Source organism: Sorex araneus, chromosome 6 (assembly GCF_027595985.1).
Source record: "Sorex araneus isolate mSorAra2 chromosome 6, mSorAra2.pri, whole genome shotgun sequence".
NCBI lineage: Eukaryota > Metazoa > Chordata > Mammalia > Eulipotyphla > Soricidae > Sorex > Sorex araneus.
The window spans coordinates 89,174,560-89,246,648 of NC_073307.1; the positions used below are offsets into that span (position 1 = coordinate 89,174,560).

Here is a 72,089-nt window from a genome sequence, read left to right on the forward strand (position 1 = left end):
CAATGGTGTCTGCTCGCTCCAGGAACACGAAGAGCCTCAAACTGTTCGTTTAGGGTCTTGACAAAGAAGTCTGACCGTCTCATAGGTGGGTGGCCAGGCTTTCTTTTGATGTCCTGTGGAATCCAGTCAGTAATGATACTAGTCCAGCGGTTGTCTCCAAATCACTTTACGTATCTGTTGACCCATCTGATTTTTGACGCCTTGGCAAACGAGACAGCATCCCCGATCCTCGATCGTCGACAGAAGTCGGAACTCCAGATTCCTTCTATCACTTGAGTGAAGCATAGCTCCAAGCATAGCTCTTTCAATTCCTCTTTGGGATACCCAAATAGCGTTCTCATCCTATATTTGTAGGGCCCAGGTCTCTGAGGTGTATGTTAATGCAGGAAGAATGATGGAGTTGAAAAGATGTGTCCGGAGCCGGAGGTTCTTTGTCCTCTTAACCACTTCTTCGACGCTCTAGAAGGAGTTCCACGCTGCTCTCTTCCTCCTGCGCAGTTCTGGCGCCAAGTTGTTCCTCATGTTGAGTTCTCGACCCAGGTACCCATAGCTGCTGCATTCGGAGATATTCGTTCCGCCGACAGCAAGTGGAATGTCTGAGACTAGTTCGTTTCTCATGAACATTGTCTTCACTAGACAGTGTTCAAAAACATGAAAAAAAGCAAACATAAAATCTGAAAAGAAAAAATAGCAGGCAATGGGTGAGGGATATAACTCAAAGGGTTATCCATGCATGTGTGAGAAGGCTCCTCTTTTGATTCTTGGCACTGCACGTCCTTGCACCTACCACCAGGTGGCACTGGTGTGCTTTCAGCATTAAACCATCTGGCCCTGGTAGACAAGATCTTACAGGAGTGACCCCTGAGTTCCAAGCATCACTCAGAAGATGTAATTTTTAAAATAAAATCCAGGAGGAAAAAAATATTTTCTCTTAAAGAACGAACCTCAGGCTGAAACTGGCTTCTGTCATTGCTGTGGGTATGTGTTACTTAAAATAAACATAAAATATCATGGCATTCTGATTTATACTTACTCCTAGACTGGCATCCCTTTCCTTCCCTCTTCCCTTATAGTAATAACTTGGTTTTATAAGTGGTTTCTGGAAGCTTAAATTTAGTATATCTGTTTCTTTGCACTTCATACTACATATGAGTGAAATCATTTGGTGCTGTCTTACTGTTTGATTTATTATTAATTAATTAATTATTTTTGCTTTTTGGTTCACACCCAGCAATGCTCAGGGGTTACTCCTGGCTCTGAACTCAGGAATAACTCCTGGTGGTGCTTGGGGGAACTTATGGGATGCCGGGGATTGAACCAGTAGGTCACGTGCAAGGCAAATGCCCTCCCTGTTGTGCTATCGCTCCAGTCCCACGGTTTGGTTTATTTCTTATTGCCCACCTAGTTTATTTGTATTGTTGCAAATGGCAGGACTCAATATTTCTTTATAGCTGTAACTATTCCATTCTTACTAAAACTACCTTCATAAAGGAAGTCAAAAATAATAATTTTACGATACTAAAAAAAAAACTGCTACCAAATTTATTCCTCATGATAAAGGAAATCTGTAGATAAATAAAAAGAAGGGACATCACTACCAGCTAACCTACAGTAAATTAATGGAAAATTAAAAATGACTAAAATGCTCTCAGATAGAAAAGCAAGTAGGAAACAAAGCAACTATAAAATAGGTGAACAAATGAATTGCAACTAAGCAAAAACCAACTAAGGTTTAGAATGATTAGTACAGTGGCAAAAATAATAGTTTTCATTTGGCTTTAAAAAGTAATGTATGTTGAATCAAAAATTTTAAAAATGGAATTGGATCAAAGTAAAGAGTTTTTTGCATGACGAAAGAAACAGGCTAAAGCTAAAAGACTGCTAAATGAATGGAAGAAAATATTTGCATTCAATATGTCAGATAAAGTGTTGATATCCAGGATATATTAAGAACTCACAAAGAACAACTGAAAAATAATCCTAAAACACCCATCAAAAAAAATGGGGAAAAGATGGGGCTGGAGTTATAGCACAGCGGGTAGGGCGTTTGCCTTGCACGCGGCCGACCCGGGTTCGATTCCCAGCATCCCATATGGTCTCCTGAGCACCACCAAGAGTGATTCCTGAGTGTAAAGCCAGGAGTAACCCCTGTGCATCGCCGGGTGTGACCCAAAAAGCAAAAAAAAAAATGGGGAAAAGACTATAGCTGGAAGCCTGCTTCATGAGCGGAGGGGAGAAGGCAGATGGAATAGAGAAGGGATCACTAAGAAAATGATGGCTGGAGGAATCAGTCGGGATGGGAGATGTGTGCTGAAGGTAGATAATGGACCAAACATGATGACCTCTCAGTGTCTGTGTTGCAAGCCATAAGGCCCAAAAGTAGAGAGAGAGTATGGGGAATATTGTCTGCCTTAGAGGCAGGGGGAGGGTGGGAAAGGGGGGATATACCCGGGATATTGGTGGTGGGGAATGTGCACTGGTGGAGAGATGGGTGTTTGATCATTGTGTGATTGTAACCCAAACATGAAAGCTTGTCACTATTTCACAGTGATTCAATAAAATTTAAAAAAATTTAAAAAGTGGAGAAAGGAAATGAACAGGGACCTCTCTGAGGAAGAGTAATGAATGGCTTAACAGGTGCATAAAAATGCTCAGCATCACTTACTACAATAAACGTCCAAATCGAAACCTAAAAGCTTTGTAACTTTCCACATGGTGATTCAATAAAAGAATAAATTAAAAAAAAAAAGAAACGTACAAATCGAGATGAAGATGAGATATATCTTCACCTGTGAGAATGGCATATATCAAAAAATGCTGGGAATAGAAACTGCCAGTCATACTGTTTTTCCAGATGAGGACTCTGAAACCTTCTCAGAATGGGGGCTGGCAGAGCCCCTGTCCCTGCTGAAAGGCCAGCATCCCCATGGACACCTGATATCCTCTGGCATACAAACAGCTTCATAGCTTCACGACTCATCTCCAAGTGAAGCCAAACCACTGAATCATCCCAGTTCCATGGCTATGGGAGTTGCATGGCCACATGTGCAGCCATGTGACACCCCTAAATTCCCCAGTACTCACGACCCAGTAGGAGTACAACAAATTAGATGGGGAAAGTTTTTCTGGAAGCCCTCTGAGCTCAGTGAGTGAAAACACAGAAGGCTCAACTACCAGACAGCTCGGTAAACTCTTAGAAAATGACTTTACTCACATCATTGTGAGATATGACAATCTTCACAAATTTTATTTCTTACGGAACTATTTTTCAATAATTCCATTTGCCATTTTGTGGTACCAAGCAATATAAAGTAAATAATTTTGTGCCTTCGGAGGGGGCAGGTTTGGGCATTAGATATTAAACTGGGAACATTGGAGGAGGGAAGGTCACACTGGTGGTGGGATTGTTGTTGGAACACTGACTGAATGCCTGAAACATCTGCAATATAAACAACGTTGTAAACCATGGTATTTATTTATTTATTTATTTTTATTTTATTGAATCACCGTGAGATACATTTACAAGCTTTCATGTTTGAGTTACAATCACACAATGATCAAACACCCATCCCGCCCACCAGTGTACATTCCCTACCCCCAATCTCTCCAGTATACCCCCATTTTCCCAACCTCCCCCTGCCTCTATGACAGACAAGATCCTCCAGACTCTCTCTCTACTTTTGGGCATTATGGTTTACAATAGAGATACTGAGAGGTCATCATGTTTTGCCCTTTATCTACTTTCAGCACACATCTCCCATCCCGACCGATTTCTCCAACCCTCATTTTCTTAGTGATCCCTTCTCTATTCCAGCTGCCTTCTCCCCCAGCTCATGAGACAGGCTTCCAGCTATGGTGCAATCTTCCTGGCCCTTGTATATACTGTCCTTGGGTGTCAGTCTCATGTTATGTTATTTTATACTCCACAAATATATGTATCTATATATTTGTCTCTGTATCTATATATCTACATATTTGTCTTCTATATCAGTCCCTCTCTTTCTGACTCATTTCAAAACCGTTATCATCATCATCATCATCATCCCATTGATTGTCGATTTTCTCGAGTGGTCTCAGTAACATTTCCATTTGTTCTAGCCCTGAGATTTCAAAACCATGGTATTTAAATAAAGGTGTTTTTTCTTTTTTAATGCTGGGGACAATTTGTATTGGTGGGAATGTAGTGAAAAAGGAACTGTTATCCACTGCTGGTTGGGATGTTGTCTGGCTAACCCTTATGGAAAACAGTATGAAGAGTTCTCAGTAAGCTTAGAATCAAGCTGCCCTGCAATCTATCAATGTCATTTTTTGGTATCTACCCCCAAGGACAGAAAAACTTCCATTCCAAAGGACATATGCACACCATTATTTGTTGCAGCACCCAATACAATAGCTAAGATAAGGAATCAACCTAGGTGTCCAACGATAGATAAGTGGATCATGTAGATGTGCATACACACACAACAAATATGCTATGCAGATGTCAGGAACAATATAATTAAATAAGCCGGAAGGAAAAGGACAAACATTCACCTACAGGGAATGCAATGACTTAAAGGGGGGATGCCTAGCTCATCCTTGGCTCCAAAGTATAGGAAAGAGGAGAAGAAGGAAAGAAATTGAGTGGGAGGTCAGTGGGGAGAAGAGACAGATGGGAAGCAAGGGGGGACAGGGATCAAGGCTATTTGCTGGAATTTCTGCCAGCTCAGTTCTGAAGCTATCTGGAATAGCTAACCTGTGAAGGCCAGAATCCTGTGAATTCCAGGGTCCTAGAAGAAGGAAACTATCTCGAATTGCTAACCCGCATAAGCAAGGGACTAAATCAGGAGAACTTTTATTCCCCCAAATAATAGCATAGATCAATGGTGAACCATTGGCCAGGCTTGAGATGTGGATTCTGGTCACTCTACGGGATTCTAGGCAAATAACTCTTGTCTCTATTTAGAGAGAATGGAGACCTGAGCACAGTTCCCCCCAAAATGTTCATAGCCTATGTGAGCATTAACTTCTCATTGTTCTTCTCCCTCACTGCACCTTCCTGATCCCTCTTGTACTGCATTCCCTCTGCTCCTATGTAACGCTTTCCCTTCACCTCTATACAATCGCCGTGTTCCCTGAATAAAGTTGTCTACTGATGAAGAGTTGGTAGCCCGTGTCTACTGATTATGGATCTATAGGAGGAATCGGATAATACAGGTATCCAGGTCCATCTGTGGTGTAAAGGAGTGGTATGGATAGCTAAATATCCAAACCACAGAGTCCACATCTCACTGAGGTCATGAGACCCAAACTTGAACAACCAAACTTCATTTATTTATTTATTTTTTATTAATGAGTCACTGTGAGGGTACAGTTACAGAGTTTCCTGCTTGTGTTACAGTCATACAATACTCGAGTACTTATCCCTCCACCAGTGCCCATTCTCCTCCACCGATGGCCCCAGGATCCCTCCCATCCCCCCATCTTGTCCCCCCGTACCCCACCCCACCCCTGTGACAGGGCATTCCCTTTCATTCTCTCTCTCCTTTTGGGTGTTGTGGTTTGCAATGGAGGTGCTGGGTGGCCATCGTGATCAATCTATAGTCTGCTTTCAACCCGCCTCTCCCATCCCGAGCGCATCCTCCACCACACTTAAGTTGGTGTTCCCTTCTCTATCTGAGCTGCCTTTTCCCCCAGTATGTGTGGCCAGCTTCCAAGCCATGAAACCAACCTCCTGGTACTTATTGCTACTATTCTTGGGTGTTAGTCTCTCATTCTGTTGTTTTATATTCCACAGATGAGTGCAGTTTTTCTGTGTCTGTCTCTTTCTTTCTGACTCATTTCACTTCCCATGAAACAACCAAACTTTATAAGGTGCCAAGATGCTCACTGGGGGGTGGATCGGGCAGGGAACCAGGAAACATTGGTGATGGGGTTGGAGCTGGAACGCTCTCTGTCTGAATCTCAACTATAACTGTAAATCGTGGTGCTTTAATACAATATTTTAAGAAGTAAAAAAACAGCGTTGTATGTTTGTAGTAATCTTTAGAGACACAGTGGACAGGACAGAGAGTGCTACTGTGAAAGAACAAAAGATTGCAAAACTAGTCATTGAAAAGCTGAAAAGGAAGACTAATGGGTTAAAATATTAACTCAAATGATGACAAAAAATCATTCAGGAATGCACATGAAAGTTCATTAATATAGAGTGAGATACTAAATATAACTATATAACATATATTTAATTTAAAGTCATTTCCTACTGATTAAATTAAATGGATTAAATATTTCAGTTTATAGACCAAGTTTTCCCAAATTGATGGAAAATGCCGTCTAGCATACACTGCTTAAAAGGCATTCCTTGGCCTGGAGCCACAGCGCAGCAGCAGGGCGCTTGCCTTGCATGCAGCAGACCCAGGTTTGATTCCCAGCAGCCCATTAAGTCACTTGAACCCTGCAGGAGTGATCCTTGAGTGCAGAACCAGGAGTTACCCTTGAGCACTGTGGGGGTGGCCCACAAAACAAAATGGCATGCCTCAGTTCCCAGCACTGCATGATCCTATGAGCACTGCCAGGAGTGACCTCTGAGCACAGAACCAAGCATAGCCCATGAGCACTGCCAGCAGTGACCGAAATCCTCCTTGGCCCCCCTAAATAGGCATGTCTGAAGAGTGGAATATAGAAAGGTAGAACGTTATACATTATGAAAAAATGAACAACCAACCTTGTGGTTAAGCAGAGAAGATAGACCTCAGGCAAGAGGTTTATAAAACATCATATTTTGTTTTAAACTTTAAAAAATTTTTTTATTAGTGAATCACCTTGAGGTACAGTTACAAACTTATGAACTTTCATGTTTGCATTTCAGTCATACAGTGATCATTTGCATCCCTCCACCAGTGCCCATTCTCCTCCACCAATGGTCCCAGTATCCCTCCCGCCACCTCCACCCCATCCCCCACCACCCCACCCTGCCTCTGTGGCAGGGCATTCCCTTTTGTTCTCTCTCCTTTTGGGTGTTGTAGTTTGCAGTAGAGGTATTGAGTGGCCTTCATGTTCAGTCTATAGTCTACTTTCAATTCGCATCTTACAACCCGAATGGGTCCTCCCGACATCCTCTACCTGGTGTTCCCTTCTCTATCTGAGCTGCCTTTTCCCCCAGCATGTGAGGCCGGTTTCCAAGCCGTAGAGCAGACCTCCTGGTCCTTATCTCTACTACTCTTGGGTGTTAGTTTTCCACTCTGTTACTTTATATTCCACAGATGAGAAAGTACCCTCTTTTTAAAAAAATATATTTATTTTTATAAAGTTGTTAGCAATGATTTGTTACATTCAATATTCCAACATCAATCCCACCACCGTGACACCTTCCCACCACTATTATTTCCAATTTTCCCACCTCGGCCTACGCTTGTCCAGAGTAACAGGCCCTAAATCATTTATTTTATATTGCTTGTGATGAGTCATTCATTAAAAATGATCAAAAAGGTTTTCCTTAGAAAAAAGGGAAAGCACCATTGTTTTGACTGAATGTTTGCACCCTTTCCTTGTCCACGTGTTAAAACCTTAAAACCTTAGTCCCTCATGCATGTGGGTTTGGTTTTTCGACCGCAACTGGCGATGCTCAGAGGTTACTCCTAGCTTTGCACTCAGGAATTACTCCTGGCAGTGCTCAGGGGACCATATGGAATGCTGAGGGTCAAACCCCAGGTTGGCAGCATGCAAAGCCAATGCCCTACCCGCTGTACCCACCTCATGTGACTGTGTATGGGATAGAAAAGATGATAGTTGTTACATGAGATAATAGAGGTGGAAGCTTATTTTAATAGGACTGATGTCTTAATGCAAAGAGAAAGAGAGAAAAAGCCCCCAGAATTCTTTCTCTCTGTGAGTACACAGCAAGAGAGAAGAGGTCTTAGAACAAAGCCTACCTGGTATAGAACCCTGAGCTAGACTTCTCAGCCTTCAAAGCCATGAGAAATTAATTTCTATTCATGAAGACATCCTCCCGAGTATGTTTTGTTATCGTAATTCACAAAGAGATCATGACAAAGTTCATGACAAGTCAAAATCCTTACATGTTCTGTCATTTCAAAATGAAACATTGAAAAAATTCACAAAACAAAAGAAAGAGAATAGATCACTTTCACACATTTCTTTTACAAGCTGGATACACATAAAATATCAACATGTACAAAAACATCACTGCATCACTGTCATCCCGTTGCTCATTGAGTTGCTTGAGCGGGCATCAGTAATATCTCCATGGTGAGACTTGTTGTTACTGTTTTGGGCATATTGAATATGCCACAAGGAGTTTGCCAGGCTCTGCTGTGCAGGCAAGATACTCTTGGTAGCTTGCCAGGCTCTCCGAGAGGGACAGAGGAATCGAAGCAGAGTTGGTGGCGTGCAAGGCAAACACCCTTCCTGCTGTGCTATTGATCCAGCCAGCAAACATATTATATATAAATCTATTTCACTGTATATATAACTGCTATTACAGAAAATTTGGATAGAATGAACTAAGTAAATTGCTAATATGATACATTGGAGGCATGTATTTTTAAAATATTTAAATATTTTAAAATATTAATTAAAATATTTATTTTTTAAATATTATGCAGAGGGTCTCTTGCCTGCACGCCTGGCTGTCTTCCCCGGGGCCCCTCAGAGGGGATGGGCTCCAGCTTTCCTCCTCGCCCCGAGCAGAGCTCCCGGCGGCCAAAGACCACCGGAACCTAGCCACAGCCATGCTGAAGGCTGCTCTCCACATGTTCGGATGAGCCTCACACATGAAGGTGCCCACAGAGGAATCCAGGTGTGTGTAATCCCATCAATGGCCAACATCCAGAGACTTAAAAGCGAGCTCCCAGAAGATATCTTATAATGCACCTTTCCCTCTGGGAGAAACTATCATGCTACTGAGAGCTTCCTGCCCACATGGGACAGCCTCGAAAGCTTCCCATGGTGTATCCATATGCCAAATCCAGTAACAAGCTGGATCTCATTCCCCTAACCCTGTGGATAGGACGAATGTAGAGGTTACTGAGACCGCTTGAGCAACTCGATGATCAACGGGATTTCATGATTTGTGACTCGTGATGTTGATATATATATCAACATACACATACACATACACACACACATACACACACACACACATATACACACACACACACTACAGAGAGATAGTGCAGTGGGTGAGGCACTTGCCTTGCCAGCAGTCAAACCAGATGCACTGCTACGGTCCCTGAAATCCCACCAGGAATAATCCCTGCGCACAGAGCCAGGACTAATCCCCAAATCACCCCCGATGCTCCCCTCCAAAAACAGCAACACAATATATATGTGATATATAGTAAAATGTAAATTACATCTCAACTAAAACACATAAAATACATAGAACAACCATAGAATACATTTTTATGTGCACCCTAAAGATTCACTAAAGTTGACCATAGAGCTTATCATAAAACAAACCTGCCCTAAAATTTCAAAGGGTTTAATTGATTCAGATAGACGCTTATCAATGAATTAAACATTGACTAATTATTTACCTAATGAAGCTAAAAATTAAGCCGGTTAGCTAATTAAGTCAAAATTAATAGCAAAGGGAATATAGAAAACCCCAAAGCCCTTGGTAATTAAGCCAATACTCTTGTGATTTACTCATTAATCAATAGAAAATCAAAAAGAAAATGTGAACTAAATGGCAAGAAGATAATCACCAGTATAACTTTTATGATGATTTAATAGAGCAATGTTTGAGGAAAATTTTATAGCCATAATTTCATACAAGGTTCCTGCTTAGATCACAGCAAAGTGAATCCAAAGAGAGTAAAAGATTGTATAAAGACAAATTACAAAATATATCTATTACATAACATATTATTAAAGTAAAAAACTTGAAGTAAGAATTTTTTAAAGGATTTATGGTCATGTGGTTCAGACCATGTGGCTAGGAGTATCACGTCTCACTCAAGTGAGAGAAGGTATCCGGAGTTCTGACCTCCGTCGACAGTCAAGAATCAGGGACGCTGTCTCATTTGCCAAGGCATCAAAAATCAGATGGGCCGGTCATGTAATGCGATTCAGAGATGACTGCTGGACTAGAGCTGTTACCGACTGGATTCCATGGGACGTCAGAAGACTGCGTGGCCATCCAGACTTCTTCATCAAAACCCTGAATGAACGGTTTGAGGCTCTTCCTGTTCCTGGAGCAAGCAGATATCATTGGGCTGCACTAGCATGCGACAGGGACAAATGGCGATGTTACTGGCGCCTGCTCGAGCAAATCGAAGATCAGCAGGACGACAAGTGATACAAGTGAAGTGATACAAGGCTGGGGTATTTGATTTTGTGTAGCCTTGCAAAAAAAATCCAAAATATGCAATAGGACACTTTTGATGCATGTAAGGAAGAGAGACAGCGATTAACTGTAAATTATCTGAAGAGAACATCAAATTTGCGATGATGGTGACACCTCTGGTTAAGAGATCTGCGGTTGTTCTTGTAAGAGATACAAATATTCATATAGCTGAACATTATGATTTTGACCTCATTTTAGTAAAAAACGAGTTATTAAAACAGATTAATCTTTAATTAAAACAAATATTAATCTCCTAAGAGGCAGATGAACTTCAGATTACTTACTATTACTTTTTTGGGAGGGTCACAGTGGCAATGCTCAGGGGCTACTCCTGGCTCTGCAATCAAGGAATCACTCCTGGCGGTGCTCGGGGGACCATATGGGATGCCTGGGGACCAAACCCGGGTCTGCCTCATGCAAGGCAAACGCCCTGTCCATTGTACTATCACTGTGATCTTCTTAGTACTACTTTTTATTTCTTTATTTGGAAGGGGAGGGTCTCCTAAGTAGTGCTCAGGGAGTCTAAGCGCTTTCCTGGTTGTTCTTAGTAAGTGTGCAGGGATCCTCTCTGGGATACCCTGGTGGGGCTCAAGGGATGTGCCTGGTATTAAACTGGGGTCAGCCATCTACAAGGCCCTTATATTACCACGCCAACCCCAGTATATTTTGGTTTCTACCTCACTTCCTGCATTTTCCTTTCTGTGGCATGTATTTATTTTCATTTTCCGAAAAAGAGTCTAAAGCAAAATTTTTCTATATCTTTATCACATCACAGGTATTTACAATAATGGTCAATTTCCAATAGAAAATGATAATGCTTTTGTCTTTTCTCTCTGACTCTATCACTAATATGATAACACTCAGGAACGATCTTCAGCAAAATTATGTTTTTGCACAAATACTTAGGTATGACATTCAAAACACCAATTGAGGCAAGAAGTTTGTAACTTTTTGTTATGTAAATGTATAGACTGGAGCCATAGCACAGCGGGTAGGGCGTTTGTCTTGAACGTGACTGACTGGGTTCAAATCCTTTGTCCCTCTTGGAGAGCCCAGCAAGCTACTGAGAGTATCCCGCCCGCATAGCAGAGCCTGGCAAGCTCCCCGTGGCGTATTTGATATGCCAAAAACAGTAACAACAAGTCTCACCATGGAGACGTTACTGATGCCTGCTCAAGCAAATCGATGAACAATAGGACAACGGTGCTACAGTGCTAAATGTAGAGTTGTTGCTTCCCTTCCTTCCACTTTACATCCTCTTCCCTCCTCTTTCTTTCATTTTTTAATAAAATTTGCTTTGGATCAACCAAAAAAAATTATAGAGTTGTAACTCTTAAGTATAAATTATACTTAAATATATAATTATCCATTATTATATATGATATCATGTTAAGTAAAGTAAGCTAGAAGGAGGACAATAAAAGAATGATCCCACTTATCTCTGGTAATAGAATCACTAGACAAGGGAGTGCAAGGCATCAAATGGGGGGATGCCTAGATCACCACTGATCTGAGTAAGGGGGGGAGAAGGACAGAGATGGAAAGAAACCAAGGAGGTGGAGGTTCAGAAGAGGCAGGCAGGAAGAAGGGGAGCAGTGGTTCAGGGCCTTCGGTACATCGGCGGTATAGAGGAGTCAGATAGTTAAATATCCAAACCAAACTACAACCATCATGCTTAAAAATCTGCCTATCAAGAAGCCGGAGCAGTAAGTAGTACGGGGAGGGGGAGGGGGGCGGCAGCATTTGCCTTGCACACGGCTGACCCGGGTTCTATCCCTGGCACCCCCCAGCAATGCCAGGAATAATTTCTGAGTGCAGAGCATCTCTGTGTGTGACCCAAAAAAGCCAAAAAATTGAAATATCTGCCTGTCATGGAGGTAGGCTGGGGTCTTAGAGGGAACCTGGGAGCACTGGCAGAGGGAGGCTGACGCTGGTGGTGGGGTTGGTACTAGAACAGTGAATGTCTAAAAAATTCAACTATGAATAATTTTGTAAGTCATGGCGTTTTAATAATTTTTTTTAAACTTCACAAAATGATTGTCAATAATGAGAATGATGGCCTCCCGCTGAGATTTTGCGCTGCATGTTCTGATTGCTTGGCATATCCCGGGAAACGATTCTATTACACTGATTTTCTCTCATTTTTATCCCTCTAGGAGATGTCATTTCACATGCACATCTTATAAAAAACTTTTGTCTCAGATGAAACTTTCTTCTCTTCTGAGGTAAATTTAGTAATGTAATATTTTAAAAAATGAATACCATGAAAATAGATTTAGATTTGTCTTGGTTTAACTCTGAATACTGTTGGAAATTTTATATTTTTTAGAAAAAAAAAAACCAAGTTCATTTGCTTCTTAAATTCGGTTCATTCCTTAAGAGTTCCCTTTTGCTCATTTTGAAATGTTTAGAATATTATCTGATTTTCCCAAAAGCATACTTTGTGTTTATTCTCAGTATATGTACTGGACATAAATCATATAGAGTATTTTTCTTTGTCATTAATCAATTGTCCTTCTGTGTGTTGCTATAGTATTCTAGACCTGTCTCTAACAAAGAGATTTATCATAAAGAGTTGATCTACAATTATGATGGCTGAGAAGACCCATAATATTCTACATGCCATGGACCCAGGAAAGCAGTGAGAGTATCCACAGGCCTGAGAACATTCTAAGCTTATACATAAAAGAACTAAATAAAAGAGGAGGAAAGCCAAAAACCAGTAGATAGGAGAAAAACTTAAGGAAAAATTAACTAAATAGATATTTTAAAGTTAAAGGAAAAGCTCAGTAGCACTAAAGGCTGGTTGTTTAAGAGGACTAACAAAATGGACAAATCATTAGTAAAAAGTCATAGAAGAGAGAGAAACTAATTAGCAAAATTGAAAATGGGTGTTATGCAATGTGCTGCAGAATTATAAGAAATCAGACGAGAATATTGTGACCAGTTATATGTCAGCCAATTGGACAACCTATATCATAGACAGAATCTTAAAAACACAGAGTCCAAGACTGAAACGGAAAGAAAAAACTTGAATAGCTTCATCACTAGTTATACAATTGCAACAGTATTCAAACACTGACCCCAAAAATGGCTTTGGTTCCTTCATTGCAAATGGACCATTCCTCCATCCACCTCTCTATAGTCTAGCAACATTGATTTTCAGTTTGTATCAAGTTCAATGTTCTTTTCTGGAGGGCAAGGTTTGGGTGGCACCTGGAGGTACCTAGGAGTGACTCTGGATCTGTGTTATGGGGGGGTTGAACCCGGATCAGCTGCATGCAAGGCCAGTGCCTTAACTCCTGTACCCACCTTTGGGCCCCTCTAGGTTAATATTTTGTCTCTAATTTCTGACATATGCAAAAGCTCTACCTGGTATTATTTATCCTCTGCTTTTTTAGAGTATCCATTTCATCACTTGTAGGTCAACTTCTAACAACTACCTGGAGGCTGGAGAGATAGTACAGAGGGTAGGGAGTTTGCCTTTGCATGTGGCCAACCCGGGTTCGATTCCCAGTATTTTGTATGGTCCCCCCGAGTACGCTAAGAGTAATGCCTGAGTGCAGAGTCAGGAGTAACCCCTGTGAATCGCTGGGTGTGACCCCCCCAAAAAAGACAAAAAACAAACAAACAAACCCAACTACCTAGGGCCAGAGAGATAGCTCAATGGCCTTGGGGATACATGGCATGTGAAAGGCCTGGATTAGATCTCAGCATCTTGTAGTTCCCCAGGCATAGTGTGAACACAGCTCTGAACACGGAACTATAAGTAGCTCCCAATCACCATCAGTTGATGCCTTCCCCATACCAAATAACCACAACCACCTACTACACAGAAACCTTTTTCCAGCCCCGCTATCTACACTAGGTAGCCCATGTTAATTCTCTGTTATGACAATGTTTTTCTTTAATAGCACATACCACAATTTGACGTTGCTGATTTTGCTAATGTATTATGGACATATTTACTTCCTTCCGTGGACTTCAACCTGAATGAGGCAGAGACGATATCTTTTTCACAACCACAGTGTACTAAACATTTTTAGTTATTAAAATGGGGAGAATCCAGGGTGGGCATTTGCCTTGCACACGGCTGACTCAGGTTTAATCCTTGGCGCCCCATAATCTCACCAGGAGTGATCCCTGAGACCAGAGTCAGGAATAAATCCTGAGCACAGCCGGGTGTGGCCCAAAAAACAAAAACAAAAACAAAAAAAAGATTAGGAGATAGTGAATATTGGTGAATAGGTAAGTGAATAGAAATATATTATGGATTCAATTGTATTCACTCTGAATATAAGTTGTAACCTTTTACAAAACACAGTACTTTGAGGGGCTGGAGCCATAGTATAGTGAGTAGGGCATTTGCCTTGCAATCGTGCGGCCGACCCGGGTTTGATTCTCAGCATCCCATATGGCCCCTGGAGCACTGCCAGGAATAATTGCTGAGTGCAAATCCAGGAGTAACCCCTGAGCATCACCAGTGTGACCCAAAAAGCAGAAAAAAAAACCACCCACAACCCAATACTTGTGAATGTGACCTTATGTGGAAATAGGTTCATAGCTGCTGTAGTTCAGATGAAATTATTTAGGATTAGCCTGCATGCACAATATCTTTATTGTTTTGAAGTTTTTTTTTAATAAACGTTTTAATGGTTACAATGTGGTTTCTCCTTTGCCATAGAGCCCGACATTCCGTGCATGCTTCCTTTTGATCCCAGATCACTCCCAGCTGTAGAAGTACGTGCAATGCTTACCAGCAACTATTTGCACAGTAGGGGGCTGACACTTGAGGCTCTTGGAATACCCACAAATAGGGAATCCTTAATTCAGTTTCCCAAAGGTTCCTGGGCAGCTTTGGGTGGGCGTCTAGAACACAGTGGATATGAACCACATATGTTCAATGAACTCTGATGCTTGGAAATTTCTCTTTCCAATTCTCCACATTTATTCCTTTCTCCCAGTCATGGAAGTCCTGGTTTAGGACTCTGGGCACTGAAGAAGGGAAATAATTTATTTTAAGTGTCTGGCAATGCTGGAAAAGCTAAACGGGTGCTGGAGTGATAGCACAGTGGGGAGGGCGTTTGCCTTGCACGCGGCTGACTCAGGTTCGATTCCCAGCTTCCTGTAAGGTCCCCCAAGCACCGCTAGGGGTAATTCCTGAGAGCAAAGCCAGGAGTAACCCCTGGGCATCACTGGTGTGACTCAAAAAAGAAAAAAAGTAAAAAAAGAAAGGCTGAACGGTGACTAATACCAATTCCTTTCTTTTACAGAAAAGATCTCTTGCCTCCTCTGTATTAATCTGGTTGATCTTGGGAGGGTGAAGTGGCTGGTAATGCTGATAAATTCTTCTTTCCCAATGCAATGTGTGCTACTCATATATATCTATATATATCTATGTATATATATCTCTATACTTATATCCATATATGCTATATGGATATCAGACATCTTACACAAATAAATTAAGAACAGAACATTGATTCCACTCCTGTGTTCATAGAAACACTATTTACAGTGGCCAAGATTTTGAAACAGCCCAGATGACCAAGACTAAGTGGACAAAGAAAGGATATATATAAACTCATCAGAATACATTCGGAGATAAGAAAAGATAAAATCATGCAATTCTCTGCTGTGTGGATGGATCTAGAGGGGAACATACTGAGTGAGGTCAGTCAGGGGCAGGTGAAAACAGAATAATGTCTCATGTAGACTATAACCCCTCTCTGAGAGCCCGGCAAGCTACTGAGAGTATCGCGCCCGCACGGCAGAGCCTGGCAAGCTACCCGTGCATATTGGATATGCCAAAAACAGTAACAATACGTCTCTCAATGAGAGACGTTAGTGGTGCCCGCTCGAACAAATCGATGAGCAACGGGATGACAGTGACAGTGACAGTAGACTATAAAGAAACACAGAAAGGCAATAACAAATGGTCAGTGATAATAGACCCTTGAGAAGCTGCTACAGAACTGAGTTTGCGCAGTGGGTAGAAGGGAGAAAAATCCTAGACATTGGTGGAGGGACACTGACCTCTGGTGGTCAATGTGGTGTTGACCATTGTATGCCTGAATTTTTTTTTTTTTTTTTTTTGCTTTTTGGGTCACACCAGGCTCTGCACAGGGGACAGGGGTTACTCCTGGCTCTGCACTCAGGAATTACCCCTGGCGGTGCTCAGGGGACCATATGGGATGCTGGAAATCGAACCCAGGTCGGCCGCGTGCAAGGCAAACGCCCTACCCACTGTGCTATCGCTCCAGCCCCTGAAATGCTGTTATTGACAATATTGAAGACCACTGTGCCCAAATGAAAATGGAAAAGAAAGTAAAAGCTTTCATTTCCATCCTCAGCATCCCATATGGTCCGCTGAGCACCACCAGGAGTAATTCCTGAATGCAAAGCCGGGAGTAACCTCTGAGCATTGCCACTTGTGGCTGAAAAACCAAAACCACAGACATGAGGGGCTAAGGTTTTAATACATGGATGGGAAAGGGTGAAAATATTCAGTCGAAGCAATAGTGAATTCCCTTTCTTCTAAGGAAAACTTTTAAAAAAATCATTTTTAGGGTGGGGCGGAAAAAAAAATCATTTTTATCAAATTATTTATAACACTGTAGCACTGTAGCACACGTCTCCTTGTTCATCAATTTGCTCAAGCAGGCACCGGTAAAGTCTCCATTGTGAGACTTGTTGTCACTGTTTTTAGTATATCGAATATGCCATGGGTAGCTTGCCAGGCTCTGCCAATTTATTTATTTATAACAAGTAATACAAAATAAATTATTTAAGGCCTGCTATTGGGCAGGCTTGGGTGGTGGTTGGGAAAATTGGAAATAATGTTGGTAGGGGAGGCTTAATAGTGATGGGATTGGTGTTGCAATATTGAATGAAATAAATTATTGTGAACAACCTTATAAAAATAGAAGTGAAAAGATATATAGAGCACTGGTAATACTTTACAAGAAAAGAAAAACAAAAAAATCCATCAAAAACGAGGTGAGAAACTTCCTCAAAGATACACAAATGACCAAAAGGCACATGAAAAAATGCTCTGCATCACTAATCATCAGAGAAATGTAAATAAGAATCAAAATCCCAAAACAACTTGTGCTGGCATGAATGTGGGGGAAATAGGACTCTGATTCATTGCTGGTGGGAATGTAGACTTTTTGAAAAACAGTATTGGCCACTTCCCAACAAATTAGGAATTGAGATTCCATATGACCCAGGAGTTCTACTTCTTGGCACCCACGCCAAGGACCCAAAAGTATAATCCAGAAAAGACATTTGCACTTGCAGCACTATTTGCAATACTCAAAATCTGGAAGCAACCCAAGTCCCAAGAACAGATGACTAAAGAAACCGTGGTACTTAGACTCTACGGGATACTATTTGACTGTAAGATGAAATGCAATTTTCTGCTATGGGAATCAATCTTGAGAGCATCCGCTGGATGAAGTTAGTTCCAAGGAGAGGGACAGACATGTAATGATCCCTTTCATATACAGGATACAAAGAAACTTGGTAGGGAGATAACAAATGTCCCAAAGCAACAGAAGGTGGAAACTGGTTTTCAGCAGGAAACAGACCACAGAGGAAGTGAGCCAAGGAAGGGAAGAGGATACGGTGACAACAGTGGTGGGACAACAGTCACTCTAATGGAAGATGTGGAGATGAGTCACCTGTGAGAAACACTGTTATAACAGTGTTGTAAACCACAATGTAGAAGAGAAAGAAAGAAAGAAAGAAAGAAAGAAAGAAAGAAAGAAAGAAAGAAAGGAAGGAAGAAAGAGAGAGAGAAAATAGAGAGAAAATAGGGAGGGGGAAGAAGGAAGGATGAAGGGGAGGAAGGAAGAAGGGACGGAAGCAGAGAAGGAAAGAGGGAAGGAGGGAAGGAGGGAAAGAAGGAAAGAAAGGAGGAAGGAAAGAAGGAAGGAGGAAAGGAGAAAGAAGGGAAGAGGAAAGGAGGGGCAAAGGAGGGAACGAAGGAGGGAAGGAGGGAAAGAGGGAAGGAAGGAGGGAACAAAGGAGGGAAGGAGGGAAAGAGGGAAGGAGGGAAAAAGGAAGAAAGGAAGAAAGAAAGGAGGAAGGAAGGGAGGAAGGAAGGAAGGAAGTGAGGGAGGCAGAAGGGAGGGAGGGAGGGAGCAAAGAAGGAAGGAGGGAAGGAAGAAGGAAGAGGAAAAGAAGGGAAGGAAAGAAAAAAGGAAGGAGAAAAAGAGGGAAGGAAGGAGGAAGGGAGGGAGGAGGGAGGAAGGAAGGAAGGGAGGGAGGAAGGAAGGAAGAAAGGAAGGAAGGAAGGGAGAGAGGAAGGAAGGAAGATAAGGAGGAAGGAAGGGAGGGAGGGAGGAAGGAAGGAAGGAAGGAGGGAAGGAAGGAAGGAAGGAAGAGGGAGGGAGGGAGGGAGGGAGAGAAGGCGGGAGGGAGGAAGGAAGGGAGGAGGGAGGGAGGAAGGAAGGAAGGGAGGGAGGGAGGAAGGAAGGAAGGAAGGGAGGGAGGGAGGAAGGAAGAAAGGAAGGAAGGAAGGGAGAGAGGAAGGAAGGAAGGAAGATAAGGAGGAAGGAAGGGAGGGAGGGAGGAAGGAAGGAAGGGAGGGAGGGAGGAAGGAAGGGAGGGAGGAAGGAAGGAAGGTAAGGAGGAAGGAAGGGAGGGAGGAAAGGAGGGAGGGAGGAAAGGAGGGAGGGAGGGAGGGAGGAAGGAAGGAAGGTAAGGAGGAAGGAAGGGAGGGAGGGAGGAAGGAAGGAAGGGAGGGAGGAAGGAAGGAAGGGAGGGAGGAATGAAGGAAGGTAAGGAGGAAGGAAGGGAGGGAAGGAGGAAGGAAGAATGGGAGGGAAGGAGGGAGGAAGGGAGGAAGGAAGGAAGGAAGGAAGGAAGGAAGGAAGGAAGGAAGGAAGGAAGGAAGGAAGGGAGGGTGCTTTCCAAAGGGGAGTGCTTGTCAAAGTGGTTGTCATATACAGTTTGCCTTGCACCCAGGGCAACCCATCTGGTCCCTCGAGCCTGCCAGGAGTGGTCCTGAGTGCAGAGTGAGGACTAAGCCCTGAGCACAGGCAGCAGTGGACCCCCCCAATTTTTTTCAAATATAAAATTATGTATGATTTGTTCTAAATTTCATAAAAATGGATAAACTAAATCTATTTCCATAAGCTTGAGAAGGTCTTTAAAGAATAAGAAATCCTTAAACATGACTGAAGGGCATGGAGAATATAAGGGGGGTCTCCCACATGTCACAATCTCTCACCTTGACTTATAGAAATATCACTTTTATAACTTGGGTAAGTGATAAAGGAAAAAACTATATTTGTTTTGTAAAGTAGAGCTAAATTTAATATTTGATAAACTGCATAGTATACCATTACTATTGCCATTACAATGATAATTCTTACCTTACTAATCAACAATATTTTATAAGCATTTTGTTACTGATTGATCAGAATAAATAATTTGCTATAGCCATTATGAGTTATCATTTAGTAATTTATATTCTTTCGTCACTCTTCTGGTCAAAATCATTTGTCAATTAAAATACATTAAATATACCGTATTTTATCATAGTATATCTATGATTTGTATGCAATTTTTAATAAATCCATTTATCTGTAAGATAGAGATTGCAGAAGAAACTGGAAAATGTTACAACAATAAAAAGGGCCCTTTGAGAGTGTTGTTGGAAAACTGAATGACTGAAACATCTGTATTATGAACAGCTTTGCAAACCATGGTGTTTAAATCATCATCATCATCATCAACATCATCATCCCGTTGATCATTGAATTTCTCGAGCGGTCTCAGTATTGTCTCCATTCATCCTAGCCCTGAGATTTTAGAAGCCTCTCTTTACTCGTCCTTCCCAACAATGCCGCATTAGAGGCTCTTTCAGGGTCAGAGGAATGAGACCCAGCTTGTTAGTGGTTTTGGCATATGAATACACCATGGAGAGTTTGCCAGGCTGTCCCATGTGGGCAGGAAACTCTCGGTAGCTTGCCAGGTTCTCCCAGAGGGAGAAGTAGGCTATAAGATGTCTCATGGCTTCAAAGCAGCAGCGTGCTCCCAGGAGCTTGGTTCTTAAGTCTCTGGATGTTAGCCGTTGGTGGGATTACATGGTGCCAGGGGCAGTCCCTGGGTGTGACCGTCTAGCTACTGAAAAATGGGAAATCTGGGTGGAACAGGCCCAGTCCCAATCCGAGCAGGCTTGGAGGTCTCAGCGCCGGGTCCCACACACCTGGGTTCCTCTGCCAGTTCTTTCATGCGTGAGGCTTGTCCGAACATGTGGAGAGGATCCTTGAGCATGGCTGTGGCTGGGCTCCGGAGGTCTTCGGCTGCAGGAGCTCTGCTCGGAGTGGGGAGGGAAGCTGGAGCCCACCCCCTCCAAGGGGCCCCAGGGAAGACAGTGAGCAAAAACAAATCAATCAATCAATCAATCAATCAATCAATCAGAGAGACGGGAACCCCCAAGGCCCAAAAAGCAGATAGTACCTTGAAAGGGAAGGGACCAGCAGAGGTGAACGTCCAAAAGACCTCCAAGGGAGGTTGGCCAGGGAAGAGTCTTGACAACCAACCTTTATTTTTCCCCAGTGCCCCCCCTTTTTTATTTTTGATTTTTTAAAAAGAAGTTTTACTGGATTACTGTGAGATACAGTTACAAATTTGCATGATTACATTTCAGTCACACAATGCTTGAGCATCCATCCCTCCATCAGTGCCTATTCTCCACCACCAATGTCCCCAGTGTCCCGTCCACTACCCCCACCCCACCCCACTCCCTGCCTCTGTGGCAGGTACCATCCTTCTTACTCTCGTTTTAATTTTGGGCATTATGGTTTGCAATACAGATATGAAGAGGCCATCGTGTTTGGTCATTGGTCTACTTTCAGCACACATCTCCCATTCCGGGCGATCCCTCCAATCATCATTGCCTTAGTGGTCCCTTCTCCATCCCAACTGCCTTTCCCCCCAGCACGTGGGGCCAGCTTCCAAACCATGGCATGATCCTCCTGGCCCTTATCTCTACTGTCCTTAGGTGTTAGTCTCATAGTATGCTACTTTACATTCCACAAATGAGTGCAGTCCTTCTATGTCTGTCCCTCTCTTTCTGACTCCTTTCACTTAGCATGATACTCTCCATGTCTATCCACTTATTTGCAAATTTCATGATTTCACCTCTTCTAACAGCTGCATAGTATTCCATTGTGTAAATGTAACCCCAGTGCTCTTTTGTGGAATTACCTTTCACATCAGGCTTAAAGAAAAAAGTGGGGGGCGGGGGAGGAAAGAAGGAAAAAGCAAAGAGGAAAAGCAAAGGGGCTGTCCATGAGGATGAACTGCACCCCCCACATTGAGTTGCCCCACCCCTCATTCCAGGCCCCTTTCTGGGCAGGGGATGGGGGCATGGAGGGGCCCTTCCCCAGCCCTGGGAGGCACTTGGTGAGCTGTGACTGGGGGGGGGGGATTTAAACAATGACGAACCGGCTTTCAGAGTGAGGGGTCCCCCCGGAACAGAGCAGGGAGCATCCAAGTTAACTTCAGATCCCCAGCGGGGCCCCCTGACCCGTGGGAAGGGAAGACCTGGGGCTGGGGCTTCCTTCATGCACCCTGGATGCCTCTCCCATGGGTGACGGGCCAGACAGTCACCCCTCGGGAGGTGGGGGGCCACCGCACAGCAGCTCTCCTGCCTTCCCCTCTTCAAACACTGCGTGACAACTGGCTTCTCTCCGCTCTGCTGGGCGAGGCCGCCTGGCACTCCCAGATCAGCACCCACGCAAGGGCCCCGGGAGTCTGCAGGCACGACCGGTCCTGACCCTGTTGCTCCCAGCATGCTCCGCTCCAACGCCACACCCCGGGGGTTACCACTGTTCGACTCACAGTCACCCTGCCGTGGTTTTTTGGAGTGTTTTTGTTTGTTTGTTTTGTTTTTCAGGTCACACCCCGCTATGCACAGGGGTTACTCTTTTGGCTCTGCACTCAGGAATCACTCCTGGCGGTGCTCAGCGGACTCTATGGGATGCTGGGAATCGAACCCGGGTCAGCCACGTGCAAGGCAAATCCCCCCCCCCCCCCACTGTGCTATCGCTCCAACCCCCTTTGGAATATTTTAGAACCATCCGAGTCCCTGGAATGATCCAGATGAGAACCGGAAGTGCTACTTTCCAACTATCTGCTGTTTTTCAACTACCTACGCCAAACGAAACATCACCCAGGTCCCACCCCTGACACACACACCCCCACCCATCCCCCCACCCCCCCGCAAGCCGGGTCAATGCCCCCAAGGGAATTCTGAATGCGAAACGTTGAGTGAGCTGAAGCAAAGCAATTTTCAGAAAGAGGGACCGTGAACGCTGGCATTCGGGGACGTTAACAAACTGGCTGGTGCAATTCCTGCGTAACCCCTGGCTGGAAATGTCCTCTGAGCCAGCCCTTCACACACTAGAAAGAAGAAGGAGGAAGGAGTTTGTGAATCACCAGGAGGTCACTCCAAATCCTCGAAAGTAGAGGGATTGCTTAAAGGACTTCAGAGGAAATGTTTATTTTTGGAAACTTGGAGAAGTGCTCTTTTAAAGAAGAATGAAAAACTACGAAAGATGAAGATAAGTAAGTTTTTAGGATAGGAAGACTTAATATTAAGATAAATCCCTCATAAAAAGATGCAAGGAATTTCACGTCACTAAAGTCCTGAAAGTTAACTGTCCTTCAAGATGCTGTGATTAGTGGGCTGGAGAGATAGTACAGAGGATAAGGTACTTGCCTTGCACGCAGCTGACCTGAGTTCAATCCCTGGCATCCCGTATGACCCTCTGAGCACCATCAGGAGTGAATCCTGAGTGCATAGCCAGGAGCACTGCTGTGTGTGGTCCCCAAATGAAAACAAAACAAAAATGCTGTGTCTGGACTTTCCCAAGGCATAATACTTTGTTAGGTGGATTATTTTAAACTGATGTCAGGGCTGGAGCAATAGCACAGCAGGTAGGGCAATTTGCCTTGCACGTGGCCAACCCGTGTTCGATTCCCAGCATCCCATATGGTCCCCCAGCACCACCAGAGTGATTCCTGAGTGCAGATCCAGGAGTAACCCCTGTGCATCGCCAGTTGTGACCTAAAAAAGAAAAAAAAAAAGAAACTGATGTCAACTGAGGCCCTGTAGATTCATGAGAAACGGTTATCATTCCTTTCATTATTTAGAAGAATCAAAACCATGGGCACCACCCAGAATTGCAAAAAAATTTTTAAGTGAGAAATAACTTTCCTATTATGTAAACTTCTCTATATGGCAAGGCAGACTCTGATTACAGCACACCTAGTATTTGTCTGTGTCATCCTATCCTCACCATGTGAGTCCTTCCCCACTCTTGTTTGAAACCCCAAGCGCCTACCCTGTTCCTCATCTCTAGATATACACCCTAGTTTTGCTTCCTTCATTTCTTTAGGATACATATTCATGTTCATCCACCATATATACATAGCACTGCACTGTCTGTCGTGCTATAGTCCCGTTGTTCATCGATTTGCTCGAGCGGTCACCAGTAACGTCTCCATTGTGAGATTTGTTGTTACTCTTTTGGGCATATTGAATATGCCACAGGTAGCTTGCCAGGCTCTGCCATGCGGGCAGGATACTCTTGGTTGCTTGCCAGGGCTCTCTGAGAGGGACAGAGAACTCAAACCCAGGTCGGCCACGTGCAAGGCAAATGCCCTACCCGCTGTGCTATCGCTACAGTGCTACCATATATATGTAATGAAATTTTCTCTTTCCTCCCACTAATCTGATGTAGCTGGATTGCTCAACTGGCCCAAGAAGAACCCAGAAGGTTCTGTACCTGACACCCTGCATGCCGACAGTCTAAGCATGTTGATTTGGTGCCCAGCTCTGGACTCAGTACTGGGAGGACTTGGAGCTTGTTTCATATTTAGTTAACAGATGCTGAGCGCAGAGGTGGTTTCCACAGTGTCAAGGGAAGCTTGAGGGATGAATTAGACTGACAGGAAGTAGGCCAATTGTGTTCAGCCAAATTACATTATGATTTTATCTGTTTTTGTTTTGTTTGGGGGCCACACTTGGCAATGCTCAGGTGTTACTCCTGACTTAGGAGCACTCTGGTGGTGAAGAGGGGATCATATGGGATGCCAGAGATGAAACTCTGGTTGACCGCTTGCAAAGCCAGTGTCCTACCCACTGTGCTCTCTCTCCAGCCCCTAAGCTTTAGTTTTAACTCCTTGTATTTCCATGGTATCAGTCTATTGGTGTTGATCCCATTTCATCACTTCCTCTGGTTGTTGCCAGAGGAAGTAAACTCACTTGCCCTCCTGCGCAAGAGAGGAAATTCTGACTTGTGCCAAGAACTGTGGCAAAGCTATTATTTTTTTCTTTTTTCTTTTTTTTTTTTTTTTTTACTGTTGAAGTTCCTAAAATAAAGTGTTTAGGATTCACTTTCTTTGACTCTCACCAACACAACACGCCCGGGCTCAAACATGGAAAAGAGAGGATGAGAGACTGAGAAGAGAAAGTTTAAGAATGAATTTCTTCAAGTCATCTACATCACAAAATACAGGTACAATTTGCAACTATCTCTTTTTTAAAAAATAGACTTTTTTTTTGGTTTGAGAGCCACACTAGAGTGCTCCAGGGAGCTATGTGGTACCAGGGACAGGACTTGGGGTTCCAGCACACAAAGCGTTTTTGGCTTCAGCTCCTTGCGTTTCTGTCCAAGTCTGTCAGTACATTGGGTGGAAGGTGGAGAGAAGTTGTAAGGGAGGACAGGACAGAGGAAAACATTCAACAATGTAAAGATGAGAGAGAAGGGGAGGAACAGTCAGAAAATAAAGAAGAGGAAAATTAAAGAGAATATAGATAATTTAGATAAATAATTTAGAAAATTAATTTAGAAAATTAAAGAGAATTTAGAAATTAATTTAGATAAATAATTTAGAAAATTAAAGAGAATTTAAATGTCATACTGGATGGATTGTTGTGCTTGGAAGTTATCAGGTGACTATTTCTACCTTTCCTATAAGCTTCCCACTAACCAAGTCTCTTGACTTCTCTGAAACTCATTTCCCTTGTACTGATACTGTGACTTTATCTAAATCACAACAAAAACAAATTAATAATAATAATAATAATTGTGTATATTGAGAGAAGGAGGAGAACTGCTAGATGCTTGTCAAAGATTTAAAAAAATCTCTTAAATTTAAATCTTTTTTTCTTTTTTTGCTTTTCGGGTCACACCCAGCGATGCTTAGGGGTTACTCCTGGCTCTGCACTCAGGAATTACTCCTGACAGTGCTGGGGAGACCATATGGGATGCCGGGGATTGAACTCGGTCGGCTGTGTGCAAGGCAAACTCCCTACTCACTGTGCTAGTGCTTCCGCCCTTAAATTTAAATCTTAAGGCAAAGAGCTTAAGAAATAAAGGCACTGAAAAGAGAACAGTAGAGAGACAAGAAAAAAAGAGAAAGTGGGAGGGAGAAACAGAAAAATAGGAAAAAAAGGGAAAATTTAGACATGAAGGAAAAATGTACGTTTCTCCATCAGTAGCTTAGAATTAGTAATGGGTTATTTCCGTGGTTCTAAAAATACTGGCCCCAGGTCACGTGTTAGTTCTATACCAGCCCTATGGAACTGTTAACTTGGGGGGAGCCCTGATAATCTGTGGTTTTGCAAGTTCCCCAAAGAATGCCAGCACACACACTGACTTTCGAGAATTACTGAGCACGGACAGTGGTGGCGGAAGGAAGGAAGCAAGGATGAATAAGAACCTCATGCAGGTCTGCGGGTATAGAATATGTGTTAGGGCACATGTTCTGCATGAATGGAACCACAGTTAGACCCCTGGTACCACATGCCCCTTCCAACGACCCCCCCGCCCGGCACTGCTGAGGTGGCTCTGGTGTCCTGATCATCACAGGACCAAAGGAACACCACAGCTTTGACCCTAACATTTAACCCCTCAATTGGCTGAATAACCTCAGAAGTGGCCCTTAGGATCCTGAGCACTGTTTGGGAGCACCTCCATTTCTCATTTTTTCTGTGTCTATCTGTAGGACTGTCACTGTCACTGTTATCCCATTGCTCATTGATTTGTTCGAGCGGGCACCAGTAACGTCTCTCATTGTGAGACTTATTGTTACTGTTTTTGGCATATCCAATATGCCACGGGTAGCTTGCCAGGCTCTCTCTTCCGTGCGGGTGGGATATTCTCCGTAGCTTGCCGGGCTCTCCAAGAGGGTCAGAGGAATCGAACATGGGTTGGCTGAGTGAAAGGCGAACGCCCTACCGCTGTGCTATGGCTCCAGCCCATCTGTAGGACAATTAACCATGTTTGTGTTTCTCTACAGCAAGACAATCCTACTCCCAAGTGTTCTTCTGGGCTGTGGCGGGGGTCTCCATCCTACTGCTCAGTGCCTGTTTTATCACTAAATGTGTTGGTGAGTTCTGAAGAGAAATTCTGTCTGCCCTATTAATATTAGAATAAGTTATTCTTTGTTGCTAGTGGGTTCTCTTCTTCCATGAAGGGAATTTCTTTTATTTTTTTAAAACACTCATATAAAATGTTCAACTTCTATTACAAATTATGATTTATAAATTATAAATGAAATGATAAATTTCAGTCATGCGGAATGTTGCAAGGTCTGATGTGTGTGTTGACAAATCTCAGTAATGCATCAGAGATACTAAAGATATTCCAGATGTCTCATTTATTGACTTATTTATACTTTCAGTCGTATCTAAAATCACTGAAGCTATATGCCAATTTTAAATTTCAAGTTTTTTAATTGTTGGAGAAAAATGAAATTTTATGTTTCAGTCTCAAATACATAAATTTGAAAAAGGTACTTATGCATCTCTATATTCTGTCTATTCCCAATTCAGGTGTTCACTGCTATTAAATATTCTTTATAAGTACATATACATATGCATGTTTTTACCTCTATCTATGTACAGTATTTCTGTTTCAGGTTTCCCCTAATATATTTCCAGGTTATTCCTCAAGCCCCAAACCTCAGTTAATACAGAACTGTTACCACACTTTAGTGACCTCTGACACCTTTTTTCATGGTGGACATTTTCCCTCTCGGTGGTGGTCTTGAGTTCCCCCCCAACCACTGCTCCTGCTAGCCTTCTACATCCCAGAAATTAATGGAACCCATAACCTAGTCTAAAACATGAGAGATTCCTTTGCTTATGGCAAGGAAGGATAGAGGGAAGACACAGAATACAAGTACATTGGTTTTGTCTGGGCTTTTGTTCTCCCTGAAATCAAGTCTATTTATCTGTAGAACCTGGGGACACTGTGAGGAAAGAACTTCCTCTTCTTTTGAATAAGTAAGTGTTTGTGTCTCCCCATAAAGAAGGAAACCCCGCTAGTAGGAACCTAGCATAATAACTATTGGCAGTTTTAGAAAATGATGTTTAAAGTTACGTTTTCACTTATTTTTATTGTGGTAACACCAGTTTACAAGAGTGTCAATGTTGATATGCTTTAAAGGTATGATGTTGTCATCCCACACCCACCACCAAAACGCCCAGATCCCTGCACCAAAGTTCGATGCAAACTTTCAGTGCATTCCCCCCCCCCCCATCGCATTTGCCAAATCACAGTTCCAAGGTTGGTTAACAAGGGACATTGATATCCCCATGTTTTGTTTCTTCATATTACACCAGTAAGTTCAGTATTTATCTTTCTCTTGATTCATTTGCTTTGTAGAACTACCTCCTGTTCCATTTACGTTGTAGCCAAAAAAAAAAAAGTTTTCATTTGTCTAATGGCTGAGTCTTATTCCACTGTTGGTGTGTGTACATATACAATGCATACATGCACTTTATATATATATATACATAAATATATGTGTATATGTGTATATGATACAACTTCCTTACCCACTCATCTCTCATTGAGCACATGGATTGTTTTCAGATCTTAGCTTTTGGAAATATCACTGCAATGAACATAACACAGGATATACGTGTACCTTTACAAATTTATGTTCCTGGGATGTGTATCTTGACATGAAATTGCTGGATCATGTGATAATTCTATAAAATAAATTTTTTCTCGGAAGAGTCACATTAACTGTGTCCCTCTCCACACAGTAACATATCGCATCTTTCAGTCATGTGATAAGCAAAAGTTCCTGCCACAAGAGGAATTGATGGAGTTTTCCTGCTACGAAAATGGATCAGGTATAACAGTTCTCAAATGTGAAACTCAAGATTTTCATACCAACCTTTTTGAGCTTCTCTATTGATTTGGAAATAAGTAAAGTAGTTAGATTAGGTCTTGGTTTTATTTTTAATTTATTTTTAAAATTGAATCAGTGAGATACACAGTTACAAGGTTGCCCACGATTGGGTTTCAGTCATCACGATCACGATCACGATCACGAAATCCTGTTAGTCATGGATATCTTGAGCAGGCTCAGTAACCTCTCATTTCGTCCTTTCCCTGAGATCTTAGAAGTCTCTTGGCCCTCCCAACGATGTCGCAGTGGGGGCTCTTTCAGGGTCAGGGGAATGAGATCCAGCTTGTTACTGGATTTTGCATATGAATACACCATGGGAAGCTTGCAAGGCTGTCCCATGTGGGCAGGAAACTCTCAGAAGCTTGCCAGTTTCTCCCAGAGAGAGAAGTAGGCTGCAAGATATCTCCTGGCTGCTTTGCATTTTAAGTCTCTGGATATTGGCCGTTGATGAGATTACACACACCTGGGTTCCTCTGCCAGTACCTTCATGCATGAGGCCTGTCCGAATGTGTGGAGAGGGGCCTCGAGCATGGCTGTAGCTAGGTTCTGGTGGTCTTTGGCCACCAAGAGCTCTGCTCAGGGTGGGGAGGGAAGCTGGAGCCCATCCCTTCGGAGGGGCCCCGGGGAAGACAGCCAGGCGTGTGGCCAAGAGACTCTCTGCATCACTCTCTTCTGAGTTTCAGTCATAACACCCATTTCTTCACCAGTGTACATTTTCCAGTTTCTCTCCTGCCTCCCCCACACCATCCCCACCTCTATGACAGGCACATCTCTCTCTTTCTCTCTCTCTTGCTCTTTCTCTCTCTCTGCAAACCATAATGCCCATAAGGAAAGAGGGGGGCGGGGTTTAGTTTTTATTTTTCCCAACAAAATGAAAGTTCTTACCTGTGCTATAAAAGAAAGAGGAGTAGATGAAAGGATAATACCATAACTTTGGAAATGCAATTAGCATGGAGGCAAAAAAAATATGAGGCAATATTATCACATACCTTTTTTTGGGTGGGGGCGGATCACACCCAGTGATGCTCAGGGATTCCTCCTGACTCTGCACTCAGGAATCACTCCTGGCAGAGCTGGAGGAACCACATGGGATGCCAGAAATAGAACCCAGGTTGGTCATGTGCAAGGAAAACTCCCTATCTGCTGTACTATCACTCCAGCCCCTATTATCACATACTTTTGGAATGAATTTGAGGTATCTATCTGAATAATACATCTGCAAATAAAAGGTATAACCCCAGGATTGCAATTTGTTTCCACTTATCATCACCTGCTTCCAAATGAGGTGGAGATAAAAATGTATAGAGTAGGGAATTTAAGTATCTCAGAAATACACTCCCTGTGTTTCAAGTCTAACCAAAATGCTATACAATGCTAGAAAAGTAACTAACCTCACTAATTTATAATTGCCTTGTCATTAAATCAGGTGGCATTGCACTTTTTATTTTTTAATAAATTTTTAAAGCTTTAATTCTAAGAAATTATGGCAATCTGTTCAACTACTTGGGAAGTTATGTTGAGAGTGCATTATTTAGAAAATATGAGAAATGCTTGTTGAGACATCGTTCAGATAGAACACAAACTCTTTCAGGTGTCTAAGAACAAATAATAGGGTTTTCCTTTAATAATAGCTTAATTAGATTACTTAGAGTTTGCATACCAGCCCCAACATCTAGAAAATAAAGAATCATACCTCAAAAAACCAAGAAAGTTATTGATTGCTTAATAGCATATAAATTGCCGAGTCTTAGGTAATATGTTATGGGACATAAGTAGGGGTTCACAGTATTATGAGCTATGAACTATATTATGACTATAAGTGATGAGTTCATAGACCCAACTGAATGTTCTACTCAGTTTGTATTTCTAATTTTATATTTCTTATTCTCTCACAGAACCTTTTCTCCCAGATTCAGCCCAGAATTGCTGTCCATTGAAATGGGAATATTTTCAATCAAGCTGCTATTTCTTTTCTACTAATACCTTGACCTGGGCGGCAAGTTTAAAAAACTGTTCAGACATGGGCGCCCACCTGGTGGTTATCAACAGTGTGGAAGAGCAAGTAAGTGGAGCATGACTTTTTCCAGTGCCAATAGTAACATTCTTCATAAGATACAGACCTTTCGCCATACCCGTGTGCAGAAGTTTTCTCCATAAATACTTTGTATTAAATGATCATACTAAAATGCAAGCCATGCACATTATTTCTGTGTATAAATGCTTATTTTAACTTTTTATTATTAGAAGAACCTAAGAAAAGAAGGAATTTCTATGTTCATGTGTATTAGTAATGCAGGGGACAAATACGTGGGAGTTTATTTTACAGTTATCAGTGTTTATGAATTTATTTTATTTTTAATTTTTTTATTGGATCACTATGATATATACAGTTACAAAACTGTACATGATTGAGTTTCAGTCATGCAATTTTTTTTTCTTTTTTTTGAATGAAAATACACAAAATTACTTTAATGTGAAATTTTATAAAGCATTTAAAATACAAGAGACCTGACCATTGGAAAAGTACAAAACATTGGTCTAAAATGGCAGCTCTCAGCTTTTGAGTGGTTAATATGCTGCCTATCATGGTGCAATTTGACAGTAATGTTAATTGAAATGTCAAAGTTTATAGGGCATTGCTTTATAAAAAATAAATTAGAGCAGATTCAAAGCTGTCTGTATATACATTCATCTTGTCTAGTTGCATTTTGATTTGCTTTCTTTTTTTTAATTTCTTTTTTAATTGAGTTTCCTTGAGAACAGTTACAGGGCTTTTAGGATTGAGTCTCAGTCATACTATACTCAAACACCCATCCCTTCACCAGTGCACATATTCTACCACCAATAACCCCAGCATACCCCCTCCCACTCCCCCTCTGCCTGTGTGGCAGATGATTATCACTTTACTCTTTCCCTACTTTGATTACATTCAATTTTCGACAGGAAACTCATTATCATTATTTGGAGTTTTTTCCCCCAAACAGTCAGACCTGTTGGAGTGGCATCATTAGATTGTACGTCTTCTATTGTTGGTAACAAAGAGCATATGATGTTGCACGGTCGCGAAGCGGCCGCCCAGATTTGGGATTCTGGTATTAAGTCCAGAGGTATTTCTGCCAGCAGCTGCTGCATTCCGAGATTGGTTTCTGTGGCACTGGGATCATGGCTGTTCAGGAGAGGAGGAGCTGTCCATGGGCAACCCGTCCCATCACTGCAAACTCCTACCTCTCTGTCCAACTGATTCTGAACCGTGGTGGTCGCCATGCTGTTGCAGGGGGGAAAAGGCCGAGGGACAGAAACCCTTCCCCTCCCGGGGCTGCACGGGGCCGTAGCTTAGTTCAGAGTCCAGGAGTATATCTGCCAGCAGCCTCTGCATTCTGAGATTGGTTTCTGTGCCTCTGGGATAATGGATTCTCAGGAGAGGTGGAGCCATTCCTGAGCATATATTTTGTATATCAGGAAAGATCACGCGCTGGGTTTGGAGATGTCCAGTCCTGCATACCGGAGCCGTGTTAGTAGAAGCTCAGTGTCGCTGGGCTCCATCTGGAGAAGGTGTGCTGGCTGTACCTTCCCCGTCTGGCACCCCGGTGTTGTTGGCCCGGTCTGGGGTCCGGATCATTCTCCAGCCTCATGCAATTTTTAAATATCCATTGTTTATCAATTCATCAAATGAAAGAGGGCTAGCAAGTATTGCCTATTACCTTTTAGTGGTGACAAGTAATGCCTTGTTTTAGATATAGATAGTTATCTCTACAAGTTGCAGCTGATAAACTTTGGATGAGTTATTGAGATATTTCTTCTCTGTAACAGGTTATTTTTATTGGCTTTATGTTTTATATATACATAAATATACCACAATAATAAAGCAACTAAATAAAGATTATAAAAAGGTTTATAAGATATACCAAAGTGCATAATTAAGAATCAAGTTGAATTAAAGTCAGAATATCCAGGCATTTCTTATTTAGAGAATTATTTACATTATGATATAAAATATATGGCTTCATATTGATTAGAATAACCAAAAGAATCTCTACTGAACTTCAGGATCCCCCGCAAATGTCAGGAGATAATCCCCTATTACTGTACAATTTCAGGTCCATCATATATTTTTTCTAAACCAGATTCTCCATTTTTTTGGTTGTTTGTTTTTGTTTGGGGGCCACCCTTAGTGATGCTCAGAAGTTACTCCTGGCTCTGCACTCAGGAACTGCTCTTGGATAGGCTGGAAAGTGGTGGCGGGGGGTGGGATGTGGGATATTGAGGATCAAATCCAGGTCAGATGCACTCAAGGCAAGTGTCCTCTCTGCTGTGCTATCTCTATGGCCCCAATCAGATTCTACTTTATCTGAAGAACAATCGCCTTGAAAATTTGTTCAGCACGGAAATGATTGACTTCTGTTGGCTTTCCTCCATGTGTGCTGCTTTCACAGGAGTTTCTTTTCCACAAGAAACCTCCAACGAGAGAGTTTTATATTGGGTTGACAGACCAGGCTGTGGAGGGACAGTGGACATGGATAGATGGCACACCTTTCACCCAGTCTCTAAGGTAATTTCCTCCTTGAAGACTAACCCAAATGCTCTACTGTGGTTGGGTTGTTGGGAGTCATCAGAATTTGCTCCCCTGAGATAGTCAGGGCTATCCCTGTGATATTAGAAGCAAGAAGGGGAAAAGTTGGTGTAAATCAGAAAGAAAACAAACATGAAAATCTTCTGTCCTCACTTCTAAGCACTCTCTCAAGAATAAAGAGAAAATAGCAAGTGAAAATGGCCAGGGTAGCTCACAGTTTGCTCTGGGTCCATCCAGTCCCTCATCGGGACCCTGCTCTTTCGGGGTGCTAGCAACTAAGGGAAACAGAGACTTAAGTCGAGAAAGCAGATGTCTAGGAATGAATATTATTCGGAGTCAATTAACTCCCAAGTCACAAAAGCATAGAATTAACTGTCTTCCTGTGTCTATACAAAAAGGACTTTGCTGTGAAGTAACTATACAAAAGGACATAAGAGAAGGAGAAAAGCAATATTTCACTTATGAATATAAGTACAGTGTCCTTAGAAGGATTTGCCCTTACAAGTTAACAGAGTTGGAGTAGGAGGAAAAGGTGATACACTGGTTGGGGAAGCAGAGCACAAAGAAAGAGGTTACCAATAAGCAAAGAAATGGGAATGTCTTGGGAGTACTGTTTTGGGTGTAACCTGATAAACCTAAACTCCCTCTAGCAAGGGAGAAAGGACAAACCAATGTTATGTGACAAAAAATGAATAAGGGGACAGAGAGATAATTCAGAGATTAAGGTGTCTTCCTTGCATGTGGCTAACCCTTGTTCATTCTTTTATACCACGTGGTCCCACAAAGACTTCCAGAAGTGACCCCCTCAGCATAGACAGAATGCCACTGAACACAACTGGATGTGACTCAAACCCTTACCCCTGCAAAAAAAAAAAAAGAAAATTAAAAATAATAAATTGAAATATTAACTCATTAGAAATGAGTGGTGGCAGTGAGTGGAATTCAGAGTCTTATGGCCCAAACTTCAGTGAATGAGTCAAACACATTGACATGATTTGGAAAAGTAAATCACTAAAGTATAAGTCAAAGTGAGAGTCCCAGGCTGGAGTGATAGCACAGTGGGGAGGGCATTTGCCTTGCAGGTGGCCCATGCAGGTTCAATTCCTAGCATCCCATAGGGTCCCCTGAGCACCGCCAGGAGTAATTCCTGAGTGCAGAGCTAGGAGTAACCCCTGTGCGACAGGTGTGACCCAAAAAGAAAAAAAATTGGGAGTCCCCGTAGTATTGTCTCTCCACTTTTAACCATGGCACTTCATAGAGCATGGCACATTTTTTCAGTGGTTTTTTTTTTTTTTTGCATTTTGGGTCACACCCAGCAATACACAGGGGTTACTCCTGGCTCTGCACTCAGGAATTAATACTGGCGGTGCTCAGGGGACCATACGGGATGCTGGGATTCGAACCTGGGTCGGCTGCGTGCAAGGCAAACGCCCTACCCGTTGTGCTATCGCTCCAGCCCCACATTTTTGAGTTTTTGACAAATATCTCATGACTGTATTATTATGGGAATCTATCAACATTATGAATCCTCATTTATCATTGAAGAAATCAAATGCCTGTGGGACTAAGTCATTTCTAAGAGCTAAATTTAGATGCTCTGAATACTTTGGAACGTTGCTTCTCTACCGTCTTCTAAGGAGTCATAATGTAAAGAAAACCAAATGTGAAATAAAAGCTGGATGTGAAGGAAATTGAAGCCATTAGGATTATCAACCCCTTGAGCAACTTCTCATAGTCAGTCTAACGTCCTGAGGGAACAAACCAAATAGAAACTTAGAAAAATCCACTTCAGTTTTATTGCTCCCAAATCTTGAGACCTAGGCCAGTGTTTTTGCTTCTCTGAGATTCTTTTCATCATTAGTAGAAAGAAGACTTTTTATTAATTAAAAAGTTAATTAATTTTTAAAAAGTTAATTAATTAAAAAGTTACAGGGCCGGAGTGATATCACAGGGGGTAAGGCATTTGCCTTGCATACAGCCGACCCGGGTTCGAATCCTCTTCCCCTCTCGGAGAGCCCGGCAAGCTACCGAGAGTATCTCGCCTGCACGGCAGAGCCTGGCAAGCTCCCCGTGGCATATTCGATATGCCCAAAACAGTAACAAGTCTCACAATGGAGACGTTACTGGTGCTCATTCAAGCAAATCGATGAGCAATGGGATGACAGTGACAGTGATGCCTTATAAAGTTATGAAGCTAGGGACCTGAGCAATAGTACAGGGGGCAGGGCATTCGCTTTGCATGTGGTCAACCTGGCTTCTATCCTCAGCATCCTATATGGTCCCCCTGAGCACAGCCAGGAGTGATCCCTGAGCACAGAACTAGGAGGCACTTCTGAGCATCATCGGATGTGGTCCCCAAACAAGACAAACAGGAAACCCTCCCAAAAACAAAGATACGAATTTAAATAACACAAATGCCCTGGGCCTGGAGGCTTGTTCACTTTGCCTCTTGCAGCTGGTATTTGAAGTCTTCTGTGTGGTTCTCTTCCAGCTTCTGGGACGTCGGGGAACCCAACAACCTGGCGACGGTCGAGGACTGCGTCACCATAAGGGACTCCTCAAATCCAAGGGAGAATTGGAATGATATGACCTGTTTCTTCAAAATGTTTCGAATTTGTGAAATGCCAGAAACAAAATTTTTGAACGTAAGACTCTCTAAGAACAGACTGAAAAATTTAAGGGAGTAAAAGAGTTTGAACCCGCGACCATCCCAACAGGAGAAAAGAGCGCAGGGGACTTCGAGGGGACTTCACAAGTGTCTGGCTTTGATATAAGCAAATAAAACTCAGTAGCTTTGACTATTGCGATGCATGATACTCAATGAAGGGTTCTTCCTGTTCGTCTTGGTACTTCTCAGCTCTCTTCATTTATTGTATAATACCCTGTTGATATGCTTAAGACTATTCAAGAACATGTAAGGCATGCGACACACTTAGAACCAGGTCCAACCAACGCAGAAGCCATCCAGAACTTAATCACGGCACACTGATGTTAGTTGCCGTGATTAAGTTCAATGTTAGTTGAATTATCAACTAATGTTATCAACTCTTATCTAGTTGAGGTCTGATAAGAGTTATAACATACACACCTGAGGTTTTTTTTTATTTTATTTTTGGGTCACACCTGGCGATGCACAGGGTTTTACTCCTGGCTCATGCACTCAGGAATGACTCTTGGCGGTGCTCAGGGGACCATATGGGACGCTGGGAATCAAACCCGGGTCGGCAGGTCATGTGCAAGGCAAACACCGTACCCGCTGTGCTATCACTCCAGCTCCTCACACTTGAGTTTTGAAGACTTGACTGTAAAAACAAATAAAACAAATCATTAATTGTGGGATAACAAGGTTTTGTCCTTTCCGCCTTGCCACAGGGAGCTCTGGTTTATTGGGTTACTCCCATCACAGGGCTCCCATTCCTCTGTGTTTACTTGTAACTTCTTTGTGCTCTATTGACTTGTAAATACTGTTTTTCTCTTCTTAAGTCCTTTGCATAATTAATTCATAGCAATGTCCTTTTTGTATGGGCACAAGAAGACAGTTTATGCTATGCTTTTATAACATGGGAGTTAATTGACCACAGATAATACTACCTCCAAGGCATCTGCTCTCTTAACCTAAGCCTCACCTGCCCTTACTTTCTAGCACCCTAAAAGCAGGGTCCCAGTGAGGGACTGGATGGACTCAGGGCAAGCTGTGAGCTATGTGTCACCCTGGCATTGAAATAGACCTGGCCCAAGTGCCACAATGCTTAACTATAAGTTAAGAGCATGGTCGTGGACAAATGCTGTCATGATCCAAAAAGCAATAACTAGATTCAGACCCTGCTAGGGTTAGGAATGATTAATCTGACCTGAGCACTGTAGTCTGAGATCCATAGCGAGATGTCCCTAGGAGAGCCACCCTACAAGTTCAATGTATCTCTTACTGTGTTCATACAAAATAACTAATATTAAGAAGTAGAATTGAGATGTTAATTAAGTTATAGAACTAAGGAAAGGAGAAAAACACCGTAAGTGGCATTTTGCCCATGAGCAAAGGAAGGGCTTTCTTAGGTTATTTTGCTGGTGGAGTTGGAGAGAGATGAGAGAGAAACTAGGGCTGCAAGAAGGAGCTCGGAGAAATGAGCGGGAGATACAGGAGGAGATGGGAATGAAGGGTTTGGTGAGACTGGAACAGGCGAGTGGGGAGAATGGAATAAATGGCAGCTGATTATCAGCCAGCCTGATGGTTCTTGCTTCCTCTTTCATCTGCCCATGGCATGGGCCGTCCTGGGTGGGGAGAGAGAAAGAGAGAGAGACAGATAGACAGACAGACAGACAGACAGACAGAGACAGAGCCATTGGGGTTTTCCCTAGCCACCCGGAGATAAAACAATTAATAGTTTTTAAATTTTTTTATTGAATCACTGTGAGATAAATCCTTGCAAAGCTGTTATGATTAGGTTTCAGTCATACGGTGTTTCAACAGGCATCCCTCCTCACTAATAGTTTTATATCACACATCAGTATATTTGGAATAAGTTTGGATTTGGGATTGTGTCGGCTCAAATCATGCAACTAAGTTTTGTATTTAGACATGGTTATTGGAAAAAAGTTAAACTTATGCTCCTTACAATTTGGGTCCGTATTTTATTTTCTTTGAACATTTCTGGTCTACAAGTAATGATAGCTTTGTTCCAGTTCTTCAAATAATGCTAAACTGATTAGGTCTACCAATAGATCATCATGTATATATAGACTCCTAGAGTTGGTTTCCATCAGTTTGGTTTTTACTTTAAAGAAAATGCTTCTAATACTTTTCCTTTAAGTGTAATGGCTACTAAAAGCCTAGAGTAGCTCCTCTACATAAAAGTTATTTTTATTCCTTATTTATTTATTTAGCTTACAATTTTTATTGAATCACCGTGCGATTCACAGGTACAAAGTTGTTCATGCCTAGGTTTCAGTCAGTTTCCCTCCCATCCCCCACCCCAGGCCTCCCTCTAGTGGCAGGCACTTTTCTTATTTCTCTCTTTATTCCTTACTTATTGTCTTTTACCAAGTGATTTATTGACTTTTTAATGACACTAAACATCTTTTTTTTTATAAATTTAATGTTATTGAATTCCTCAATAAATTCACTCATCATGTATGTTGTTTTAAAAAAAATATTGCACCATAAAAGAAGGAGGAGGGGGAGCAGGAGAGGGATGGGGAGGAGGAAGAGAAGAAAAAAGAGGAAGAGGGAGGAGGAGGAGAAGAAGAAGAAGAAGAAGAAGAAGAAGAAGAAGAAGAAGAAGAAGAAGAAGAAGAAGAAGAAGAAGAAGAAGAAGAAGAAGAAGAAGAAGGAGGAGGAGGAGGAGGAGGAGGAGGAGGAGGAGGAGGAGGAGGAGGAGGAGGAGGAGAAGGAGAAGGAGAAGAAGAAGGAGAAGAAGAAGAAGAGGAGGAGGAGCAGGAGGAGGAGGAGAAGGAGGAGGAGGAGAAGGAAGAAGAAGAAGAAGAAAAAGAAGAGAAAAGATTATTTTGACACAGAACATCTGCAGAAAGAGGCTAGTGGCTGGTTTGAAGTTGCTCGAGAGACGAGACAGCCTTGCAGCCACTTGTTCATAGCTTTCATTGATCACAATTTCACAATACAGGGTAGCAGCCAAGGGGGTAAGCAGGGTATAGAGCACAGTGACTCCCACCAGGGGCGATGCATGGGAGCTGACATTCTGGATAACTTGCTTTGCTAGCACTAGGAATGAGAAAAGTTTCAAGGATTTGGGGTGTAATAGACCCTCATCTCTAGCACAAGATCCTGCAACCGTGTTTATGGCCAGTTTTTTTGTTATAAACCCTGTAACTCTTTTAGCCAGTATATAGAAGGTCTCCCAGATTATCATTAAAATGTCGTTTTACAGCTGGTAGGGCCCTTGCCTTGCACATGGCAGACCCGGGTTCGATCACCAGGACCCAATACTGTTGCCCCATCCCTGCCAGGAGTGAATCTGAGCACAGAGAAAGGAGTAAGCCTTGAGCTCCCTTTGGCTGTGGTCCAAAAAAGGAAAAGAAAGGAAAAAAATAGCTCCCTTAGACAAAACAAAAACCTGTGAACTCGGACCACCCAGCTGTGGTTATCAGGGCAGGAAAAAGAGGAAGACCACGAGGTGGAGACTCAGGAGGCTGTAGTGGATCCAGCCGTGGTTGTGGTGTGATAACATATTCTTTAAAGAGGTATGAAATTTGCCCCTAAAATGTGCAGTTATGTAATCTAATGTTATATCATTGGTTTTTTTTTGGGGGGTCACACCCGGCGATGCACAGGGGTTTCTCCTGGCTCTGCACTCAGGAATTACTCTTAGCAGTGTTCAGGGAACCATATGGGATGCTGGGAATTGAACCTGGGTCGGCCATGTGCAAGGCAAGTGCCCTCCCCGCTGTGCTATTGCTCCAGCCACTCTTAGATCAATTTAAAAACTAGGATAAAATTAGACTATCTCAATTGATAAGATGCTTGCTTGCTAATATCTTTAAGGATTAAAAACGGAAACAACCCAGTTATTTGAAACAAATTTCATAAATAAAATTGAACTTAAAAAAATGCTTTCGCTCATCATTGGCCCCCTCCAGATCCCATGGTAGCTTCTCCCGAAATGGAGCATAAAATGAGGCCCCCATAGCCATGCCTTGCCAGGCTGTTTTCACTTGGGGCACTCCAGAGGGGGCCGGGTGAGAGCCCTTCCCGCCCCGAGGGACCCAGCCCTGGCAGCTGACCTCCACAGCCCAACAAACATCACGCTCAGGCCGCACCCCACATGCTCGGGCCCAGTCTCACATATGAGTGAACATATTCCTGGACTGTGCAACCGCTCTCAAGGCTGCAGGACACATCATAAGATACTTCTTACCCATCCTCCATAATTGCCACACCATATTTCATGGGGTTCACACAGTAGGCAACAAATCAGAGAGGTAAATATATAAATACACACACACACACACACACACACACACACAAGACAGCGTCCCTGATTCTTGATCATCAAGGGATGTCGGAACTCCAGATTCCTTCTCTCAGTTGAGTGAAACGTGATACTCCAAGCACAGCTCTTTCATTCCTCTTTGGGATACCCGAATAGCGTTCTCATCCTGTTTTTGTAGGGCCCAGGTCTCTGAGGCGTATGTTAGTGCAGGAAGATAGGTGGAGTCGTAAAGATGTGCCCAGAGCTGGAGTTTCTTTGTCCTCTTAACAACTTCTTCAATGCTCTTGAAGGCGTTCCATGCTGCTCTCTTGCTCCCGCGCAGTTCTGGCGCCAAGTCATTCCTCATGTTGATTTCTTGACCCAGGTACACATAGCTGCTGCATTTGGAGATGTTCGTTCATTGAGAGCAAATGGAGCATCAGGGACTAGTTCGTTTTTTATGAGCATTGCCTTGGTGAGATTCAGCTGTAGTCTGACCTTTCCACACTCGAGGACAAAGTCAGTCAGCATTTGTGCCTCTTGGCTAATATTTGGTGTTATTAGAACGATGATATCAGTGAAGCAGAGGTGGTGTAGTTGCCAACCGCCTATCTTCACTCCCATTCCTTCCCATTCCAGTTGTCGCATAACGTTTTCAAGGGTGGCACTGAAGAGTTTTGGTGAAATGGTATCACCCTGTCGAAACCCTTTCTTTATGTCAATAATCACTTCCTTGTAGAATGGTGAGATCCTGGTGGTGAATCTGTAATACAGCTCACAGAGGATCTTGATGTACTGAGTTTGAACTTCCTTTTTGGCTAGGGCTTCGATGACCGCTTCAGTCTCAACAGAATCAAAGGCCTTCTTTAAGTTGATGAACGTTAGACAGAGCGGCATCTTGAACTCTAGCAAAACTTCAATGAGTTTGGTCGCTGTGTGGATATGGTCGATAGTGCTGAATCCTTTTCAGAAACCGGCTTGCTCACATGGTTGTCCTTCATCTAGTGTTCTGCCTATTGTACTCAGGATGACTCGAATGAACAACTTGTAGACTACGGACAACAGGCAGACTGGGTGATAGTTGCTGATGTCGTGGGTGTCTCCCTTCTTGTACAACAGAACGGTCCTGCTGGTTTTCCACTGGGAAGGAACCTTGCATATAAACAGGTAGCGTGTGAAGAGCTGATCCAGTGTATTGACGAGTACTGGTGGCAGATTCTTCAGGTGTTCAGGTCTGACCTTGTCTGGACCAGGTACTGTATGCGTTTTTACTGACAAAATGGCATGTTGGATTTCGGAAGGGAGGACATTGGGAACGACATATCCATTCTGTGGAATTTGGTATGTGGGTAGGTGGACGTGGCTGTCGAAGAGATCCGAGTAGAAGTCATGAATAATCCTTTCCATTGCCCTTCTGGAAGTTGTGATAGATCCATCAGTATGTCGAAGGGCAGTCGTCATCTTGGTTCTTGGTCTTGTAGTTGGTGAAGGACGGGTCAGCGTTGAGAATACTTTTTCCGGCTTCTGCTGCATGGGCCAACACTGCTGCTCTTCTCTCTTTGAGGTCTTCCTTTATCACAAAGCTGTGCAGAGAAGTGATAAAGGAAGAACCACAGTATAAAGTATTTTCCAAAATAGTATTGTTAAATAAAAATGCAAAATGGGGGCTAGGGAGATTGTACAGTGGGCAGGGCACTTGCCTTGCACACATTTGACCTGGGTTCAATCCCTGGCATCCCATATGGTGTCCTGAGCACAGCCAGGAGTAGTAACTGAGGGCAGATTCAGGAGTTACCCCTGAAAATCATCTGGTATGGCCTCCAAACAGACTAACAAAAAAAGAAAAATGCTTGAGTCTATGTAGATAAAAATTTTTATTAGTGTAAATTGTGGGTTATACAAGTATATAAGTTTATATGATATATTTAAACATATATAGAAGTTCCTATAAGAAACTTATTATTGTAGTTATTCTAAAGAGGTATTTAGGGGACTGTTTTCCTTTTTCACACACACATATATTACTTTTCAAAGAAAAAAACAGTATTTAGATTTGTCAAGTGTTTCAGAGTCCTAAGCAGTCACTATTACTTGATGATTGTTAGGTGATTCAAACTCCTTCCCTACCACTATATTAAAGCTGGATTTTTTTTGGAATTATTATTGCCTATGTTAAAGAAATTATGGATGCTATAAGTGACAAGAATGAAATAGAATCTGGGTGGCATCAAGGAGACCAATTGAAAGGTCACTGCAACAACCAGGTAGGAGAGATGGTTGGTGTTTCTGAAATGATAGTCATGGGAATACTGAGAAATGACCAGCATTGGGAGAAATCAATAAGAGATATGAAAGCACACATAAATATACAAAAACACAAAGAGACCACATTTTATTGACAACTGAATCCAGTTTTATGCAAAGTTAAAATGTTTCATAGTAACTATACAAAGTCTTAGCATTTACAGAAATTTACTGCAACAAATTTTATAGATTGGAGGCTCTTTAATTTAGTTAGTATAGCAAAGTCACAGCATTGTTTCAGCAGAAACTTGAAAACCTGCGCGCGCGCGCGCACACACACACACACACACACACACACACACATATATATACATATAAATAACCGATCAACCAAATGCTAATAGTCCAAATTTAGACAATCACTAGTCAATTTTCAAGATAACTACTGATGTTTTATTATTAAGTATTTGAAAAGAAGTTAAGCTAAAAGCTTCTACCTGGAAAATTTTTGCTCAAATCCAGAAAATATCAACAAATTGAGAATTTTAAGGAAAACCATTATATTTTGTTGACACTTATGTGACTGATTAACAATACTACATCTATCACAAAAGCCTATTTTTAGAATGTTAAAATGATGGCTTATTTATTAGTTTGAACCATAAGTAAACAATTTACAGAAATGAGTTGAAATTATAATTCTTCCTAAGCACAATATAAAATACAGAAATTAGGGTCAAGAAAGAATCCCCAGATTTAATGTTGCATTTGATAACTTTGCAAGAAATAGGACTTGAGGAATTTCTTCAATAATTTTTATATATTTTATAAAACACTTTTCAAATGATATATGAGTAAAATTTATAGGTAAAATGATTGATATGAAAAATGTAGATAGAAGAAATAAAAAGTATGCACTTTCATCTATCTGCTTAAGTCATCCTAGGAAATGTTTCCATAATGCAAAGGCAACCAATTTAGCCTCTTGTGAAAGATAAATCTGTTTCTTAAGTATTATTTCTGTCAGGAATCAGCAATGTGAACATGAGTATTGTTTAAAAAATAACTTGTTTATAGAACATCAATCTAATAATAGAAAGTATAAAAAGTCTGAAAATGAATAATCAAATAAGATAAAACACTTGTGCTATTTTAAATTCATGATGGGTCAATGCTTCAATTGAAATATCTCCCCTTGCATTATAAGAGCTAAGAAACTGACCAAAAGGAAGAATAACTAAAGTTGTCGTATATAAATAATTCTGTTAGTTATGAGACCCATGAAACTTATTGAAAAGTAAATATTCTAAAATACCATCAAGAGAAAAAAAATAATAAAACTGGATTCTCACAGAAAAAATTGGTTCTCCACTGAAACACCACACAAAGCCACATTAACTTGACTGAATTAAACAAAAAAAAAAAAATAAGGCCATCATGACCACAAATGTTTGATGACCAGAAGGCTCTCTCCATTCCAGTGATGGCTGTATACTCTTCCTTGTCCTAAATGGGTCTTCTTTCCTCTCTCACCGTGGAGCCTTTTCTAGTTGACTTTTACTCCAGGAGCCTTACATATACAACTTCTTGTAACGTTACAAGAAATATCCTTCTTGATCCACTTGTCTTGGTCATTGACAAGTGCAACACAGTTTTCTCTCTGATTGTTACTGGGTTTGCCCTCATTCCAGAATCTGAAATGAAAAAAAAATGATAGATACTTTTTTTTCTGTAGAAATAACTATCATAATGCAGAACCATTTCATGCTGCTGTTTTAAAAAAGTAACTTGCTTCTAGAGCATCAATCTAATAACAGAAAGTATGAAAAAGTCTGAAAATGAATAATCAAATAAGAGGAGGCTAAAGAAACTTGTTTTATTTTGGTTTCATAGTGGTACCACTGTAGTACTGTCATCTCATTGTTCATAAATTTGCTTAAGCGGGCACCAGTAATGTCTCTATTGTGAGACTTATTGTTACTGTTATTGGCATATCAAATAGGCTATGGAGAGCTTGCCCGGCTCTAGGCTCTGCTGTGTGGGGGAGATACTCTTGGTAGCTTGCCAGGCTCTCTGAGAGGGACGGAGGAATTGAACCTGGGTCAGCTGCATGCAAGGCAAACGCCCTACCCGTTGTGCTATCACTCCAGTTCTGCGTTAATTGAAATAATATCTCCCCTTCCACTATAAGAGTTAAGAACCTGACCAAAAGAACTAAGGTGGTCTTATTTAAATCATTCTGTTAGATAGGTGATCCATGACACTTTTTTGAAAAGTAGATATCCTAAAGTACCATCGAAGGAAAAAAAATCAATCAATAGTCTTGCATGTGTGTATTGGGGGGGGCACGGGAGGGTGGTGGTGAAGATGTGGGGGAAGATTCTAGGAAACAAGGCTGAGAAAACGCCTTTAGTGAAAAATATGAAGGTACAAGATAGCTCAGTGCACTGAGTGTCTGCTTTGCGTGCAGGAAACCTGAGTTTGATTCCCAACACAACATGGTCCCTTAGCACCATCAGGAGTGACCCCTAAGGACACCCTAAGGTACCACTGATTACACCCAAAAATCAACAAACAAAAGCGGAAGCGTTGTCTAATACTCCAGTTCCAGTATAGTAAGGTACCAGTTCAAAGGTTACCTAACATACTAGCTCTACTCTGAAATCAGCACTCAGTTACACCTTAGTATAATTTACCCCAGATCAATTCTGCTTACTACCTTTGCTTATAAGACTTTCATGTCAATCAATATACTCACTTCGTGCGTGGGTTAGGTGGTGTGTCGTCTACCCAGTACCAAGGATCTTCAGGGCTATCATCTGTCAGTCCGAGGAAATACGAAAATCGTCTATCCAAAAACTGAATAATAAAGTTCTGAAAAAAATGTAGATTTTAATCAGTACATTTGCTATTGCCATGTGATAACTGTTATGTTATGAATAAAGAAATGAAAACGACTAGATCACTAGTTAATAATAAAATTAATTGGCCTCAGGGGCTGGAGAGATAGCACAGTGGGTAGGGTGTTTGCCTTGCACACAGCCAACCCGGGTTCGATTCCCAGCATCCCATATGGTCCCCCAAGCACCACCAGGAGTAATTCCTGAGGGAAGAGCCAGGAGCAACTTCTGTGTATCACCGGGTATGACACAAAAATTAAAAAAAAAATTAATTGGCCTCAGACAAATCTGTCCCCAAATTCTGACCCTGTCATTACCTCTGACACATTAAGATGTGATTTAATCTCGCCAAACTCCATTTTTTTCTCATCCCCAAGGGGAAAATCCACCATTCTGTACTTGTATGGTGAAGAGTAAAGATAGATTGCAAATCCATGAAAATAAAATATTCCAAGAAATACTTGTGACAAAATTAAAAGTAGAATTTGAGTCATGGTACATGTATAGAAATAAGTTACCTGAGGAAATCAATTTGACTTTCCATTTTGAATTCAGAAATGGAATTTCTTTTTTCATTTAAGCATCGCAAACTACCTGGATTATTTTTTTCAAGCTTTCTCCTTAGAGACCATTTCAGTCCTGATGAATCTGCCATTACCGACCTACTCACCAAAAATTTGTCATGCTCCCTCCAAGAGTGCTCGACAATAAATAGTGCATGGGCCAAGCCCAGAATAAGGCCAAAGTCATGAGGAGAGATGGAGGTAGAGAATAGACAAATAGTCAAAGTGTGTTCAAATATCACGAGAAAAAGCTTCCAACTGAGAATAGAAAGGCTAAAGTAGAAAAGGAAGCAGGGGAAATAATACATGAATCAAAACTAGAAAAACTTGGGGCTGGAGCAATAGGGCGTTTGCCTTGCACGCGGCCGACGCGGGTTCGATTCCCAGCATCCCATATGGTTCCCTGAGCACCGCCAGGTGTAATTCCTGGGTGCATGAGCCAGGAGTAACCCCTGTGCATCGCCGGATGTGACCCAAAAAGAAAAAAAAACTGGAAAACACACACACACACAAGATGTTAGAAAATGAGAAAAGAAGTGAGAGAGGAAGGAGATGCTTTCCAGGCAGGTACAACAGCGAGGCAAAGGCACAAAGGCGGAGTTGCACGGAGCAATCCCTTTCTCTGCAGAGAGGTGGGGACGAGGACCTGCAGACACATACCTGCTCAGCTTCATTGCTGATGGAGGCCAGGTGAGCCCCCAGCCCCCTGCAGAGCCTCTCACTTTCATTCCACGTGTTCTTGTGATTGAAAGGCAAGTAGCAGTGGGACTGGAAGGACTGCCAGCCCACGGGACAGCAATCCCAGGCACTCCCTTACATGAAGACCGAAATGAAAATGTGTTACAAAGATGCATTGAATTTGTAATAAAACTGCATTATTCAAAAAAACCCTGCATTATTCAAACTTATCTTAAATATTTTTTCTATTTACAAAAATATGGGCTGGAGCAATAGCACAGCAGTAGTGCATTTGCCTTGCATGTGGCTGACCTGGGTTAGATTCCTTCGTCCCTCTCGGAGAGCCTGGCAAACTACCTAGAGTATCCCACCCGCACGGCAGAGCCTGGCAAGCTAACTGTGGTGTATTCGATATGCCACAAACAGTAACAACAAATCTCACAATGGAGATGCTACTGGTGCCCGCTCGAGCAAATCCATGAGCAATGGGATGACAATGACAGTGACAGATTAAAGAAAATATTATTTAGGGTGTTTTAATAAAGCAGCATTATTCATATCTATTTGTTATTCATATTGATTATTCGTAGTCACCTACTTCATGTCCACATAACATTTATGAGAGTAATGCAGGATTATCAAAACAATCCTGTTCACCCCATCCTTAAAAAAATTCCTGAAACTTTCACTTCTAAACATTTTCTAAAGAAAACGGTGTGACTCACATAGTTGCTATGAGAAAAAAAAATTACAAGGTATTCTATGCAGAAAACGTAATCTTTTTTCAACCATCTCCATATCTATTTACTTTTGCACTTTAAGTACGAAAAAACAAAACAAAATCTTCTTCAGGGCATTATAGCTGAAGGGGGCAAAGAAACTACTAACAACACACATAAAGTTCCCCATTTTCTCAAATGAGACTAAACAAAGTCCAGAATAATAAAATAAATAAAGACCAAACAATGCTATATGTTCTTATGTGGAAACATTCTTTATGATATATCTGAATCAAAAGAAAGTGGAATTTGGGGCCGGAGAGAGAGATAGTACAGTGAGTTAGGTGCTTGCCTGGCACACAACACAACCAGCTTTAATTCCCACCATGCTCTGTAGTCCCCTGAGCCCCACCAGGAGTGATACCTGAGTGTAGATCCAGCAGTAGCCCTGAAAACCTCTGGGTATGACCCCCAAACAATAAACAAACAAACATAAAAGGAACTAAACTAATGATGCTTCAGATGTTCCAAAAGGCCCATATATGTGTTGCTATATTCTCCAGGTGTTCCATTGATTATAGTTATGAGAAAGACTTTTATCTCAGGGGCTGACATGATAGAACAGCTATTGTGTAAGGCGTTTGCCTTGCACATGGGCAACGCGGGTTCGATTCCCAGCATCCCATATGGCTCCCCGAGCACCACCAGGAGTAAACCCAGTGCATTGCCAGGTGTAAAGCAAAAAACAAAAACAAAACCAAAATTATCTCAATTTATTACTTTCCAGGGGAGAGGGAGAGGAGAAAAATGAGGTTGTTCCCCAGCAGTGCTGAAGACCCGTGGTCTTCTCAGCCTGGCCAAAGGGTTCAGTGTGAGGGTCCGGCAAGGTCCAGCTACTTGGTCGAGGCAGTATACAAGACACCATGACCATAGCCAGTGGAGCTAGGAGAGGGCCCTACAGTGCCAGGGATCAAACTTGAGGCCTCTGAGCCTCCACATACAGAACATGAGAGCCAGACCTTTGCACGCACTCCCCAGCTCTCTGATGTTCATTCTTGTGCCAGATCCCCATTTTCTGTTATTTTACTGTGTCCTAGCTGAGTGTACTAGGCTGACAATCAGATCATGAAAGGACAGTAGAGATAAGTGCCAGGAGCATTGCACCACGGCTTGGAAGCCGGCCTCACATGCTGGGGGAAAAGGCAGCTGGGATGGAGAAGGGACCACTAAGTGAATGATGGCTGGAGGGCTCGCTCGGGATGGGAGATGCGTGCCGAAAGTAGACACTGGATCAAACATGATGGCCGCTTAGTACCTGTAATGCAAACCTTAACACCTAAAAGGAGAGAGAGAGGGAGTAAGGGGGAATGTGCCTGCTTCAGAGACAGGGAGTGGGAAGGGGTGAGGGTGGCGGGAGGGTTACTGGGGACATTGGGTGTGGAGAATGGGCACTGGTGGAGGGATGGGTGCTTGATCGTTGTATGACTGAAACGTAATCATGAATGTTTGTAAGTCTGTAACTGTATCTCATGGTGATCCAATGAAATAAGTAAATAAATCAATAAATAAAATCAGATCATGAATTCAAATGAAAATGGAACGAATAAAAAAGTGATCTTGTGCTTCCCGTCACACATACATTTCAGTGCCAATTTCTCTCTGCTGCACGTCAGCTTCACGTGATCCTCTGGCAAAATGGTCTCTCCTGTGCCTCTCCTACAGCGGGCCAGGTAGTAGTGTGTGACTGCAAGGGAAGGGGGAAAGTGAGTTTCCTTCCCCTCTGCAGTTATTTAATAAGGAATTGAGGTTCCCAGGTGGCTAATCTTTCTCTTACTCGAATAGTGAAGGTTCACATTAAAATTAATCTCTTTATCTGCCCATGCAGTCCTTCCGTTTCAGCTAGAGTTGAAGGCAATAACTGAAAACTAGCATTTTTATCATCGCATTACCCAGTGTTTTACAGGAATGCTTTGAACACCTTCAAGTGCTTCGAATTAGGCCTTGCATGCGCCTTACATGCAACCAGCCCAGGTTTGACCTTCCACATTTCACAGGGTTCCCCAAGCACCACCAGAAATGACTTCTGAGCACAGAGGCAGGAGTAAGCTCTGAGCCACTGAACAACCATCAGGTATGGCTTAACCACAAAGAATTTTCCTTAGGGCAAAGAGATGGTACAGCTTTCTTTGACTGTGTTCATCCTTGTCAGGGTCCTGGCCAGTGAACCCTGACAAACTGGGGTAAGATCCCCCAGCCACCAGACTTACTCCCTATAGGAGAGGGAGTGGGAGAGGGAGAAGCCTCTGCCCTGCCCCCCTGCGCACCGCGGCCACCCGCACCGCCAATCCGGAGAAAGAACCACGCAGAGAGGGGAGAGTTGGAGGTCAACACAACTCTCGGTTTTATTAAGCTCACACACCGATATTTAAAGAAGAAATTTTAGGGAGGAGAGGGCGGGATGGACACTTACCTGGTTATCAGCTCTGAAGTAAACATTTTGCTAGGCCCTTTACAGATGTTAATTAATGATTTATATCCCCTCCTTTCAAGGCCGGGTATGCTTAGCTCAGACAAGTGGTGACTTTCAAGTTTCATCCCACTTTCTCCTCGACCAGGGTGCCCTTCTGGGTGGAGTGCTGGCACAGGGCCTTGGGGCCCTGTTTGAAGAGAGCCTGTTTCTGTCTCTAGGGGCAGGGGATTTGGCCAGGGTCTCAGGCTAGCTGCTAAGACCCCAACAATCCTGGGTTGGATCCCTGGTACCACCTATGGCATCTTTAGGAGGGGAGTATACCAGAAGACCCGTTTGTTCCACAGCATCATCATTAAAAAAATAATTTATCAAATCGCTGTAAATTACAAACTTACAAAATTATTTATGACTGAGTTCCAGGGGTATAATGTGAGATCACCAATCCCATCACCAGTACCGACTGTTCTCCATCAATGTCCCCAGCTTCCTTCACACCCTCAAATCCGCCTTTCTAGCAGGCTCTTCTTATTTTCTCGTATTCTCTTTAGGTACTTTGGGTTACAATACTGTTACTGGTTGGGTATCGTGTCCATGGCTTTACCTTATTTTGGATGCCGAATACTTTTTAAATTGCTGTCCTCTTAGTATATCCACAGTACTATGTTATATTAATTTAATTTGCATTTTCCCTGAAAATTCACGAGGTTGGTATTTTTATTTCATAGTTTCTTCTATGAAGTCCGGAAAAGATATATTTAAGACCTTGATTATTTCTCTATGGTATGGCCAATAATTTCCCTAATAATTTTGAGTATCCATTTGAAATAGTTGTCCATTTGGCACACTGGTTATTGAGTAATCAAATGTATTACAAATATCCTCTGCTACTTTCTGTTTTTAAACTTGGTTGCATTTTTTGTTGTACAATAATGCTTAGGGCTGGAGCGCTAGCACAGCGGTTGGGCTTTCGCCTTTCACTCGGCCGACCTGAGTTCAATTCCTCTGCCCCTCTCAGAGAGCCCGGCAAGCTACCGAGAGTATCGAGCCCTCGCAGCAGAGCCTGGCAAACTACCCGTGCATATTGGATATGCCAAAACAGTAACAATAAGTCTCTCAATGAGAGACGTTACTGGTGCCCGCTCGAACAAATCGATGAGCAACGGGATGACAGTGACAGTGACAATAATGCTTACTTTACTATAGTACTTGTTAACGCTTTTTCTATTGATTTACTTCCACATTTTGGTCTATAATCCACTCTCAGCAGAGTTTAGAACATGGTACATATGACAGGAGAACAACTTCACTTTTCGAATGTGGTGTCTAACACATGAACCGAACAAAATTATCCTTTCCCTATAACTGTTTGCACAGAACGCACATACAAAACATATGCAACTAAGTTCTTCGGTTTGTTTCCTCTGCTCTATTTGTCTACACTTGCACCTATGCTAAATGACTTATAATTTTATGGAGTTCTTGATATCGAAAAGAACAAGTCTTCCAGTATTTTCTTTTCAAAGCCAAGCTACTTCATTCTGAATGATAGATTTATGTTGCTTATTCTTCATCATAGAATTAAGACCTTTGTCTTCCCAGTTTAAAATGGGGTACCTTATCAAAGTTTTTTTGGAAAAAAATTCAGGAAGTGGTCCACTTTTGCCAGTAACTTACTCAAAGAGCTTGCAATAAACCAGGAGCCAAGAAGTAAGATAAAAACGAAAGCAATAGTCCAAGGCATAAGCTGGGAATATCCAAATCCTATTGAAAACAAAAAGAAAGAGAAATTGTTACTCTCTTCTAGGCCACAGAATTAGGGAACTAACTAATACTATCAAGCAACAAAGTAAGTATGAAATCAGCTAAAATATTTTAGATATAAATAAGGACCTCAACAGTGTATAACTGAGATAAGCCTGGAAACTTTAACTTTCCACATGGTTATTTAATAAAAAAAATAATAATAATAAAAAACAGTGGTGCCTAAAATAAAATTGTAAAAAATATTTATATTAGTTGTTAAAGCTATTCCCTTCTAGGGTTGTCTGCAGAAACAACATACCTTTGAACCATAGCATTCATCAAATAATTTCTTAAATGTTTAATTTCAGATTTGTAATAAATTTTGTTCTGTAATTTATGACCATGCTATATCTGATATTGTCAAAAGAAATATTTAGTAGCATCAGGAAATATTGATAACCAATTGATAAAAGGTAGGATATCTATAGACTATATACAATATGGCCCTAGATGTCTTAATGCTCATTGAGAGACTTATTGTTACTGTTTTGGCATATCCAATACGCACAGGTAGCTTGCCAGGCTCTGCCGTGCGGGCTCCATGCTCTCAGTAGCTTGCCGGGCTCTGCTGTCAAAATAACTGAATGTGGGGGCAGGGATGGGGTTGAGATGGTAGAGCATGGGCCATGCACTTGCAAAGCCTTGATGCATGACCTTCCCATACTGGCAGGTGTGCCTCGGGGCTATGAACTCCACTAGGTGTCCTCCCCTCCCCCCCATATAAAGGAGAATTAGGGGCTGGAATGAAAGCACAGCGGGTAAGAGTTTGCCTTGCACGCGGCTGACCCAGGTTCAATTCCCAGCATCCCATAGGGTCCCCCGAGCACTGCCAGGAGTAATTCCTGAGTGCATGATCCAGGAGTAATCCCTTTGCAACGCTGGGTGTGACCCAAAAAGCAAAAAAATAAATAAATAAATAAATAAATAAATAAATAAATAAATAAATAAATAAAGCAGCCCACACGGCAGAGCCTAGTAAGCTCCCCGTGGCGTATTCGATATGCCAAAAACAGTAACACCAAGTCTCACAATGGAGACGTTACTGATGCCCGCTCGAGCAAATCGATGAGCAACGGGATGACAGTGACAGTGACAAATAAAGCAGAATGAAGTGAATTTATTTATATCAAAGTAAAGTTCATTGCAGTACTTTGGGAAAAAAAATTATAAATTTTTCAAATCTATAAGGACTAGAAGGAAGTAGAGTAATTGGCACATACCTAACATGCATTCAACCTGGGTTGGATTTCTAAGCACCACACAGTTCCTAAGTTTTTACCAGGTACAGCTGCTGGACGCCCCCCCAGAACTGCTCAGGTGACCTGGATAATCCCTGGTACCCCAGGACCCAGAGCAACATCACATTTTCAGGCCGTTGAATTAAATTGTGAGACTGGTTGGTGGAGAATTATTAGTGGTGCCCCCAGGGTCTCCTGAGCACTGCTCGGAAGACTCTCCCCCCCAAATAAATAAGTAAAACTTGGAAACTAATACTTAAATTTTTGTTCTCAGAAGAATTCTAAATCATGGTGACTGCATATCATGGAATTCAATATAGCAATGGAAATATTTGCATATATAGGTGTGTGTAGAGTTACGTTAAAAACATCTAAACCATATTATTACATTAAAAGGCACTTTTCAAGACGACGGTACTATTAGAGTCTCACTAAAGTGTGTTCTGGTAAGATGATGAGATGAAATAAGACTTTAATTAGAAAGTTATATATTGCTTCATTTGATCTTTACATTTCTCAAAAACATGATTTAATATTTTTGCAGTGTAAGTCCATTTGAGTCACATAACAGGTAAAGTCAAAACTTCAGGTTAGACCGGAAAGACAGTACAGTGGGTAGGGCACTTGCATTGAAGTAGGCGGACCAGGGTTCAATCCCCAGCATCCTAGATTGTATAATCTCCAGGCGGCGAGGGGAGCCCCGATGGCTCTCCCCCTCACTGCCCCGGTTGGGTGTTCTCTTGCTTGGCCTGCTGAGGTTGCCCAGGCCATGGGGCAGACAAGGGGGGAATGAGGGAAATGAGGGCCAAGCCAGTTGGTTAATCAGTTGCTGTTTATTCCATTCTCCCCACCCAACCCCACCCCCACCCTCACACTCTGGGCAGATGCTAGCCAGTCCAGCAGCAAAATCAACATAAGAAAGCCCTTCCTTTGCTCACAGGCAAAATACATAGTGGGTAGGGCGTTTGCCTTGCACGCGGCCGACCCGGGTTCAAATCCCAGCATCCCATATGGTCCCCTGAGCACTGCCAGGAGTAATTCCTGAGTGCATCGCCAGGTGTGACCCAAAAAGTAAAAAAAAAAAAAAAAAAAAAAACCCCAAAATACCACTTAAGGTGCTTTTCTCCTTTCCTCAGTCCAATAACTTAATTTACATCTTAATTAACATCTTAATTCTACTTTTTAATATTAGTTTTTTTTTGGTATGGACACAGTATGAGATATATTGGTGCTTGTAGGGCAGCTCTCCTGGGAACATCTTGCCACAGACTCAGAACTACAGTGCTCAGGCCAAGTTAATCATTCCTAACCCTAGCAGGGTTCGAATCTAGTTATTACTTTTTGGATCACGACAGCATTTGTCTGTGAACATGCTCTTAACTTATTTTTTTTTTAAGGGCTTGAATAGCTTTATTGAAATCCGTATAAATAAACATGCACATTTCAAATGTAAACTCAAGTGAACTCAAGTGCAGACAAAATTTTAGCCTCTGTCACGCAGGAGGTTAGTTTACATTTAAAAAAAAAGAGAGAGAGAAAAGAAAGAAAGGAAAAAAAAAAACTCAAAGCAGCTTTTAAAATACCAGGATGAAAAACCAGCTTTAATATCAAGGTATAAAGCAAAGCCATGATCAACGTACCTCATTTATCCTGGTCAAATGGATATTTTTTAAACTTTTAAATGCTAACATAAATAAATATTTACCAAAATGTGCACTCACAGAGTGAACTTTTATTTACAATACACAATTTATAATCTATTGTATTTGATTAGTTCAAGTGAAGAACATTATACTTTTTGCTTTAATAACAGTGGGACACAAAACAATTTCTCAGGTAGTCAATATGTGAAATGTGTCCCAGTGTTTATATTTTCTATTAAAGGCAGTACTGTATGCCAATTGACAATACATTCTTTTAACTAGATCAAAGGGAAAAAAGCAGCAAATGAAAAATGTTTCAAATGTTCACACATATTTTTGGCATCCTGGATCCTTGAACGTGGTGAACTAAAATCAAATTCCAGGTTTTTATGCTTTATATACTGTCCAGGTTCAGATTCTGGAACACGCAGATGCCACTTCTCTTCTAACAAGTCACCTTCTGAGGAAAGCTGTAAGGCTATGGTGAATTCCATCAGGAGCACACAAAGAGAGCTAACAGACCTACCTTTAAAGCCAATTGTCCATTAATTATTTAAAGGCCAGTATATGAAAAAAACCTCAAAGCATGATGTAATCATTACTACTGATACAGAGTACAATTAAATCTTTCCTTATGTTACAATAATTCATAGGTTAGAAGTTGCCAAATTACAAAAAAATGGGGTAGAGAAAAACAGACAGCAAAAATTTTGATTTTGGACCAATACCAAATTAAAATAAATGAATTTTAATGTAAGTAAAAGAAAATTTAAATGGCGGAGGAACAGATTCTAAATGCAACAAAAAGAACTTCAACATCAAAAAAAAAAGAAACCCTTACATATAACTGAAAAATGACTTTAGATGAAGGGTGAAATCTAGAAACTGTTTTCTACAATAGCAGTTAGATGAACATAATATTCTAGTTTTAATACTATGAAAGGAAATAACTTTTTCAAGACTTCCATGTAACATGATTCATTTTTAAAAAATAGGTCTACATTGATTGTCAGGGATAGACTTGAAAATTTGGTTTTCCTACTGCTGTATTTATGTCACACATTGATACCGCAGCTAAATATCAACTCTTAACTTATAGTTAAGCATTATGGCACTTTGGCCAGGCCCATCTCGATGCCAGGGGTAGCACATAGCTCACCGCTTGCCCTGGGTACATCTAGTCCCTCGTCAGGACCCTGCTTTTGGGGGTTCTAGGAAGTTAGGGCAACTGAGGCTTAAGTCGAGAGAACAGATGCCCAGGAGGTAAATATCATTGAGAGTCCATTAACTCCCACATTACAAAAGCATAGCATTTACTGTCTTCTTGTGTCCATACAAAAAGGACATTGCTCTGAATTAACTATGCAAAGGACTTAAGGAGAAGACAAAACCAATATTTACAAGTGCACAAAAAAAGAAGTTACAAATAAACACAAAGGAATGGGAGCACTGTGATGGGAATAACCCAATAAACCTCAGCTTTCTGTGGCAAGGCGGAAAGGACAAACCTATGTTATCCTATACTAGATGGTTCCCTGAGCACTGCCAGGATTAATTACTGAGTGTAGAACTAGGAGTAACCTCAGAGCAGGGACAGATGTGGCCCCCAAACAAAAACATAACAAACAAAACTCTCAGATATACTCTTAGTAGTTATGCTCTATGTATTCTCTCTTCAATTTGAAAGGATCTTCCCAAATTATTCTTTCCATCTTATTTTATTTTCACTTGACCCATTTTACCAATCATGAAGATATTTCTCATTTCCTTTTAACTCCTCCCCTACTCAATCACCACTTTTAATCTTCACAGGTACAATAACCATCAATTCATAGTTCTAAAAACTACATCATAATTGTACCACCTGTCTTTTTAAAATTGAAAGGAAAACACTCACGTCTCTTTGAAGGTTCTTCTTGCCCCATTGTGTACTTTCTTATAATCCTGTTGGAAGGACACTGAGCTTCTTGTAGTTTTTTTCCCCAAAATGTGTGTTTCTGTGTGTAAAGAAATACATTCAGAAACACTTGAGGTTGAACATAAATCTTACCTATTCTGATTAGATTATCAGGTTTCTAACAATAGAAAGTTAACTCAGAAGAAGTCTTTTCAAAGACTGAAGTTTCCTTTTTTTCACACTGAGAGAGAGAGAGAGCAAAGAGAAGAGGAAATTGAGAAAGTAACACTCAAAAAAAAGTGCAAAATGCCCATAAATATGCTGAAATCACCAAATCCCCATGCCACATGGAATTTCTTCATCAAAGGGTGGTAGAGTTGTTGATTCGATTCCAAAATCTTCTTAGATGGGAGAAAGTTAATTTGAAAAGGTAATTGAAATGAAGTATAATATTCTGTGACAAAAATTTCATCAGGTTCCTGATTTAATTTTCAATAAGTAGTCATGAATTGAAGTTTGTGCCCGCCCTCCATACACATGCATGTCTGATGGCATCTCATCTTGGACTTCTTGACATCCAGAACTGTAAAAAATAAATATCCTATTTTTATACCATCTGATTTGTGATATTTTGACCTAGCAGTTGAAAATATGAAGAGTACCCAGAAACTTAGAGATTCTTCTTAAATGCTCAGTTCTAGAATATGGTCTTTACCGGTGCTCTTCCTTAAGATCCAATATTATTTTTAAGTGTATATGTATCTTTCTTATTTAAAAACTATTTTTATTTACATATATCTGAATGTGACCTCAAGAAGCAGATAATGCTGTTTACATATCTACTCAGATCCTACAGTTAATCTTTTTTTGCTTCACATTTAAATACTCTTAATGGATAAGAATATTATGGATAAGTTATGATTTTAACAGCCCTCGGATCATAATGTGTATATGTATCATTCTAAATAGACCAATAGATAGATACTTTTTTTGGTATTTATTCCCAGGACACACAAAAAAAGCACTAATACAAAACGATGTGTGCGTATCTAAGCTTGTACAGAAAATGTTTATACAGAAATAAGATAATCTACATTGGAATTTTCCTACTGAGGTTTGTGGGGAAAGATAAGAATTTCTTTGGTCAACAAGAAAATTCATGTAAATAACCCAAGAAATATACCAAGGAAAATTTGAGTAGCAGCAGATGTTAGATATAAAGCAATAATCGTTAACACTTGGGGGCTGGAGCAATAGCACAGCGGGGAGGGCGTTTGCCTTGCACGCAGTCAACTCGGGTTTGATTCCCAGCATTCCAGATGGTCCCCCGAGCACCACCAGGAGTAATTCCTGAGTACAGAGCAAGGAGTAACCCCTGTGCATAGCTGGGTGTGACCCAGCTCTGTTCTGAGTACTCTTCAAAAGAAAGGCAATGCCATCATTTCCTCCATTTTCCAAGAGTGTATCCAAATTTCTGAAAAGTTCAAAACTTGTCTGAGTTCCCATTAAGAGTGAATAAAATTGAGACTCGGGTCTAGGTTACACAACCCCATTCACTGGCTTTTAGATTGCGATCCTCGGGGAGCAAAGGATCTTTTGACAGGAAAATGCCACCAATGAACACTAGCTGACTAGAAAACTTAAAAATATACTAACAGGAAATAATATGAAAATCATGTTTGGGCGGCCTTACAAAAGGATTCTGCAAGAGGTAGAAAGGAAAGATGTTTACCAACAATGATGACATGATGACGAAACCCACAGAGAAACAGGGTTTGGAACCACAGCAATGAGCCAGCGACTCAACGGGGAAGGCCACTTCCCCGTTTTTTGATGGGCAAATAAAGAACTCTGACCTTGTATAATCTGCTTCTCCGAGGTAAAGCACGTCAGAGTAAACAAGAAAACTGTGTAAGTGGGTTAGTCTGGGCCCACAGCAAAGAATTTAGTTTCTCTCCATGACTGTGGATCATCCTACAAGCCAAATAGTAGCCAAAGACATTAACCAAAGACACTTTCTTCCACTAGAATCTATCCTTCCAGAATACCGATTTGGTTTATATACAGAAGATAAAATTCATAGGAAACAGAGATTACACAAGAGCGTGTATGTTTCTTTCATAGCTACTGGCAAACTTAACCTTCCATTTAAAGTTCTAGCTATTACCGGGTGCTCGATTCCTCCGCCCCTTTCGGAGAGCCCGGCAAGCTACCGAGAGTATCACGCCCGCACGGCAGAGCCTTGGCAAGCTACCTGTGGCTTATTGGATACGCCAAATACAGTAACAATAAGTCTCACAATGAGAGATGTTACTGGTTCCTGCTCGAACAAATCGATGAGCAATGGGATGACAGTGACAGCTATTGCCCAAAGTTCTTTCTTCAGACCCCCATTCTAATTCTCAGACGATCATTTACTTTGGTTATCTCTATATAAACCTGCCTTTTATATTATATTAAGTTATTTTGAATTTGCAAAGGATAACACAGCTGGTAGGGCATTTGCCTTGCAAGAGGCAGACCCAGGTTTGGTTCCTCCGCCCCTCTTGGAGAGCTCAGCAAGCTACCGAGAGTATCTCGTCCCCACAGCAGAGCCTGGCAAGCTCCCCGTGGCGTATTGGATATGCCATAAACAGTAACAACAAGTCTCACAATGGAGACACTACTGGTACCTGCTCGAACAAATCGATGAGCAACGGGATGACAGTGACAGTGACAGTGACACTAAACTCTCAGGGGACAAATTCCAAAAGAAAGAAAAGCTCAGAAAGCTGGGAAAGAAAGCCCCAACTTTGTCCTTTATCCAACCTTCATCCTGATAGAAAATTTACTTTATAGAGCTGGAAATAGATACTGAGCACCATCTGTGGTCACACAGACATTGCCAGAATGTTTCTGAGTAGAAAACCAGTATCAAGCCCTCTATACCACTGGGTGACAACTCTGAAGACGGAGATCCAAACTACAACCACCAAACTTTAAAACGTGTCTGTCAACGGGGGAGGCTGAGGGGGTGGAGAAAACTTGGTGACATTGTAAAGGGAAGTTGACAGTGGTGGTGGGATTGGTACTTGAACGTTATACGTCTAAAACTCAACTATCGATAGCTTTGCAAATCACGGGTTCTTTAACTTAAAATTTTTAATTAAAAAAGAAAACAAGTTTACCAATTACATTACAATCAGCTCATTTATTTCTCTTCAGGGTATGCGAGGCATATTTTTTAGCCCACACAAAATGTATCACTGTATCAGTGTCATTCTGTGCATCCATTTGCTCAAGCGGGCACCAGTAATGTCTCCATTTGTCCTTGTCACGTGCTAGTGTAGCCTGATGGTGTATTGGGGGCTCTTTCAGGATCAGGGGAATGAGGACCATCATTGTTATTTACTGTTTTTGGTATATCGAGTATGCCACGGGTAGCTTGCCAGGCTCTCTGAGAGGGACAGGGGCTTTTGGGGTTTTGGCCTCCACACAAAATGGAGTGGAAAAATTAACCCTACAATAAGAATATCGACAAATGAGCCAAAATAATAAACTTTTTTTGGGGGGGGTCACACCTGGTGATGCACAGGGGTCACTCCTGGCTCTGCACTCAGGAATTACTCCTGGTGGTGCTCAGGGGACCATATGGGATGCTGAGAATTGAACCCGGGTTGGCTGCATGCAAGGCAAACACCCTACCCGCTGTGCTATCACTCCAGCCCGTAAACATTAAAAAAAAAAAATTAAAAAAAGAACTCCCTTTTTAATTGACTAGGAGATTTCTATAAAGAAGAATCAACCAACCTCAGTCCCCAAGTAGAAGTTGTGAAAATGTCAACCCTTTTGTTCAGATTTTATACCTGTTGCCAAAGTTAACTCAGTTCCTTCCACCCACAACTGATCTGACTTTTCAAAAACGAGATGTGCTTACCATTCCCTATATTCCGGATTGATTGTATGGGAAATTAAAAATTATTCAACTTTTAGCCATCTTTTTTTTATTGAATCACCGTGAGATACAGTTACAAAAATTTCATGTTTGAGTTTCAGTCATACAATGATCGAACACCGTCCCTCCACCAGTGCACATTCTCCACCACCAATGTCCCCAGTATGCCCCTCCCCCATCCCAACCCTCCCCCTGCCTCTATGGCAGACAATTTCCTCCATACTCTTTCTCTAGTTTTGGGCATTATGGTTTGCAATATAGATACACTATGGTTTGCAATTTGGTCCTTTATCTACTTTCAGTACACATCTCTCATTCCGAATGATTCCTCCAGTCATCACTGACTTAGTGATCCCTTCTGTATTCCAGCTGCCTTCTCCCCCAGCTCATGAGACAGTCACGAACCATCTTCTTTATGTTCAGAAGACAATTGATATTAGCCAATTTGAACAATTCTGCATGTCACTTGCCTCAGGAAAACTATAGTGTCTTAAAAGAAAAATTTATAATCACTTGCTTTCCTCTTAGTCCCCAGTGCTACTTTATACTAGATTTAAGTTCTAATCTAATGTGCCTTTCATAGAAAAAAATTTGGAAAAGATTTTTCCAGACATGATAGCTTCCCATGAATAGTTTCATGACTTTCACACGCTAACTCCATAGTCCATATCATATCTGTACTCCTGACCCTGTAGAAGAATCTACCAGATGAAGAGTCAAATATTTGATAATTGAGACTGATGTTCAAACTTGGGCCTGAAGCAGAAAGGAATTTTCTGCCACAACACTTGTCTGACATTACTTTCTTCTCAATAGTTAAAATTAAAATTCAGGTACAATGAGACACATTTCATAAAGCTCTGTCTTCAAAAAGAAATTATGTATGTCCAGATCTTGGTATTTTAGAAAAACTCACTGGTTCCATTTCACACTTGCTTTGGTATCTGACATACATTAATTCTTTCACCCAGTAAAAACTGAGGCCAGTGTGATTTTATTTTAATGATTCTTTCCAGAAAGAGAACAAAAAAACCTTATACCAGAGTACTACCATCAACTCCCCCAGAGCTAACTGTAAACTGAAACTATATCAACTCATTTTTATTTGGCACAGGCTCTGTGAATTTTAGAGGCAAATATGGGAGCTAATATTATTCCCTAGAAAAGAGAGCAATTTACTAGACTTAGAAATCATAGCTGCAATTTGGTAACTATTGGCCCCAAAATGAATTTTTACATGGTACCAAAAAGAAATATTGGAATAAAAGAATGATAGGAATACCTTTATTTTGATGATTAACAGAATTTTTTTAAAGGAGAAAGCCTATTTGCATAATAAAAGACATATTTACCCTTATTGATTAAGAAATGGCATTATCCACTAAATACCTCTATCGCAAACCACAACACCCAAAAAAGAGAGAGAGAACAAAATGGAATACCCTGCCACAGAAGCGGGGTGGGGTGGGGGGGACGGTATTGAAGGGTGGGAGGGATACTGGGTTCATTGGTTGTGGAGAATGGGCACTGGTGAAGGGATGGGTTCTTGAACATTGTATGAGGGAAACACAAGCACGAAAATGGGTAAATTTGTAACTGTACCCTTATGCTGACTCACTAATTAAAAAAAATTTTAAAAATTTTAAAAAGAAATGGCATTATCTATCACATTATCTTTTTATCTTATATAACCTATAAGCAATAAATCTTGCTTTTAAAAATTCTTTTTAATCATTTTATTTTGGTTTTGGGGCCATATGGTGCTCAAGGTTTAGTCCTGCAGTACTCAAGGTTTAGTCCTGGCTCTGTGCTGAGGAATCACTTCTGGCAGGACTCAGGGAATCACATAGGATGCCTGGGAATGGGACCCAGGCCAGTTACATGCAAAGCAAGCACTATCACCTGAACCCCAAGCATAACATTGTGTAACATAGTTTTTGGTCTAACCATTAAAAGTCAACATTGGGGCCACAGAAGTGGACCTAAGGGCTGGAATACATACATGATTTGCATGAGGGAACCCTGGGTTTTACCCCAGCACCTCAGGGCCTCCTGAGCACCGCTAGGACCTTCAAGTAACACACAGAGGGTAGCACCTGGGCACAACACAGTTCTAGGTCAAAAGAAAAAGAAACAGAGGAGCTGGAGCGATAGTACAGTGGTTAGAGTGTTTGCCTTGCATGTGGCCGACCCGGGTTCAATCCCCGGCATCCCACAGGGTCCCCCAAGCACTGCCAGGAGTGATTCCTGAGTGCAGAGCCAGGAGTAACCCCTGAGCATTGCTGGGTGTGACCCAAAAAGAAAAAAAAAAAAAAGAAACAGAAAGCCCACAAAGGGATTCCTAGTGACAACTGGTTCCTTAAGGCGTGAAACTCCAGGGACCGAGGACAAAGCTCCCAAGCATCTAACTAATAAGTTCCTCTAAAGGCTGAGTCTGGCACAAATAGGACGTAAAGAGGTCTTCTTCCTGGCTACTCTCGGTGCTGTCTGCCTTGGGGCTGCCAAATAGCAAAATGCCTTCAGGAAATGTCCAAACTGGGCATCCTACCCCCAACCTCAGAGGCACAGCTGCTATGCCAGACGGTCAGTTCAAAGATGCTACGCCGGGCTCTGCTTTTACCGTCTAAACTTCACCTTTGTGTGCCCCGTGGAGGTCATGGCTTTCAGTGATCGGGCAGAAGAATTAAAAAAAAAAAAAAAAAGTGAACTCAACTGCCAAGTGGTTAGTGCTTCCGGGGATTCTCCCTTTTGCCACTGGCTCAATACACTCAAGAAATGAAGAGGACTGGAAACCATGAATAATCCCACGGACCCCAAGCAAACCATTGCTCAAGATTTTGGTGTGGGGGCTGGAGCAATAATACAATGGGTAGGGCGTTTGCCTTGCACGCGGTCGACCCAGGTTTGATTCCCGGCATCCTATAGGGTCCCCCGAGCACCACCAGGAGTAATTCCTGAGTGCAAAGCTTAGAGTAACCCCTGTGCATCGCTCGGTGTGACCCAAAAAGAAATAAAAAAAGATTATGGTGTGTAAAAGGCTGATGAAGGCATCTTTCAGGGCATTCTTTATCATTGACAATGAAGGCAGATCACTGTAAATGACCTTCTGTTGGCCATTCTGTGGATGAGTCTCTGAGACTAGCTGAGAGCTTCCAGGCAGGTCCCTGACAAAAATGGTGAAGTGGGGGGAGGGGGGCTGGAGCAATAGCACAGCGGGGAGGGCGTTTGCCTTGCACGCGGCCGACCTGGGTTTGATTCCCAGCATCCCATAGGGTCCCCTGAGCACTGCTAGGGGTGATTTCTGAGTGCAGAGCCAGGAGTAACCCCTGTGCATCGCCGGGTGTGACCCCCCCAAAAAAAAGGTGAAGTGTCCCCAGCTGGCTGGAAACCTGGTACCAAGCCTGATGCCCAGAAAAGCAAAGAATATTTCTCTAAGCAGAAGTGAGCCCTGTGCTTAGGGTCAGGGCACAGTGAGCATTCATTAAAAACAAACAAACAAACTTTTTTTTATTACTATCCTGCTTAAAACATAAGGCCTTAAACTCCACCCGGATGTGGTAAGGGACTAAAACAATTTTTCCCATAGGGGTTGGAAAGGGCCCGATCTTCCCTTGCCTGGCTTGTATTTTGGGACAGGCTAGCCGATGTGTATAGTGGACATTGCCTTTGACCTTTTGTCATTTATAGTAAACTGAACTGAGGTGGAGAGAGAGAGAGAAAGAAAGCAAGAAAGTCATTCAGAATGATTCTTAGATTTTCAAGTCCGGGCACTGGTCCATGGTGAAGCCATTGACTGAAATCGGGAGCACTGAGCATGGTGGTTGTGTTTTTGTTTGTAAATGCTCAGGCCCCTGGTTTCAACACGTGAAATCTGAAATGTCGATTTAAGACCTCCACATGAAGGAGTCAGAGCTACTCATTTGAAACTCCGAATGGAAGTCAAATTAAGTAGGAACCTAGAACATAAAGATCTGATGACTCATGGAAAAGTGACATCTCTCAACAGAATTGCATTTCACAAAATAATGTAAAATAAAGCATCAGAAGGACCCTCATCAATTTTCCCTTATGCAGAGTTCTGATGAATCACCGTGGAAAGAGGAAGGGTATTGAGTTCCCTCATCCTGTCTTTTGTTTCTGTCAGACTGGAGAGCACCGTGTTCTTACAAATCTCCCAACACGAGCCTCCCACACATCAGCCTACGTCTACATTTATTCTCCCTGCTATGTCTTAAGATTCAGATCTGTCATCGTGATTCAGAATATTGAACGCCAACACACTGCAGTTCACTTAAATGTATTCACTCTTTGTGCCCAACCTCCTACAAAGAAAAAGCAGAAAACAACTCTAATATGACAGAGTTGTTAGAGTCAATAAAATTTAAAAAGTTTTTAAAAATAAATAAAATAAAATAAGAAAGTAGAAGGCAACCAATCTTAGGGGGAAATATATATGTATATATATATGCACACAGATATTTATATATATTATATACATATATGTATATATGCACACAGATATTTATATATATTATATACATATATGTATATATGCACACAGATATTTATATATATTATATACATATATGTATATGTGCACATATATATTATATATACATATATATGTATATATATGCACAGAGATATTTATATATTATATACATATATGTATATATATGCACACAGATATTTATATATATTATATATACATATATATAAGCACGCAAGGCTCAACCTTTAAGAACATGTTACTAATCTCTTGCAGCAGGGCTTAAGAACTCTTGGGTGAAATACAAAAATCTTCACACACTTTCCCCTAAGAAATCTTTTTGAGATCATTTTTAGCATATTATTCATAACAAGCAATACAAAATAAACTACTTCGGTTCTGTTTTGGGGGCAGGGTTTGGGATTCAGGATGGAAACATTTGAAATATGGTGGTGGGAAGGTGTAATGGTGGTAGGATTGGTGTTCGGATGTTAACTGTAATCAATTATTGTGAACAATTTTATAAAAATGAAGTAAAATTTTAAATTAAAAATAAATCACAGTTAAAGCAAATTTGGTACATGACTCAGAAGTTCTTTTGTCCAATTTTTTTCCCCATAAAACCAATTCTCTCATGCCTGAGGATATGAGCTTATCTTTTATTTCGGTTTATCTCAGAGTTTGCTTGAATCTGTTCATTTTGTTTATTTAGAGGTACATATATTTTTTCAGCACTCAGCCAATGTTAATACAAGAGCTGAAGTTTAGAGCCCGGACAATTAGGGGTCCATGGTTTCCTTCATAGCAGGAAAATGGTCATTATCAGTAAAACTGTGTGGTCCTACTGTTTGTCTGCTTCTTTAAAGTTTTATTATTCCCAAAGAAAACATCTGGGCCCCTTGAGAGTTTTTTGAAGTTTTCTGACTAAACTACAAAGAAATCAAAGAAATGTTAAGAGATGTTGACTTTCAGTGTTGGGAAGCAAACACAGGGTTTCCTGAAGGAGCTTGCTCCTGGCTCTACACTCAGGAATCACTCCTGGCAGTGCCTGGGGGACCGCGGGGATGCTGGGGATCGAACCCGGGCTGGCTGTGTGAGAGACTGGTGCCCTATTGCTGTACTATGTTCTGGCCCCACATTTAAAAAATTTCCAATGTGTTTAGTTAACTAAAAGAATCAGTTTTTAGTATAGTAGACTTATTCAAATCTTAAAGGAGAAACTGTTCATAACTTCATGAGCTATGTGCCTGTGTGTGTGTGTGTGTGTGTGTGTGTGTGTGTGTGTGTGTGTGTAGGGGGGGGCGGTTAATCAAGACCAAAGGTGATTTGAGTATTTTATCCCAAAAGTGCCCCTGGGGCTGGAGCAATAGCACAGCGGGTAGGGCATTGGCTTTGCAGTCGACCCGGGTTCGATTTCCAGCATCCCATATAGTCCCCTGAGCACCGCCAGGAGTAATTCCTGAGTGCAGAGCCAGGAGTAACCCCTGTGCATCACTGGATGTGACCCAAAAAGCAAAACAAACAAACAAACAAAAAGAAACCCAAAAAAACAAAAGTGCCCCTATTGATAGAAAGACACAACAATTATGTCATTGTCATGATCCTAGCAACTTAGAAACATAATAGGGACAATCCCAGATACAGACACTGCAGATGATCTCTTTCCTTTTCCTTTTTCACCACAGGTTTCCTCAGAGCAATAGCAATTATCTACTTGGCTCCCACAATCTCTAAAGCAGACCTGGTAGGGCAGACTGATGGGCATTTTTCAACAAAACAAAATGTTAAATTCCTTCTTCCTTCTTTCTTTCCCTTTCTCCCTCCCTCTTCAAATTCTCCCTTTCTTTCTTCCTCCCTCACTCCTTTCTTTCTTCCTCCCTCCCACCTACCTAACTTCCCTCTTTCCCTCCCTCCCTCCTTGCTTTCTCTTTTCCTCCTTTCTCCCTTCCTTCCTCCCTCCTTCCCTCTTTCCCTCCCTTCCATACCTGTTCTCATAAAAGAATAGCACTGTAGCACTGTTGTCCCATTGTTCATCGCTTTGCTTGAGTGGGCACCAGTAATGTCTCAGTTGTGAGATTGTTGTTACTGTTTTTGGCATATCAAATACGCCACAGGGTGCTTGCCAGGCTCTGCTGTGCGGTCGGGATACTCTCGGTAGTTTGCTGGGCTCTCCGAGAGGGGTGGAGGAATCGAACCTGGGTTGGCTGCATGCAAGGCAAACACCCTACCTGCTGTACTATCGCTCCATAAAAGAATGAGTCAAGAAATTTCTAGTGCTCTAAGATAGCTTAATATTTCACAATAAAAACTCGTTCTTTGGCAGGAACATGCAGTGACCTCTCTGTTTCTTACACATTCATTCATTTTCTTCTCATTTATACTCAACTTACTCCAATTTTTCCATACTTTTTAGTCAACCTATGAATACCTAATTTACTTCCCATTGACTAATGAACTCTTTATCCTAAAACCCATTTCTCTCTAGCACTTAGCCTTAAAAAATAACCTAAAGTGTAGCAAACTTAAATGGTGATGCTCTTTCTTTGGCTGTTATCTAATAAATCTCACAGACACTAGAATCTAAGAGATTTATTAAAAAATAAAAATTCAGGGGCCGGGGCAATAGCAGGTAGGGCAATTTGCCTTGCACGCAGCCGACCTGGGTTCAATCCTCGGCATTCCATATGGTCCCCTCGAGCACCACCAGGAGTAATTCCTGAGTGCAGAGTCAGGAGGAACCCCTGAACATTGCTGGGTGTGACCCCAAAATAAAAAAAATTAAAAAATAAATTAAAATTCAATAAAATTTTATGTTGTCTAAATTACATGCTCCATATTAAAAGCAGGTTGTGTGGGTCTTCCACATCCTTATTATCTGATTTTTATCACTCTAAAAAAAATTGGGGGGAGTGGGGTTGTACCCAGCTGTGCTCAGGGAGTATTCCTAACTCTATGCTCAAGGATCACTCCTAGCTAGGTTTAGGGGATCAGATACAGAGCAAGGCAAATACCTCACCCCCAAACTATCTCTCTGTTCTCTCCGTTGTATCAATTTTTTTTACTTACTCTTTAAGCGGTACTCTTAGAAATATTGCTTTTACTCATATATTACTCATACCGCTGGAGCGATAGCACAGCGGTAGGGCGTTCGCCTTTCACGAGGCCGACGCGAGTTTGATTCCTCCGCCCCTCTCAGAGAGCCCGGCAAGCTACCGAGAGTATGGAGCCCGCGCGGCAGAGCCTGGCAAGCTACCCGTGTGTATTGGATATGCCAAAAACAGTAATAATAAGTCTTTCAATGAGAGATGTTACTGGTGCCCGCTCGAACAAATTGATGAGCAACGGGATGACAGTGACATATATTCTGGTAATGAAACTAATACTTATCCTGTGTTTATTAATCATAATGATCTCATGCAATTCAAGCAAGAAAAAAATAACTGATGTGGTCTTACAAGGTTTTGAGCTGGTATGGAGACAAAATAGAGTCATTTGTGCTAAAGCCAACAGTGAATATTGGTGTGTAAAATTAAATAATCCCGGGAATATTGGTGTGTAAAATTTACTTGCTTTGGGAGAGGCAGATTCCTCAGTATGATCAAAGAAAAGGGGGGGAATGTGAGAAGCGGCTAGCTCGCCTCTTCTCCCCCTGGCCATAAAGATTGTAGGAGACAGCTCAGGCCAGGAAGGAGATATGACTTAACTGAGCTAATTGGTTGACAGTACCGCTTGGTGGGAAGAGCCCTGGCCAGGAAGGATCTATGACTGAGCTAATGGACTAAAAGAACTACCTGGTGTTTATACAGACACGGAATGGGAGAGTCAGGAGCCGGTACACCCGTGTCCTGTATCCTGTGTCTAGATGATAAGTGCCTAACTGATAAGATGCTTTCTTGGGAATGTTTTGCTTTCTTTCTTTTTTTTTTTTTTTTTTTTTTTGGTTTTTGGGTCACACCCGGCAATGCACAGGGGTTACTCCTGGCTCTTCACTCAGGAATTACCCCTGGCGGTGCTCAGGGGACCATATGGGATGCTGGGATTAGAACCCGGGTCGGCTGCGTGCAAGGCAAACGCCCTACCCACTGTGCTATCGCTCCAGCCCCATGTGTTTTTTTTTTTTTTTTTTTTGCTTTCTTGATGTATGGAAATGCCTTGCCTTCTTGATGTACAGGAGCTGAGAATGTCTCCCTAATTGGGAATGTTTTCTTGATGTATTGTTCCCGTATGGCTTTTGTTCATTTATGAAATGTTTGAAGTTATTTCTGCCCTTGGAATTGGTTTTCTTTGTGTTTGCTCCTGAGGCCTGTGTGCCCAGAATGACTATATAAACCCTCTGCTGTAAGCCCTCGGGGTCAAGCTCTGACCTCCTCCTTCAGCAGGACAGCTCGGCCCCAGCTAGCTGGAATAATCAAGTCTCGGTGTGTGTTTTGCAGTCCTGCTGGACTCTTTGTCTCTCTGAATACTGAGGGGTGGTCTCTAGCCTAACAGCTTGACAGGTTAAAAAAAAAATTAAACCATGTGAGGGAAATCTCTAGCAATGACTGGTTTCTGATACTTTTTGGTAATTTGAAATTTTAGAGCTACGTAATTATAAACATAGTAAAGAAAGCATGATTTCAGGCAAGAATTATTTATCCTTCTAGTATGGTTCAGGATGGGCAGGATTGGTACTCTAACCTTAGAAAATATACTGAAGCCACAGTACATCTAAACTAAAATATAGTAGAGGGCACTCCATTTTGAATGTTCTTAAATTGTTTTCCAAATGTCTTAGAAAAAAATCAAGTTCCACTAACTTTAACAACGGGAATTCACTGAACATTAAAATCATCACACTAAAATATTAATTATTCAACCTAGTTTTGAAATACATATTTGTTATTTAGGTTTATAAGATGTACTGTTGCCAATAAGATTGTACTAAAAACGTATGTTGGTGAAATTATGAAAATTCATTTGCAAAGCTTCTGGAATGTTGGTATAATCACTGTATCACTGTCATCACGTTGCTCATCGATTTGCTCGAGTGGGCACCAGTAATGTCTCCATTGTGAGACTTGCTGTTACTGTTTTTGGTATATTGAATATGTCATGGGGAGCTTGCCAGGCTCTGCCGTGCGGGCGGGATACTCTTGATAGCTTGCTGGGCTGTCCGAGAGGGGCGGAGGAATCGAACCTGGGTCAGCTGTGTACAAGGCAAACACCCTATCTGCTGTGCTATCGCTCCAATCCCAAGTTGGTATAATACAGTTTTAATAATCACAATATTAAAGGAATCAGTAAGCAGTTAACCAAGAAAAGAGTAATGAATTGTCAATCAGCAAGCTGGGAGGGCTGTAGTTTTCTTCTGCAGGGTCAGTAAAGGGCTACTGTCATCTTCTCTGTGTCACTTCTTCCTGCTTTGCTTCTTCCTTCTTCCTGCTTTTGGTAGCCCCGCCACAGCCATCGTGGGTTTTTTCTTTTTTTCTTTTTTTTTTTTTTTGCTTTTTGTGTCACACCCAGCGATGCTCAGAGGTTACTCCAGGCTCTGCACTCAGGAATTACTCCTGGTGGTGCTTGGGGGACCATATAGGATGCCGGGGATCGAACCTGGGTCAGCCGCGTGCAAGGCAAATGCCCTCCCGCTGTGCTATCGCTCTGGCCCCCATCCTGGGTTTGATCCCAGCTCCCCATGTGGTTCTCTGAGCCCACAAGAGTGATCTCTGAGCATGCCTTGGAGTTCTTGCTTGTATTCCCAGTTTATTTTAACTTTTTTCTCTCTTTTTTTTTTGTTTTTTTTTTGGGGGGGGTCACACCCAGCTATGCACAGGGGTCACTCCTGGTTCATGCACTCAGGAATTACTCCTGGCGGTGCTCGGGGGACCATATGGGATGCTGGGATTCGAACCCGGGTTGGCCGTGTGCAAGGCAAATGCCCTACCTGCTGTGCTATTGCTCCAGCCCCAACTTTTTTCTCTTTTGTCAAGGATTTAGACACAACTCTTCATATGGGTTCAGGAATGGAAAACTGGTTCTATGGAATAATAGGACGAAAGAACTTCCTGTCCTTAGGAACCAGAGATTTGTTCTGTGAAATAAAGAACTTCTGAGCTATGTGCCAAATTTGCTTGAATTATTGTACTAAAGTTGTTTGTTATCATCCTCTACAATGTTACACAATTAAAGACAGCACCATCCTCACGGCTTAAGTTTAAGAAGACATCATCCACACACTGAATAATTAGAAGACACTCTGTGCTGACTATGTATAGATCCTGGGACTTATGGCAAACATTTGTGCTCATAAGAAATGGAAAAACCTTTAGCAGCCGAGCTACAATTTGCTTCTGTGTGGTATGGCTGTAATTGTCGGTCAAATGCATTAGCGTTGCTATACCCGGATTTAGGGTTTCCCGTTTGCAGAGAGACCAGTTCCACACATGAGGACGCAAAAGCAAAGACCCTTTTATTGCTAGCTCGAGCTAGGGCCCAAATCTCATCCAACACAGCGGAGTCTTGACAAGGACCCTGAACCCTTATGACAGCAGGTTTTGATCTCCTTAATCACATAAGCATAGTGAGCAGGCGCCAACTTTGATCACGTAAGCATAGATAGCTGGAGAGAGAAGCTGAAGCCCATCCACCCAGAAGACCTCCAGAGCCTAGCTATAGCCATGCTTAAGGCCCCTCTCCATACATTCGGACGAGCCTCACACATGAAGGAACCAGCAGAGGAACCCCGGTGTGTGGGAACCAGGGCTGAGATCTCCAAGCCTGCTCAGATCAGGACTGGCCCTCTTCCGCCCAGATTCCCCATTTCCCGATAGCTAGGTGGTCACACCCAGGGACTGCCCCCGGTGCCGCAATCCTGTCAACAGTCAGCATTCAGAGACTTAAAAGCAAGCTCCCGGATATCTTATAGCCTACTTCTCCCTTTGGGAGAACCTGGCAAACTACTGGGAGTTTCCTGCCCACCTGGGAGAGCCTCGCAAGGTCCCCATGGTGTATTAATATGCCAAAACCAGTAACAAGCTGGGTCTCATTCCCCTGACTCTGAAAAAGCCTCCAGTACTGCATTGTTGGAAGGACGAGTAGAAAGAGGCGTCTAAAATCTCAGGGTTTGGACAAATGGAGACATTACTGAGACCGCTCAAGAAATTTAACGATCAACGGGATGATGATGATGATGATGATGATGATGATGATGATGATGATGATGATGATGATGATGATGATGATGATGATAATGATGATGATGATGATGATGATGAAGCATAGTTGGCAGGTGCCAACGATTACACTTTGCGGGTTTTTCCAGTAACAGGCCACAGGACAGGAAAACAGGACGTGTCGCTTACTGATTAATGTAAGTGAGTAGGGACGGCGTGAGGGTGTCTTTCCAGTAACTCTAACCACAAACTTTTGGCGAAGCAGGAACATTGGTTTTCGGGAAATAGAAA

The 72,089-nt window shown here is 41.9% G+C and overlaps 2 protein-coding genes and 1 pseudogene across 2 annotated transcripts; 2 read left to right on the forward strand and 1 right to left on the reverse strand.

Annotated features, from left to right (window-relative positions):
* The first annotated feature begins 22,923 nt into the window (after positions 1 to 22,923).
* Positions 22,924 to 36,138, forward strand: CLEC4E (C-type lectin domain family 4 member E). Its single transcript, XM_004610640.2, has 7 exons — positions 22,924 to 22,933; positions 26,675 to 26,764; positions 28,431 to 28,520; positions 30,490 to 30,641; positions 33,013 to 33,128; positions 35,641 to 35,794; positions 36,049 to 36,138. Exons 1-7 carry the CDS (start codon positions 22,924 to 22,926, stop codon positions 36,136 to 36,138), a joined length of 702 nt encoding a protein of 233 aa, XP_004610697.2.
* Positions 36,139 to 36,413: 275 nt separating this feature from the next.
* On the reverse strand, positions 36,414 to 56,255 carry CLEC4D (C-type lectin domain family 4 member D). The gene is made up of 6 exons (XM_055143599.1): positions 56,228 to 56,255; positions 51,321 to 51,407; positions 46,440 to 46,591; positions 45,075 to 45,190; positions 43,916 to 44,010; positions 36,414 to 36,451 (listed from the first exon to the last, which is right to left on the reverse strand). Exons 1-6 carry the CDS (start codon positions 56,253 to 56,255, stop codon positions 36,414 to 36,416), a joined length of 516 nt encoding a protein of 171 aa, XP_054999574.1.
* Positions 56,256 to 62,674: 6,419 nt separating this feature from the next.
* On the forward strand, positions 62,675 to 63,606 carry LOC129405839 (peroxiredoxin-1-like; annotated as a pseudogene).
* The last annotated feature ends 8,483 nt before the right edge of the window (positions 63,607 to 72,089 follow it).

Coding starts and splice junctions, on each gene's coding strand:
- CLEC4D (XM_055143599.1), bottom strand. CDS start 56,255: ATGGGGCAAGAAGAACCTTCAAAGAGAC. Junction 51,408..56,227: donor AGAAGAACCTTCAAAGAGAC/GTGAGTGTTTTC, acceptor TGTTTTCAATAG/GATTTGGATATTCCCAGCTT. Junction 46,592..51,320: donor GTTTATTGCAAGCTCTTTGA/GTAAGTTACTGG, acceptor TCTTCATGTAAG/GGAGTGCCTGGGATTGCTGT.
- CLEC4E (XM_004610640.2), top strand. Junction 33,129..35,640: donor CCTTTCACCCAGTCTCTAAG/GTAATTTCCTCC, acceptor GTTCTCTTCCAG/CTTCTGGGACGTCGGGGAAC. Junction 35,795..36,048: donor CAGAAACAAAATTTTTGAAC/GTAAGACTCTCT, acceptor GATATGCTTAAG/ACTATTCAAGAACATGTAAG.